Source organism: Balaenoptera physalus, assembly GCF_965194825.1.
Source record: "Balaenoptera physalus genome assembly, chromosome: 19".
NCBI lineage: Eukaryota > Metazoa > Chordata > Mammalia > Artiodactyla > Balaenopteridae > Balaenoptera > Balaenoptera physalus.
Window position 1 is genome coordinate 7,373,804 of NC_138900.1, and position 60,948 is coordinate 7,434,751.

Sequence of the window (60,948 nt, forward strand, 5' to 3'; positions counted from 1 at the left end):
TGGAGCAGAGCCTGAGATCAGAACAGGGAGTTGGGCACCATGGGCCTCCCTGGGATGAGGGAGACCACAGGAGGTCCTTGGAAGGGAGCCCAGTTCATGCCTGCTCCAGGAAGGCCCACCCGGACTGCCCCAGCTCCCTTACCCACAAAGGATACGAAGCTGGTCTTGTCGATGAGTATCCAGATGCCGAAGCAGAAAATAAGGCTGCCTAGGACCTGGGGAGAGGAGAGGAGAGCATGGCCAGTGGGCAAAGGGGGATTTGAGATTGGGCAGCTGCGGCAGGGGCTGGGACGTGGGCTGGGGAGCCGGGAGGCAACTCACGAAGAAGAAGAGGTTGAAAACGAAGAGGAGGTACTTGATGAGGCTGAGGCAGCTGTCCTGGGCTGACATCTTTTTCTAGAGGTGTGAGAGAACAGTGGGAGGGACAGGACAGAAGGGGTGGTGGCAGTAGGGAGACGCAGGCAGAAAGAAAGACCGTGAGACAGATAGGGAGAGGCCGAGAGAGAAGAGAAAGGAAGAACTCAGAGAAAGAGGAAGTTCCAGGGGCAGAGCCCCACCCCCTCCCTTTACATGCGAGGTGACTTTCTTCTGTGTCTCTGTCCCCATCTCCCTCACCTGCCCCACTGGGATGCACACACCAGTACCTGAGGGGCCTTGGAATTGGTGGGCACCAAGGACATACCAGGCAGTTCTTCCCAGGTCTCCATGGCTCAGGCTGGGGGACGCACAGGGAATCCTGATCTACCTGCACCCACCTACTCTGGGCACCAGGACCCCAGGCTGGCCCTGGACAGCAGCCGACCTCACAGACACTCTGACCTCACCGCCTGCAAAGCTCTGCCACCTCTGCATTCATCTCTGTCCCTGCTTCCCAGCCCTCCCAGTCTCTTGTCCTCCTCTCTCTCGGCCTCTGTTCTTTTCTCTCTGGATCTTTATCCTCTCTTTACCTCTGGGTCTCTGTCCCCTTCCCCCCCAGGTCTCTATCCTCTCCCTCTCTGGTTTCTGGCCCCTTATCTGCGTGCCTGTCCTTCTTTCTCTGTTTATCTACCCCCTTCCCCCACCTTCCTGTCATTGCCTCTCTCTCGGAGTCTGCATCCTGTTCTTGGCAACAAGTGTAGACCAAGGTCCTCCCATGTGCTGGGCCAGGGGCTGGGCACCTGGGGGAAGTGAAAGTGCTGCAGGTCCCAAGTGGGAAGGTCCCCAGTGCGAGGGGGTGACTTGGAGGTACCAGAACACCCAGAGCGGAAGCTGAGCCTCAGGCAGTACTTCCTGCTTCTGCAGTGAGGCCCCTAGAGGGGCAGGCCCCACAGGAGTCAGGATTGAGCCCAGGACCTTGGCCGTTAGATCCGGGTGTGCAGTACCTGATTGTCTCTAGGCCCGAGCTGTGCAGCCAGCAGCCTTTGAAGTCTCCCCTGATGCCCTGCAGGTTCCTCGCGTCTGTCAAGTCCTAAAGGCCTCACGGATTTTTAACATCATGGGTGTTCCTACCATCTTGACATCCACCCAGGCCCTGGAAAACCAGACCTTCTTAGAGACCCAGTACCCTCTCTCTCTTCTGAGCGATCTCATCCACTTTTTTTTTTTTAAGTCTCCAAATGTAATTATTTCTTATTAATGTCATCAAAAATCAATTCATATTAATAGTATTCTGATTTTTGACTCTGGGCTTTCTTTTTCCCTCCAACTTTACCGAGGAATAACTGACAAGTATAATTGTACATATTTAAAGTGTACAGAATGATGATTTTATATGTATATATGTACATACGTATATACATATATGTATATAGTGGAATGATTGCCAGGCTCAAGCTAATTAACATATTCATCACTTCACATAGTAAACTTAGTGTGTGTATGGTGAGAACACTTAAGATCTACTCTCAGCAACTTTCCAGCACACAAAACTGTATTATTAACTATATTTGTCATGCTGTACATTAGATCCTCTGATCAGAACTTATTCCTCTTATAACTGAATGTTTATACCCTTAGACCTATGTCTCCCCATTTCCCCCACTCCCCAGCCCCTGGCAACCACCATTCTACAATGTTTCTGTTTCTATGAAATTGGCCTTTAAAAATTTTTTTTTAAAAAAGATTCTACATATAAATGGTACCAGTATTTTTCTTTCTCTGGCTTCTTTCACCTAGCATAATGCCGCCTCCCCCTCCCCCCAGTGCAGGTTCGTCCATGTTGTCCCAAATGGCAGAATTTTCTTTTTTATGGCTGAATAATATTCCATTGTGATATATATATATTAAAGTTAGGGTTAGGGATGTATCACATTTTCTTGATCTATTCATCTGTTGAAGGACATTTGCTTCCATATCTTGGCTATTGTGAATAATGCTGTAATGAACATGAGTGAAAAGATATTTCTTCAAGATACTGACTTCATTTCCTTTGGATATATACCCAGGAGTGGCATTGCTGGAGCATACGGTGCTTCTATTTTTAATTTTTTGAGGAACCTCCATACTGTTTTCCATAGTGGCTGCACCAATTTATACATTCCCACAAGAGTACACAATGGTTCCTTTTTCTTCACATCCTCGCCAACACTTGTTATCTCTTGTCTTTTTGATAATAGCCATCCTAACAGTAATGAGGTGGAATCTCATGGTTTTGATTTGCATTTCCCTCATGATTAGTGATGCTGAACACCTTTTCATACCTCTATTGGCCACATGTATGTCTTCTTCGGAAAAAAATGTCTGTTCAGGTCCTTTGCCCATTTTCAAATTGAGTTATTTGCTTTTTTGCTGTTGAGTTATATGAGTTCTTTATGTAATTTGAATATTAACCCTTTATCAGGTATATGGTTTGCAAATATTTTCTCACATTCTTCATTGAAAAGGTTGCCCTTTCAATATATTGATTGTTTCCTCTGCTATGTAGAAGCTCTATTGTTTCATGTAATCTCACTTGTTTATTTTAGCTTTTGTTTCCTGTGCTTTTGGTGTCTTATCCAATGAACTATTGCCAAGACCAATGTGGTAAAACTCAAGGAGCTGTTTCCCTATGTTTTTCTTCTAGGAGTTTTACAGTTTCAGGTTTTACATTTAAGTCTTTAATCCTTTTCAAATTAATTTTTGTGAGTGGTGTACGATAGTGGTTCAGTTTCATTCTTTTGCATGTGCTTATACAGTTTTCCCATTTATTGAAGAGACTGTCCTTTTCCCATTGTGTGTTCTTGGCACGCTTGTCAAAAATTAGTTGACTGTATATGCATGGGTGTATTTCTGGACTCTCTATTATGTTTCACTGGTCTATGTGCCTGTTTTTATACCAGTACCATATTGCTTTGATCACTATAACTTTGTAATATAGTTTGAAATTAGGAAGTATGATGTCTCCAACCTTGTTCTTCTTTCTGAGGAGTGCTTTGGTTATTCAGGGTCTTTCACAGTTCCATACAAATTTTAGGATAGTTTTTTCCTATTTCTGTGAAAAATTGGAATTTTGATAGGGATTACATTGACTCTGTAGACTGCTTCGGGTACTCTGGGCATTTTCACGATATTAATTCTTTCAATCCAAGAACATGGGATATCTTTCTATTTATTTGTGTATTCCCCAATGTTTCTTTTCTCAATGTCTTATAGTTTTCAGTGTATAGGTCTTTCATCTCCTTGGTTAAATTTATTCCTAAGTGTTTTATTGTTTTTGATACAATTATAAATGGAATTGCTTTCTTAAGTTTTTTTAGATAGTTTGTTGTTAGAGTATAGAAATGCAGCTGACTTTTTTTTTGGCTGCATTTGGTCTTCGTTGCTGCGTGCAGGCTTTCTCTAGTTGTGGCGAGCGTGGGCTACTTTTCGTTGCAGTGCGTGGGCTTCTCACTGTGGTGGCTTCTCTTGTTGTGGAGCACAGGCCCTAGAGAGTGCAGGCTTCAGTAGTTGTGGCATACAGGCTCAGTAGTTGTGTCTCGTGGGCTCAAGAGTGTAGGCTCAGTAGTTGTGGTGCACGGGCTTAGTTGCTCCGTGGCATGTGGGATCTTCCTGGACCAGGGATCAAACCCGTGTCCCCTGCATTGGCAGGCGGATTCTTAACCACTGCGCCACCAGGGAAGTCCACAGCTGACTTTTGTATGTTGATTTTGTATCCTGCAACTTTACTGAATTCATTTGTTAGTCAGGTTTTTGGTGTGTCTTTAGGGTTTTCTACATAAGATCACATCATCTGCAAACAGATAATTTTCTTCCTCTTTGATTTGGATAAGTTTTATTTCTTTTTCTTGCCTAATTGTTGTGGCTAGGACTTCCAGTACTATGTTGAATAGAAATGATGAGAGTGGACATTTTTGTATTGTTCCTGATCTTACAGGAAAGGCTTTTAACTTTTCAACATTGAGTGTGATGTTAGCTGTGAGCTTGTCATATAGGGCCTTCATTATGTTGAGGTACATTCCTTCTATACCTAATTTGTTGAGAATTTTTATCATGAAAGGATGTTGAATTTTGTCAAGTGCTTTTCTGCATCTAACGAAATGATCATATGCTTTTTATCCTTCATTCTGTTAATGTGGCATATCACATGTGTTGACTGCCATGTGTTGAACCATGCTTGCACCCCAGGGATACATCCCACTAAATCATGGTGTATGATCCTTGTGATGTGCTGTTGAATTCAATTTGATAGTATTTTAGTGAGGATTTTTGCATCTACGTTCATCAAGGACATTGGCCTATAATTTTCTTTTCTTGCAGTGTCCTTGTCTGGCTTTGATATCAGGGTAATGCTGGTCTCATAAAATGAGTTTGGAAGTGTTCCTTCCTCCTCAACTTTTGGGAAGAGTCTGAGAATGATTGGAATTGATTCTTCTTTAAATGTTTGGTAGAATTCACCCATAAAGTTATCTGGTCCTGGGCTTTTATTTGTTGGGAAATTTTTGATTATTGACCCAATCTCCTTGCTCATTATTGGTCTGTTCAGATTTACTTTATGGTTCAGTCTTGGTAAGTTGTATGTTTCTAGTAATTTATTCATTTTTTCTAAATTATCTAATTTTTTGGTGTATAATTGCTCATAGTAGTCTCTTATGATCCTTTGTATTTCTGTAGTATCATTTATGTCTCCTCTTTCATTTATAATTTTATTAATTGAGCCGTTTATCTTTTTTCTTAGTCTAGCTAAAGGTTTTTCAATTTTTGCTCATCTTGTCAAAAAACCTAACTCTTAGTTTCATTCATCTATTTTGTTTCTTTCTAGTCTCTATTTCATTTATTTCTGGTCTAATCATTATTATTTCTTTCCTTCTGCTACCTGTGGGCTTATTTCTTCTTTTTCTAGTTCCTTGAGGTGTAAGTTTAGAACATAGATGCAACAATTCTCAACAAAATGTAAACAAACTGAATTCTCTCTTTTCCATTCTTATTTTTTTCTCCTCTGACTGGATAATGTCAAAATATCTGTCTTCAAGTTCACAGATTCTTTATTCCTTGGTGAACCAACCCCTGGGTGATGTCCTCATTTCCTCTCTCCCTCTTTCCCATATGGCCCATCAGTCCCTAAGCAAATCCCTTCTTCCCCCTGATTCTCTACTCTGTCCCCTCCTCTCTGTCCTCGTGGTTCGGGCTGACTCAGGACTTTTGTTCTCCCACCTGGACCCAGACCTCAGGCCCTTCCCTGGCCTTATTCTCTCCCCTCCAGTCCATTCCCTACGTGGCTCCAAAAGAGACTTTTTGAAACTCATACCTAGGTTACACAGCCCTATGTTCAAATCTCAGTTAGGACACTGATTCACCACCCCTTCCCCTGAGCGCCCACTTCTAAACCACCATGAAGTCCTTTATGCTCCACTACTAAAATACATTTCGAATCCATCCACTTGTGTCGAACTCCATGGCTACCATCCTAATCCAGGCTCTTATTATTTTCCACACAAATAATTATAATTGCCTCTGAAATGATTGTTGTGTGTTGAATGGTGACCCCCCCCCCCAAAAGATATGTCCATGGCCTGGAATGTGACCCTATTTGGAAAAGCTTTTTTTGCAGATGTAGTTAAGTTAAAGATCTCAAAATGAGATCAACCTTGATTATTCAGGCCCTAAATCTAATGACAAGTGTCCTATATTATAAGAGACACATAGGAAGACACAGAGAGAGGAGGAGAATGCCAGGTGAAGAGAGAGGTAGAGATTGGAGTTATGTAGCCACAAGCCAAAAAACTCCTGGAGCTATCATAAGTTGGAAGAGGTAATTATCTGATTCTCCCCTAGAGCCTCCAGAGGGAGTGCAGCCTTGTCAACACCTTGACTTTGGATTTTTGGCCTCCAGAATAGTGTGAGAGTAAAATTCTGTTGTTTTAACCTACCAAGTTTGTGATAATTTGTTCTTGAGTCACAGGAAACTAATACACCAATCTCCTACTTTTCTACCCACTGTTCCCTTCCTCAGAGATGAGTACGTGAGTACCTGGAGATCCAAAGGAAGGTGGCAGAGGTTTGCTAGATGCTCACCAATTTGGTTTCTTCTTTCTTTGGCACACAGGAAGACTACATTTCCCAAGCCTCCTTGCAGTGAAGTTGAGGCCACGTGACTGGTCTTGGGCCAGTGGAGCGGGTGCAGAGTGATGTAGGGCACTTCTGGACCCGGCCGTAAAATGTCCTGTACAATTTTTACCTTGTCTCTCTTCATTCATTCATTGGCTGTCTGTAAGCTGAGAATTTATTGGAGGACTTAAGGATGGGAGAGCCAAGAGATAAAAGAGCTTAGGTCCCTGGTTTCTCCTTGGAAGAGAGCCTTTTGGACTTTATGTAAGTAAGAATTTATTGCATTAAGCTATATAATATTTTATTAGTATATAAAGTTTGTTTGTTAGTATTAGTAAATAGGGTTGTGTGTTAAAGCAACTAGCTTTAATAATCCTGACGGCTACAGGTAAATACCTGTCACTGCATTTTAGCCAGCATCAAAATTCAGATCTGTGATAAACTCCAGTGCTTTCAAATTTTCTTTTCGTAGTTTTGAGTGCATAATGTTATTTTTTTACCTCTTTCTTATGGTGAAGGATGACACATATAATAATGTTCACAAAACACAATGTACAGCTCAATGAATTATCACAATGTTAATACCCATGTAATGAAGATCAACATCATCATCGACCCAGAAACCATTTTCTCCCTTGCAAATCACTATCCCATTCCTCTTGACTTATAATTGCTATATTTTGGTTTGGCCTGTTTTTCATGATATAAATGGAATCATACAGTATTTATTCTTTTGTGTTTAACTTAATTTTGTTCAACATTATATTTATGAGATTCATCAATGGAATAAGTAGCAATAGTTCTTATATCCTCACCACTTTCAAGTATTTTATTGTCTGAATATCCCACAATTTATTTATGCATTCAACTATTGATGGACATCTCGGTTGTCTCCAGTTTTTTGATTATTACAGATCACACCAGTACAAACATTAAAAAAAAGGATGAAATTAGTTTTAATAATATATTTTATTTAACCCAACATATCCAAAATATTAGCTTATAATCCTCTCTTCCAAGTCTTCCTTGAATCTACTCGAATAAGGCTTTCATTCTGACTCGTTCACCAAAACCACTTTTGTCAAAGTCACCAATGATACCCATGTGGTCAATTCTTGGTCCCCATCTTACTTGACTTCTCTACATCACTGGTTGTGGTCCCCACACAGGCAGCATCAGTGTCAGCTGGAAATCTGTTAACATATTGTAAGTCCTCATCCCAGACCTACTGTAGTAGTCCCCCCAAATATATGTCCTTGTCCGAACTGCTGGAGCCTGTGAATGTGACCCTATTTTTTCTAACCCTATTTGGAAGAAGGGTCTTTGAAGATGTAGTTAAGGATTTCAAAATGAGATTATCCTGGATTATCTTGAGTGGGCCCTAAATCTAACGACAAATGTTCTTAGAAGAGACACCCAGAGGAAAGGCACTCCTAGAGGAGAAGGAGAAGACAGAGGTGGAGATTGGAGTTATGCAGATACAAGCCAAAGAATGCCTTGAGCCACCGGAAGCTACCCTTAGCCCACACATCCTATTGTCTGCCCAGAAGCCAAAGGGATCCTCCTGTTAAAACATGAGTCACTTCTTGACTCAGAACCCTCTAATAGCTTCTTATCTCACTCAGGAAAAAACCCCAACTTCCTATCATGACCTCTAAGGGCCTCCATACAATACTCTGGCCCCTGCCACTTCTCTCATTCCACCTACTACCACCCTTCCCTCAGTCACTGGGATCCAGCCATATTGGCTCCCTTGCTGTTTCAAGAACCTGTCAAGTATACTTCTGCCTCCAGACTTTTGTCATTGCTGTTCTGTCTGCCTGGAATGCTCTTCCTCATGCTGTTCCTGGATCCTTTCCTCATCTCCTTCAAGGCTCTGCCAAATGTCACTTCCTCAGAGAGGTCTTACTTGACTACTGTCTACAGCTCTCTGCCTTGTCCCCTCATAACACTCTGTTTTGCTTTCTTAACAGCACTCCCATTCTCGGAAATTCTTATTTGTTTACATGTTTCCTGCTTTTGCAACTAGAATGTAAAATCTTTTTCATATAGTATCCCTAGGGTCTAGGGCAGTATGGGGCACATATCATTCAATAAATATTTACTGACTGGCATTTTTCCTGGTGTCTTGAGTTCACAGATTTTCCTGCCCCAGGGCTTTGCATAGCCTCAGGGACTGAGATGTTCATATTCCATTTTTCACCTAGTAAATCAACCTTCAAGTCTCAGTTTCAGTGTTACTTCCTCAGGGAACTCCTCTTGTAACAGAGGACAAGCCTGACTCCATATTGGATCTATTCCCTTAGTTCTAACCCTTGTGCTCTGTTGCCTGTGCTTAGTCATGCTGGCTCTGCACCTTTGTAGAAGAATGTTGCCAAAGCCTGAAATACACGATAGCCCATTCTCAAGGCTCTGACCTTTAAATGTATAACGCTCTTCCATTCATATAAAGATAAAAAATTGGAAAACAGAAAATAAGTTGTCTTGTTGGAGGCTTATAGGAACATTGTGACCAGACCTACAGGTCACATAGGTATAAAAGAAGCCTGTATAAAAGAAGCCTGAATTTTAACTCCGCTAAGATTGTTCTTTTGGACACTAGTCCAGCATCTTCTTGGTATGCTGGCTTTCCAAATAAAGTTGCTATTCCTTCCCCCAGCAAGGATTTATTGGCCTGTTGTGTGATGGGCAGTATGAGCTTGGGCTCAGAAACACTCTCCAAATTAGGTCTCTGTGTTAAGGACTGAATAATTTCCCCAGATTGTAATGTATTCTTACAGCACCTAGACATTTTCCTTTACATCTTTTTGTTCAGTCATAATGATCTACGCCTGGAGACCACAGGTGGTTCTCAAAATGTGGTTCTCAAAATGTGGCCTAGGGACCGCTGGCGGTTCCTGAGACACTTTCAGGGGTTCATGAGGTGAAAATTATTTTCATAATACTATTAAGATGTTATTTGCCTTTTCACTCTCACTTTCTCTTGAGTATACAGTGATGTTTTCCAGAAGCTACAGCAAATGAGCTATTTTGACAAACCCTGTGCAGAAGCAGATATGAGAATCCAATTGTCTTCTAGTAAGCCAGGCATTAAAGAGACCTGCAAAAATGTAAAATACTCTTCTCACTAAATTATTTTTGGTGTGGAAATTAGTTACTAAAAATGTTGTTTGCACAATGAGTTTTTGATGATAATACATATTTCAGAAATTTCTCGGTTTTAATATTGATAGATATAACTCACATAAACACAATCCACATAAATACAACCCACATAAATTATTGGGGTCCTTCATTTTTAAGAGTATAAAAGCAGTCCTGAAACCAAGAACTTTGAGTAAATCTTTAGGTTTTTTATTGTTGTCTGCAAGCCCAGAAAATTTCGGAATTCTCTGAAGGCAAGGTCCCCGTCTGTCTTATTGGACACATACTTAAGGTTTGGCTAGTAGTATGGGGAGACTTAAATGTTACTGTCAAAGATCTGAAGGCAAAAAGAAACGAATGGGAAGACCAATCCTCCCACCTCATCCTCACCTCCACATTACTCGGGGGACTGGAAGCGAAGCCCATGCTCCAGACGAGGGACTCGGCTTAGAGCCTGGACTGAGCAGTGCGGGAGGATGGAAAGGGAAGGAGGTTGGGCACGTGGTCTAAACTGCACGAGAGGAAAGGAAGGAAGGAGGGACGCATGCGCGTGTGTGCACGTGTGTGTGCGCGCGTGTAGGGAGGGAGGTGGGGGTTGGAGAGGGCGGAGCCGCGGATTCGTTCCCTCTGTCAGAGGTGAGCGGGGGGAGTGGCGGCGCATGCGCAGAGGAACGCGGGAAAGTCGGTGCCTGAGGTAGAGCGAGGAGCGTCGCACGGTAAGGCCTGAGGCGTGAAGGGGCCTGAGGTGGTCGCTAGGCTCCTCAGTTGAGCCTTCTACACCCTTATTTTCGGCTGACTGACCAGACTGAAGAGTCCAGGCCTCGAGGGTGAGGGTGAATTGGACCCCGCAGGATCCCTGAAACGTTCATAAATCTGGGGTGTGTGAGGTTGGGCGTCTCCCCCTGGGGTCACTGGACTTCGCCAAGGGATAACAGGCCACCTGACGGAACCTCCCAGACGCCGGGTTCTGTGGAGCTGAGAGGTCAAACGGCCCGAGAGGGCCCTCCTTTTTTCTCCCCTAGGACCTGGGAAATTGGCGTCAGCCACTTCGCTCACCAAATCTGACTTTGAGCCAATCCCAAGGCCTGACCTTCACGGGAAGCGGCCGTCGGTCCCTGCCCAATTGGGGAAGCCCGCTGGTTCAGGCTCCCAGGCGGCAGAGCCCGGGTCTAGCCTCCCCACACGCCTGTTACGGACGAAGTTATTGCCTGCTCCTTGAGGAAGCTGGACACCAGCTCCCTCCTTTCATTTTTGGGGTTTATAGTTCCAGGGGAGGAGGTAAAGGGAGAGGAACGGGCATTTCCGGGAGGCCCGAGCGCTCTCCGGAAGGCATGGGCCTAGGAGAGCAGTTGCTGGGAAGGGTGGTGTCGAGCCTCACACGTTGGGCCACCATCAGGGCCTCTCCAGGCTGCGAGGAAGGGTTTACCAGGGAACCAAGGGGCTTTCTAGGTGTCACAGTGGCCGGTTTGCAGAATCTGTTTGCTGAAACTTAGTTCTCTCAGTAAGTCAAATTTACCAATTTACCAGAAAACTTGTAAATTCTGGTAAATGTACCAATTTACCAGAATACACTTTCTGAATGTGTTCAAGAAAGGTGGATATATTTTTTCATGGGTACAGTTTTCCTTTGTTTAGTGGAACTCGGTGTCAGGGTCAGTGTTAACATGCATTATGGGAATCAGAAGTACTCCTTGTAATTTTGAGTTATGGTTCATTTCAGCTGCTGGCAAACCGTCTAGTAATAGTGAAGATTTGTGATCTTAGGTAAGCTGCCGACTCTTCTTTTTTTAATTTAATTTATTATTTTTTTATACAGCAGGTTCTTATTTGTTATCTATTTTATACATATTAGTGTATATATGTCAACCCCAGTCTCCCAGTTCATCCCACCAGCTTCCTCTTCTTGGTTAACTTTTGAACAAATTGAAGTAAGATTATTGTTTTTCTGTTTATTCTGAAACCCAAAGGAAAGAATTCACTATGGACACGCTTTGGAGTTTCTCTTACTTGCTTTTGTGTTGATAATCTGAGGCTCTCTGTTTCTTTTTCATATCCTTAGCTTTTGTGACAGCATTTCCTTCTGGCATTTCTCCTAATTCTCTGGCCATTTCTTCTTCTTTTCTTTATATTTTATTTTTAATGTTCTAAATCATGAAATATGCATCCACAAAAGGGCATAGAATGTATAAACAGAGTTTTAAATGAATAATTATAAAGCTTACATCTGTGTAACTACCAGCCAGATCAAGAAGTAGAATATTACCATGACTCTGAAAGATCTTCTCTCATTATCATTTCACAATCAAGTACCCCTTCTTCCCTTTTAGAGGTAACTTCAAGTCTGACTTTTGTGGTGATCATTTCCTTGACTTTCTTTATACTTTTGCCATGTATATGTGTATCCCTAAATTACTAGTTTAATTTTGCCTCTGTTTTGAACTTAGAAATATGGACTCATTCTGTCTAGAATATTTTATGCTATGCTTCTTTTGCTCAGCATTGTGAAATTTATATTGTTGAGCGTAGCTGTAGTTCCTTTATTTTCTTCACATATGCATAGTATTCTTTTGTTTGAATAGTCTATGATTTATGCATTTTACTGTTGATGGGCGTTGGGGTTTTTCAACTTTATGACAATTATGAGTAATGTTGCTGAGAACATTCTTGTGAGAAGTAGAAGAATGTAGTTGGTTAAGAGCTGCTTCTGAAACCAGACTGTGTTAAATCCTGACTACCACTCATTGGAGGTGTAACGATGAGAAAGTTGTGTAACTTCTTTGTGTTTAAATTTTTTTCACTTTTGTAAAATGGAGGTAATAATAGTACCTACCTCCTAAGGTTATTGTGAAGAGTAATGTAATTTAAAAATGTAAAGCATTTAGAACAGTGCCTGACACAAAGCAAGCACAATGTGTTAGTTATTATTATTACTGTATTCTGTTGCACAAGTGAAAGAGTTTCTCTAGGGAATATATTGGGAGTTGTTGGGCCATAGGGTATGTGTATATTTGATTTTACTACTAATACTAGGTTGTTCTCCAAAGTAGTTATGACAATATACAGTAACGTTAATTGAGGATGAGACTTCCTGGTTGCTCTACATCTCATCAACACCTGGTATTATTAGACTTTTCCATTTTTTCCCAGTCTGGTTGGTGTGCAGTTGTATTTCATTGTAATTCTAATTGCCTTTCACTGATTATTAATGACATATTTGTAATAGTTATTGGGATAATTTAATTAAATGAATTATTTAATGATTATTTAAATATTATAAAATATTTATGAAGTGCCTGTCAAGCCTCTTGCCCATTTTCCTATTGGGTTGTCCGTATTTTTCTTCCTAATTCGTAGGTGTTCTTTATATCTTTTGAATATTAGTCATTTGTTGTTATGTAGGTTGCAGATATCTTCTCCCATTTTACAGTTTTTCTTTCTATTCTCCTTTTGGGGTCTTTTCAAAAAGGAAGTTTTTAATTTTAATGTAGTAAAATGTATCAAATTGAAATTTTATGGTCATTGCTTATTGTGTCTTTTATGAGAAATCTTTTCCTATACCAAGGTGTTGTGTTTCAAGGGGCACCATTCGCATCAGCAGTAATTTTGTTCCCTGGAGTAGTATAAGACAGTGATTCTCCATTCTTTTATATTTTCTAGAATTTTATAGTATTGTTTTTCACATTTACTTCTTTTGTCCATCTGAGATTGATTTTTGCAGTTATTTGAGGTAGGGGTCAGTTTCTTTTTTTTGCTGTATGGATACCCAATTGTCCCAGCACCATTTATTGAGAAGTTCACCGCCTACTTACAGGTCTGCTAAGGCATATCTATCATGTATCAGACTTAATATAACGATAGGTCTAATTTTAGGCTCTCTATTCTGTTCCATTAGCCTATTTGTTTGTCCCTGTCTCAATTCACACTGCCTTACTACAAATTTATAATAAGGCTTAATACTTGTTAGAGCATGTCTTCTCACTTTGTTTTTATTAAGGAGTATCTTAGCTATTTTTGGGCTTTTGAGTTTTCAGATAAATTTTGGTATCAAGGTTGAGCTAGTCTTATAAGTTGGGGAGTGTTCCTCTTTCTGTTTTCTAGGAGAGCATTTCTTTCTTAAAGGTTGGTAGAATTTGCCATGAATGACATCTAGTATTAGAAAGGTTTGTATATATGTGTGTGTAAGTGTGTGCACGAACACATATGTGTGTTTGATTTTCAGTTACAGTTTCAAGTTATTTAATGATTATAGGACTTCCTGGGTTCTTTATTTTTCCTGGGTAGTTCTTTGGTTAATTTTTACAAGGTATTTGAGTATTTCACCTATTTTTTGAAATTACTGGTGCAATAATGTTAATATACTTTATTATTTATTTAATATCTGCAGCATCTATAGTAATGTCCCCTTTTTTTAATTCCTAGTACTGGTTATTTGTACTTTTCCTCCTTTTTCTTTTATTTTTTTAAAATTAATTAATTAATTAATTTTTGGCTGCATTGGGTCTTCCTTGCTGCCTGCAGGCTTTCTCTAGTTGCAGTGAGCGGGGGCTACTCTTTGTTGCGGTGCATGGGCTTTTCATTGTGGTGGCTTCTCTTGTTGCGGAGCACGGGCTCTAGGTGCGCAGGCTCAGTATTTGTGGCACATGGGCTTAGTTGCTCCACGGCATGTGGGATCTTCCCGGACTAGGGCTCAAACCCATGTCCCCTGCATTGGCAGGCGGATTCTTAACCACTGAGCCACCAGGGAAGTCCTCCTTTTTCTTGATCAAGCTAATTAGAAGATTGTCAACTTTATTAGTTCTTTCAAATAACTTTTGGGCTTTGTTGATGATTTTATTGTTTGTTTTCTATTTCATTAAGCTTTGGCTATTATGAATAAAACTGCTATGACTGTTCTTGTAAAAGTCTTTTTGTGGCATATGTTTTTATTTTTCTTAGGTAAATCCATAGGAGGGGAATTACTGGGTCTAGCAGTTGAATAAGAAACTAAGATTTAAAAAGCCCATTTTCATAAGAAACTGCTAGACCTTTTTCAGAATGGTTGTACCATTTACACTCCTGGCAACAGTGTATGAAAGTTCCAGGTGCTCCACATCTTTGCCAGCATTTGGTGTTAATCTTCTTAATTTTATCACTTTTGGTAGGTAAACAGACCAGTATTTTTTTAAAATCATTATATTGTTCTGTTTCTTATAGTTATAAAGTTGTACACTCTGTATTTATTTAGTGATCACCTTAGAACTTAAAAAATGCACACTTAATTTATTGAAGTTACAGTATGTCTCCCTTTCTCCCAGAAGATGCAAAGAACTTAAAATATTCGAATTCTATTTACTTTCTTCTCAACTTATATTTTATTATTCTGATGGTTTTTATTTTTACTTTTTAACCTCCCAGGACATTATTATTTTGTTTCATATAGTTATTTTTTTCATTTGTATTTTCTTGCATATTTACTACATATGTATTTTTTGTTTCTCTTGGTTCTCAAATCACCCATCTGGGATTACTTTCCTTCTGCTTGAAAGACGTTTTAGAATTTCCATTAATGAAGATGTGTTCGTGACTGATTGTCAAAATGTTTTTGTCTGTTGTAAACTATTTTTATTTTACCCTCATTTAAAAATATTTTATTAGGATTTAAGGTACTAGATTAGCAGGCTTTTTTTCTTTCAATATGTTGATCATATCCTACCATTGTCTTGTGGCTTCCATTTTTGATATTGAGAAGTCACCCTTATGTCTCTCCTTTGCAATAGTCTGTATTCTTCTTATAAGTGTTTTGAAGTGTTTTATATAAAATAATATGTGTGTATACAGAGTTCCTTTGGTCTCCAGTGGACTTCGTTGGGCTTTTTGAATCTGAGATTGGTTTATTTCACCAGTTCTGGAAAATTGTCTTAATCTTTTCAGACATTGTTTCTGCACCATTTTCTGTTCTTACCTTCTGAAAAGAACAATTAAATATCTGTTAGACTTTCAAAAATTTCTTTGATTTCTGTGCTTACTAACCTCCTTTTGTATTTTCCATGTCATTATCTCTCTGTGCTATGTTCTTGGTTATTTTTCTGACCTAAGTATTTCGGTTCACAAATACTATCTTCAGCAGAATCAAATCCACTGTTAAATTCATTCAGTAAACTTTTAATTTCAATTATTGTGTCCTACATTTCTTTTTAAATCTGTGAAATCACTTTTTATAGAGTCCTGTTCCCTTCAGATATTTTCAGACTTTTCCTTTATTTCTTAAAAAATAGAAACCAGTTATTTTATTGACTTTGTCTAATGATTCCTTTATTTGATGTCTTTCGTCATTTGATTCTGCCATCTGTTGTTTCTGTCAGTTCTCACTAGTGCCCTTTTTCCCTTATGTGCTATGATTCTCCCTGTTCTTGACAAGTTGTTTGTAGGAATAATTTAAGGCCTTAAAATTAAGGTGTCTTACTCCAGGAAAGATTTCAGTTTATTTCTGCAAAGTATCTGGGGGGACACCATTAGTCTTGTACCAATTATACTTAATTTGTGGGGTTTAATAGTATATTACTGTGATTTTAATGTGCATTTCTCTGATAACTAATGATGTTGAGGACCTTTTTTCAGATGTATTAATATATTGGCCATTTGTATGTCTTTGTGAAGTGTCTTTTTACATCCTTTACCCATTTTTAATTGTATATCTTTTTAAAATTGAGGTATAGTTGATGTATTACATAAGTTACAGGTATACAACATAGTGATTCACAAGTTTTAAAGGTTATACTCCATTTATAGTTATTATAAAATATTGGCTATATTCCATGTGTTGTACAGTATATCCTTGTAGCTTATTTATTGTATACATAATTAGTTTGTACCTATTATTCCCATACCCCTGTTGTATATCTTTTAATTAAGCTGTAGGAGTTCTTTATATTCCCTAAATACAAGTCTTTGTCAACTATATATCTCAGGATCATTTTCTCCTAGTCTCTGACTTGCCTATTGATTTTCTTAAGTCTTTTGATGAGCAGAGGTTTTTAATTTGGTGAAATCTAAATGATTAATTTTTAAAGATTATTGCATTTTATGTTCTACGTTTGAAATTTTTGCCTACCCCTAAGTCACAAAGGTATTCTCTTTTGTTTTTAAATGCTTTATAGTTTTAGATTTTACATTTAGATCAATGATTCATGTCAAATTAATGTTTGTATATGGTGTGAAATGGAATTCGAGTTTCATTTTTTTCCTCATATGGATATTCAGTTATTCCAGAAAGGACTTTTCTTTCCCAGTTGGATGTCTTTGTATTCTGTTTCAAGAATCAAAAAACGATATGCTGGGACTTCCCTGGTGGTCCAGTGGTTAAGACTCTGTGCTTCCAATGCAGGGGGTGCAGGTTCCACCCCTCGTCAGGGAAGTAAGATCCCATATACTGTGCATCATGGTCCAAAAAAAAAAAAAAAGGGACCATATGGTTTATTTCTGAATTACATTGCTACTTTTTTTTTTTTTTTTTGGCCACGTGTTGCGGCATGTGGGATCTTAGTTCCCCAACCAGGGATTGAACCAGTGCCCCCCTGCACTGGGAGCACAGAGTCTTAACCACTGGACCACCAGGGAAGTCTCCTACCTTGCTACTTTTATATGTTAAATCGACCTTGCATTTCTGGAACAAACTCCATGTGATCATTAGTTATTACTCTTTTATATATTGCAGGATTTGCTTTGTAACTTTTGTTGAGGATTTTTGTCTTCATCTATGTTCATGAAGATATTGGTCTTAAATGGTCTCTTTTACTAATATGTTTATCAGGTTTCGGCATTAGGGTAATGGTAGCCTTATAAAATGGATTGGGAAGTGTTTTCTCCTTTTCTATTTTCGAAGTACTTGTTCTTGGTGTGTTTTTTTTTTTTTTCAGTATTCTATATAATTCACTATTTGAAACCATCTGGGTGTGGAATTTTCTTTGTGGGAAGGGTTTTGATAAGGAATTCAATGTATTTAACAGACATAGGACTATACAGATTTCCCATGTCATTTGATACCAATTTTGTTAAGTTGTATTTTTAAGGAATTCCCCCATTTCATCTAAGTTGTTAAGTTTGTTGGCATAAAATTCTTATAATATTTTCTTATTATACTTTTAATGTCTATAGGGTATGTAGTAATAATCCTCTTTCATTCCTGATATTGGTGGTGCGCATATCTCTTTTTGTCCTATTGTTGATAATTTCAAACAACCAGTTTTGGCTTTCTTACTTTGATCTAGTGTCTGTTTTCTATTTCATTGATTTTTGATTTTATATTTATATTTTCCTTTTTTCCATTTTAGATTTACTTCTTTTCTTGAAACCTTCTTGTAAGACATTGATTTTAAACCTCTTTTCTAATTTCAGCGTGTAAAGCTATAAAATTCTCTCTAAGCATTGCTTTTGCTGCATTCCACAAATTTTGGTATTTTATAGTTTTATTATCCTTCAGTTTAAAATGTTTGGTAGTTCTTTGTGATTTATTCTTTGACCTACGGATTGTTTAGTAATATATTCTTTAATTTCCAAGTATTTGGAGTTTTCCTTAAATATGTTGTTAATGATTTTAAATTTACTAACGTTGTAGTCAGAGAACATACTCTGTGATTTCAATCCTTGTAAATTTATTGATACTTGTTTTATGGCTTAGCACTGGTAAAGTGTATGTATTCTGCAGTTCTGAGGTTCTATAAATATCATTTAGGTCAAAGCTGCTGATAGCATTTTTGGATCTTCCTTATCTTTACTGATATTTTGGTCTTATTTTTTTCTGTCAGTTACTGAAAGGGTGTTAACTTCTACCATGATTTTGGAATTAATTTATTTTTTCTTTGACTTTTGTAAACTTTTGCTTCATGTATTTTGGGACTTGTTATGTTTGTACACATTTGTAAACGTTGTCTTCATGATGAATTGACCTTTATTATTAGTAAATGTCCTTCTTTATATCTCATAATACTGTTTATCTCAAAGACAGTTTTATGTTATTCTAATAAGGCCACTATAGCATTTTTATGCTTAATTTGCATGATATATCTTTTTCTAGTAATTGACTTTCATCTATGTCTTTGAACTTAACAGCACATCTCTTCAGAAGCATCTAATTGGTCTTGCTTTTTTATTTATCCTGACAATTTTTGCCTTTTAATTGGAATGCTTAAACTAAAAACCTTTACTGTAATTGATATGGTTGGATTTTGGTCTCCCATTTTATTATTATTTTTCTTTTTGTTCATTTTGGGGTTCTGTTTCTCCTTTCTATCTTCTTTTAGATAGTTTGAATAATTTTTAGTATTCATTTTAATTTATCTATTGTCGTGATAACTATAACTCTTTGTAACATTTATTTACAGTTTTCTAGGGATTACAATTCATATTCTTTTTATAGTCTATTTAGAGTTAATATTTTATCAATTCACATAAAATGTAGAAATCTTGCAACTATATAGGTCCAGTGTTTGCATCCCCCCCACCACTTTCAATGTGTTTTACATCTACCATGCAGTATAAAACCTACAACTTATAATTTTTTTGTTTGTTTTCAATTAATTTTTATTAGCGTGTAGTTGATTTACAATGTTGTGTTAGTTTCTGCTGTACAGCAAAGTGAATCAGTTATACATATACATATATCCACTCTTTTTTAGATTCTTTTCCCATATAGGTCATTACAGAGTATTGAGTAGAGTTCCCTGTGCTATACAGTGGGTTCTTATTAGTTATCTATTTTATATATAGTAGTGTGTATATGTGAATCCCAAGCTCCCAATTTATCCCTCCCCCCCCTTTCCTCCTTGGGAAACCATAAGTTTGTTTTCTACCTCTGTGACTCTATTTCTGTTTTGTAAGTAAGTTTATTTGTACCATTTTTTTTTAGATTCCACATATAAGCGATATCATATGATATTTGTCTTTCTCTGACTTACTTCACTCAGTATGACAATCTCTGGGTCCATCCATGTTGTTGCAAATGGCATTATTTCATTCTTTTTTATGGCTGATACAACTTATAATTTTTGTTTTAAAAATCCATGTGTATTTTAAAGAAAATAAGAGGAAAATATAGTTTTTATATTTCCCACATATATACCATTTCCAGCATTCTTTATTTGTTCCTGAAGATCTGAGTTTCCGCATTGTTACCCTCATTCTCAGAACTTCCTTCGTCATCTTTGTTGTGTGGTTCTGCTGTGATGAATTCTCTTAGTTTCTCTTTATTTGAATATGTTTTTTTTTTAAGGATATTTTTGTTGATTATAGAATTCTGATTGACAGTCTTTTTTTCCCCCTTTCTATGCTTTGAAGATGTTATTCATTCCCTTCTGGCCTCCATAATTTCTGATGAGAAGTACACAGCATTTAGTATTCTTCCCTTGTATATAATATGTTCTTTTTCTCTGGCTGCTTTCAAGGTTTTTCTCTTTATCTTTGATTTCCAGCAGATTGATTGTGCTCATGTTAGACATGTTTTTCTTTGTATTTATCCTGTGTGGCATTCTTTGAGCTTCTTTAGATAGAAACCTATCTCTTTCACCAACTTTGGGAAGCTTTCTGCCATTATTTCTTCAAATATATTTTTCTGACTTATTTTCATTCTTTCCTGTCCTTTAAGGCTTATCCATTGTTAGACCTTTTGATTGGCCTCCCAGATCCCTAAGACTTTGTGACTTCCATCTTTTTCCCCCTTTTTCTTTCAGAAGTTGGATGATTTCTATGAGGGCATCTTCAAGTTTACTGACTCTTTGCTCTGTTATATCTGTTACATTATTTAGACTATCCAGTGAATTTTAATGCAGTTCTGCCTGACAATTTTATTTTATTTTAAAAAAATTTTATTGAAGTATAGTTGATTTACAATGTTGTGTTAGTTTCAGGTGTACAGCAAAGTGATCCTGTTATACATATATTTATTCCTTTTCATATTCTTTTTCATTATGGTTTATCACAGGGTATTGAATATAGTTCCCTGTGCTATACAAGACATCGTGTATATAATAGTTTGCATCTGCTATTTATCCATCTTGTATATAATAGTTTGCATCTGCTAATCCCAAACTCTCAGTCCTTCCCTCCTCCACCCCCTCTCCTCCTTGGCAACCACAAGTCTGTTCTCTATGTCTGTTTATCTGTTTCTGTATCATAGATATGTTCATTTGTGTTGTATTTTAGATTCCACATATAAATGATATCATATGGTATTTGCCTTTCTCTTTCTGACTTACTTCACTTAGTATGATAATCTCTAGGGCCATCCATGTTGCTGCAAATGGCATTATTTCATTCTTTTTTATGGCTGAGTAATATTCCATTGTGTACATATATCACATTTTCTTTATCCATTTATCTGTCGATGGACATTTAGGTTGCTTCCATGTCTTGGCTATTGCAAGTAGTGCTGCTATGAACATAGGGGTGCATATATCTCTTTGAATTATAGTTTTGTCTGGATATATGCCCAGGAGTGGGATTGCTGGATCATATGGCTACTCTACTTTTAGTTTTTAGAGGAACCTCCATACGGTTTTCCATAGTGACTGCACCAATTTACATTCCCACCAACAGTGTAGGAGGGTTCCCTTTTCTCTACACTCTCTCCAGCATTTGTTATTTGTAGACCTTTTAATTAATTAATTAATTTATTTATTTTTGGCTGCGTTGGGTCTTCGTTGCTGCACGCAGGCTTTCTCTAGTTGTGGTGAGCGGGGGCTACTCTTCGTTGTGGTTCACGGACTCTAGGCGCACGGGCTTCAGTTGTTGTGGCACAGGGGCTCAGTAGTTGTGGCTCACGGGCTCTAGAGCGCAGGCTCAGTAGTTGTGGCGCATGGGCTTAGTTGCTCTGCGGCACGTGGGACCAGGGTTCGAACCCATGTCTCCTGCATTGGCAGGTGGATTGTAGACATTTTAATGATGGGCATTCTGACTGGTGTGAGGTGGTACCTCATTGTAGTTTCGATTTGCATTTCTCTAATAATTTGTGATGTTGAGCATCTTTTCAGGGGCCTGTTGGTGCATTAATTGATTTTTCAATGTTGCATTCATTCAGCCTTGCATACTTGTGATAAGTCTCATATAGTCATGGTGTATAATTCTTTTTATACATTGTTGGATTGTATTTGCTAATATTTTGTAGAGGATTTTTTTTTTTTTGGCCGCGTTGTGTGGCATGTGGGATCTTAGTTTCCTGACCAGGGATTGAACCTGCGCCCCCTGCATTGGAAGCGTGGAGTCTTAACCACTGGACTGCCAGGGAAGTCTGAGGATTTTTGCATCTATGTTTATGAGAGATACTGGTCAGTAGTTTTCTTTTCCTGTGGTATCTTTGTCTGGTTTTGGTATCTGAGTAATGCTGGTGTCATAGAATTATTTCCTCTGTGTCTGTCCTCTGAGAGATTGTAGAAAACTGGTATAATTTCCTCCCTAAATATTTGATAGAATTCATTAGTGAACCCCTCTGAGCCTTGTGCTTTCTCTGTTTTGGAAGGTTATTAATTATTTATTCAACTTCTTTAATAGAGACAGGCCTATTTAAATTGTCTGTTTTGGAAGATTGTGTCTTTCAAGAAATAGTTCCAAAAAAAAAAAAAAAAAAAGAAATAGTTCCATTTCATCTAGGTTATCAAATTTATGGGCATAGAATTGTTCATAGTATCCCTTTATTATCCTTTTATTGTCCATTGGATTTGTGGTTATGTCTTCTTTCATTTCTGATATTAGTAATTTGTGTCCTCTTTCTTTCTTTCTTAGTTAGCCTGGGTAAAAGCTTTTATCAATTTTATTGATCTTTTCAAAGAACCAGCTTTTGATTTTGTTGATTTTCACTATTGATTTCTGTCTTCAATTTCTTTCTTTTTTTTTTTTTTTAATAAATTTATTTATTTATTTTTGGCTGCGTTGGGTCTTCATTGCTGTGTGCGGGCTTTCTCTAGTTGCGGTGAGAGGGGGCTACTCTTCGTTGTGGTGCGCGGGCTTCTCATTGCGGTGGCTTCTCTTGTTACGGAGCACAGGCTCTAGGCGCGTGGGCTTCAGTAGTTGTGGCACACAAGCTTAGTTGCTCTGCAGCATGTGGGATCTACCTGGACCAGGACTTGAACCCGTGTCCCCTGCATTGACAGGAGGATTCTTAACCACTGCGCCACCAGGGAAGTCTCCTGTCTTCAATTTCTGCTCTGATTCTTATTATTTCTTATCTTCTGTTTACTTGGTATTTAACTTTTAAATTCTTCTTTTAGTTTCCTAAGGTGGAAACTTAGATTATTGGTTTTATATCTTTCTTCTTTTTTAATATATGCACTCAATGCTATAAATTTCCCCCTAAGCACTGCTTTTGCTGCATGGTCCCACAAATTTTGGTAAGTTGTATTTCATTTAGTTCAAAGTATTTTAAATTTCTCTTAGGATTTCTTCTTTGACCCATGTGTTATTTAGAAATTTATTGTTTACTCTCCACATATTTGGGGCTTTTTCCAGTTATCTTTCTGTTATTGAATTCTAGTTTAATTTGATTGTGGACTGAAAGCAGACATTGTATGACTTCTTGTCTTTGAAATTTGTTAAGGTGTTTTATGGCCAAGAGTGTGGTCTGTTGTGGTGAATGAGCTTGAGAAAAATGTGTATTCTGTTGTTAATAGATGAAGTAATCTGTAGACGCCAACTATATCCTGTTGATTGGTGGTGGTGTTGAGTTTGACTATATCCTTACTGATTTTCTGTCTGCTGATTTTCAGTCTTTGTTCTCTTTGCTTTTCAGTTTTGGAGGTTTCTATCTGAGATATTCTCAAGCTCAGAGATTATTTTCTTAGCCATGTTCAGTCTACTAATAAACCCATCAAAGATATTCTTCATTTCTGTTACAGGATTTTTTTTTTTAATCTCTATCAGTTCTTTTTGGTTCTTTCTTAGGATTTCCATCTTTCTGCTTACATTGCCCATCTGTTCTTGCATGCTGTCTACTTAATCCATGAGAGCCCTTAGCATATTAATCATAGTTTTTTTGTTTGTTTTTGGCTGTGTTGGGTCTTTGTTGCTGTGCACTGGCTTTCTCTAGTTGTGGCTAGCAGGGGCTACTCTTTGTTGTGGTGCGCAGGCTTCTCATTGTGGTGGCTTCTCTTGTTGCAGAGCACGGGCTCTAGGCACGCGGACTTCAGTAGTTGCAGCGCTTGGGCTCAGTAGTTGTGGCGTGTGGGCTCTAGGGCACACGGGCTTCAGTAGTTGTGGCGTGTGGGCTCAGTAGTTGTGGCTCGCGGGCTCTAGAGTGCAGGCTCAGTAGTTGTGGTCAGGCTTAGTTGCTCCACGGCATGTGGGATCTTCTCGGACCAGGGATCAAACCCGTGTCCCCTTCATTGGCAGGCGGATTCTTAACCACTGTGCCATCAGGGAAGTCCAGTCATAGTTGTTTTAAATCCCTGGTCTGATGATTTCAACATCCCATCCATGTCTGGTTCTGATACTTGCTGTCTCTTCAAATTGTGTTTTTTTGCCTTTTGGTATGCCTTTTAATTTTTTTCTTGATAGGCTGAATATGATGTAATGGGTAAAAGGAACTGCTGTAAATAGGCCTTTAGTAATGTGATGGTAAGGTGTAGGGTGAGGGGAAATGTTCTGTAATCCTGTGACTAGATCTCAGTCTTTTAGTGAGCCTGTGTTTCTGGACTGTGAACTTTACAAGTGTTTCTCAGGGTTTTTTTCCCCTCTCCTTTTAGGTGGGGCAGGATGACTAGAGTGGGCTGGAGTTGGATATTTCCTTGCCCTAGGTGGGTTAGACTCTGATATTACCCCAACAGAGTAGGCTCTGGTTAACTAGTTTTTCCTGAGGGCAGGCCTTGTTAAGAACAGAGTGCTCTGGAGCAGTTCAAAATGTTTCTTTTTTTCCCTCCCCCTGCTGGAAGCACAAGGGAATTTATCTCTGATAATCTATAAGAACCTGGTCGGGCTCCTGGATGTTAAACTCACAAAAATATGCGCCTCACCAAAAGACTGTGGCCCTTGGAGTTTTAAACTCTCAGAGTTGTCCACACTGAACCTCTAGCAATTCGTCAATTACAGTCAGGTTTTCCTATCCTGGTACAGGTTCTGTGGTGATTTTTGCTCATGAGTCTCTGCTCCAGTTATTATTCAGTGAATCTTTTTATTTGCCTGTTTCTTCAATATTGAGGGCAGTGATTTGCCCTGTGTCCTCACTTCCCTTAGGGATCCAAGAAGAGTTGTTGTTTTTTTTCAGTCTGTGCAGGTTTTTACTTGTTAGGATGGAGTGGCAAGGCCCGCCTTACATGGGAATCAGAAACTGGAAGTCCAACCCAGATGTTTTTCAAGTTCCAGTATTAACTTCTTATTTTGACATCATTCGAGAGTTACAGTTGTAATTTTGGACTTAAAATTCTTCTGTCTTTTCTTGTCTCCCTGACTTTGACATTTTTAGTGAATACAGGCCAGTTACTTTATAGAATTTCCCTCAATTTGGGTTGGTGATATTTCCTCATGATTAGATTCTGGTTATACATTTTTGGTAGGAATACCACTGAAATGATGTTGTGTTCTTCTCAGTGCCGCATATCCGGAAGCAAATGGTATCAATTGACTTTCATTACTTGGTTAAGGTAGTATTTAACACTGTAAAGGTACTATTTTCTATTTTTTGGGGGGAGAATATCTTGTGGGGAGATACATTAATACAAGTACTTATTTGCCCCTGTCAGACTTTCTTTCTTTTTTTTAAAATTTGTTTATTTATTTTTGGCTGCGTTGGGTGTTTGTTGCTGTGCGCGGGCTTTCTCTAGTTGCAGCAAGTGGTGGCTACTCTTCTTTGCAGTACGTGGGCTTCTCATTGTGGTGGCTTCTCTTGTTGCGGAGCACGGGCTCTAGGCGCACGGGCTTCAGTAGTGGTGGCACGTGGGTTCAGTAGTTGTGGCTTGCTGGCTCTAGAGCGCAGGCTCAGTAGTTGTGGTGCATGGGCTTAGTTGCTCCGCAGCATGTGGGATCTTCCTGGACCAGGGATCGAACCCGTGTCCCTGCATTGGCAAGCAGATTCTTAACCACTGCGCCACCAGGGAAGTACCCAGACTTTCTTGTGTGAGCAACAATTAATGATTCTTGCTTGAGTCAATTATTACTCTCATTGCAAATGATAATTTTCTGATTTCATCATTCCCATACATTTATTAGTTTGCATTTTACTGTAAGGAAGAGATTTTCCTTTTCCTTATTTGTATCACTGTGGATTCATAGATTCTTATTTTATTCTGTGGGTTCTCGTCTGTTAGTATTATTATTTATTTTGATGCTCCAGTTGTCCCAGATTTGGCTGATGGGAGCTCCTTCAGTCTGACTTCTGTGTCCAGTATCATTTTATTTTTAATTTCTACTTATTTAAATATTTATTTATTTATTTATTTGGCTGTGCTGGGTCTTAGTTGCAGCACGTAGGATCTTTGTTGTGGCATGCGGGATCTTTAGTCGTGGCATGCAGGGTCTCTTAGTCGTGGCATGTGGGACCTAGTTCCCTGACCAGGGATCGAACCCGAGCCCCCTGCATTGGGAGTGCCGAGCCTTAGCCACTGGACCACCAGGGAAGTCCCAATTTTTACTTATTGATGCATACTTTTCTGGATTATTAAAGTAACACTTTTTTTTAGACAGTTTACTAAACTAATTTAAAATCAGAGAGAAGGCTATAAAAATACCTATAATCCTCTTGTCTTCTATATCTTAATGTATTTTTTTTCAGCCTTTTCTTTCATTGCATTTTTTAATTCTTTTTTTAATTGCATTTTTAAATGTAGTAGAGGTAGAACTAAACATAAAAATTTATATCTGAGTTTTGTTTTTTTAACCTGTCATTGAAATGTAAGCATTTCCTGAGCTACTAAGAACTCTTTGGAAACAGTGTGTCTCACAATTGATTTATCCTTGTGACCCACATGTGCCTGTGCTGCCTTGGCATGCACCTGCTGCCTCTGCTGCTCCTTCCCCCTCTGAAAGAAAACTCCAGTTCCCTCTCTCTTCCCCTCTTCCACATCCTGTTTTTTTTTTTTTTTCCTTTTCTTGTTCATCATGATCCTTGCCCATTCTCTTGTAGAGCATTTGAGGAGCCAACAAAAGGTCAGAGTGGTGGAAGCACAGAGAACAGAGAGGAGAGTGGCCCCAGATATGAGGTAGAGCACCGTCCACTTGCTGGGGGTAGAGCAGTGGGGCGGGGGGGCACGGTTAGATAATAACTAGTTAACAATCAATAGATAATTTCATCAGGAGGTGAGAAATGCTATGAAGAAAAATAAAAGTGGGTGGGATGGAAAGAATTGTGGGTAGGTAGCTGCTATTCTAGATAGGTTGGTAGGGAAGGCATCTCTGGTGAGGTGATATTTGAACAGAGACCTGAGTGTTTTACAGGTGAGAAAGCTCAGAGAAGTAAAACAGCTTTTCTAAGGTTGGTTTACCAGGCAGATTTAGTATTAAATTCATTTCTTTGATTCAGAAGCCCACTGTAAATGGTACTTCCCTCTGTACGGAGTATATCTGAAAGTTTTCAGAAATGCTTTGAGTGGGATTCCTAACTATTAGCTTGGCTATTTCTACCCTTATCCCTTGCACTAAAATATTTCTAAGAAATAAAACCTATGTAAGAGATTTTTTTTGTGTGCTTTGAATTTCAGTGGTGGTAGGGACAGAAATGCAAGTTTTCCTTTAAGGAGGTGTTGAGGATTGTTTTGGAACTCAGTCATTTCTTGACTCTAAAATCTAAAATCTAGTTTTTGGTGTCCTTAAGGTCTACTCAGAAAGGCAAACCCTCCCTTGAAAGAGTTGGAGCTGCTCCTGAGAGTCTGCCTGGAATGACGACAGAGGCCCAGGCTTCAGAATCTTCACTGGCAAAAGCCTCATCTGCTGAGAGTTCCCTAGGAAGCCAAACTTGGGAAGACAAGGGCGTAGGGACCTGGTCTCTGATGGCCTGGGTTTCAGAGGCCCAGGCTTTGGAGGCCCGGGCTGCAAGGGCTCAGGCCTGGGAGACGCAAGCTTGTGAGGCTCAGAGCAGGGCCAGCCAACCCAAGCCAACCTCTGTATTGGGGGTAGAAGCTGCCCCAGTCCTGAAACAGAGACTCTTACCTGTGAAAGTTCAGGTGCCAGAGAAGGAAAAGAGTGAGGTTCTCTTTACTCGTCCATTCTGGTCCAGCAAGGTTGAGTACATCCTGGCCCAGGTGGGCTACTCCATGAGGCCAGGCAGTCTCTGGCATTTTTGCTACCTGTGGCTTCACAGCGGAGGTTGTAAGTCTGGGTACCAGGAATCACGGATCCACAAGGGGCTAGCAGGACGGAGGCCTGTCTGGGCTTCAAACTTTAAGATCTCTGGAATCTGTAGAGGCTAGAGACTTGGTGCTCTGAGCAGGGTAGGAGCCAGGTGCCTGAACATCAAGGATCATGAGAGGGGTAGAGGTGCAGGATATCTGAACATGAGGATGGTGGGGCTAGAAGCTGGGATCGGGGTGGGGGTGCACACTAGGTATTTGGGTCTTCCAGGAACTGGGGACCAAAGAACTGGGCACCTGGGACTGTGAGGGATGTGGAAACAGTTGATCCCTGATGCCGGTGGCCCTGAGGAGGTCACTGGTGGGGAACGTGTTTTCCTGGACCCATGAAGAAGTCCAGGCACTGAAAAGCCTGATGGTTCTAAGAGCTCCTCCTCAAATCCCCTGCACAGGCAGTTTTCTCATCATCTACATCTTCCTGCTGTTGTTGCTTGGGGTTCCTCTCCTCTTCCTGGAGATGGCAGCTGGTCAGAGGACTCGTCAGGGCACCATTGGTGTGTGGAAGGTCATCAGCCCCTGGATTGGTGGTGTAGGGTATACCAGCTTCATGGTGAGGAGCCCTGGGCTGCCCAGGCCTACCCTTTACACCCCCTCCCCACCCCAACCCTTGTCCTGGAATGGGTCCCATGACTTCACTTCCATGGGTCAGGTTCCTTCAGTTCCCCAGTCCTCTGTCAGATCCCCTCCTTTTTCCTGTCCCCACTCTTCCTCCCCAGCCACCTCCTCCCTGGCCCCTAGGTGTGCTTCATCACTGGCTTGTACTTGAATGTGGTCAGTGCCTGGACCCTCTTCTACTTGGGTCAATCCTTCCAGTTTCCTGTTCCATGGGAGAAATGTCCTTTACTGAAGAACTCCAGTGGCCTTGGTGAGGGGGAAATGAAAGATGAGAAGGGGGAAAACAGAGAGGTGGAAGGGAATTTGGAAAAGGAGAAAGGAGCGAGGAGCGATAAAGAAGAGGAAGATAGGGGAAGGAAGAAGAAATGGGAGGGGGAGGGAGGAGGGGGTAGTGGCGGAGGGGCTAAAGAGGGGAGGGGTAACCCTGTCTAGCAGGCATGTGCAGAGCCAGGTCCCCTCAGATCCTGAATGTGCACGGACGACACCCTCCCTGTACTTCTGGTACCGGATGACTTTGAAGGCCTCAGACAGAATTGAGGATGGTGGGCCACCAGTCTTCAGTCTGAGCCTGCCCTTATTCGTGTCCTTGTGTATTCTTGGTGCCCTCATGATTAATGGGCTCAAGTCCACCGGGAAGGTGAGCCACCTGTTTTTGATTCCTTGACATTGTCAGATGCTTTAGCCCTCACCTAACATTGTTACTCTTTGATCTCCTAACTTCTCACTCCCTCTGACCTTTTACTCCCACTAGCCCCTGACCCCTGCTGGAAGCTGTCTTCTTACTCCTCCTTATTTCTGATTCAGCACTTTTGATCGCTGCTGACTGATGGTTGACTCCCACTGGTACATGCTTTGTCCCACTCTCAATTCAGGTAATATATGTCTTGGTATCATTGAGCTATCTCATCATCCTCTGTTTCATCATCCGGAGTATACTGCTGGATGGGGCAGTATTTGGCCTTCGGTATTTGGCAGTTATCAAGGTAAGGTGTATCTTCCTCACTCCCCTATCAGGCCTTGGAGGACAGTTCTTGCCTATTCTTATCGCATCCTTTCCCCATTATTTCTGTCTGTCTCTCTTTCTCCCCATTTCTGTTAAGGTTCTCCTCTCCTTCTTTGACATCTCCCCTTAACAATTGTCTTCTCCCTTTTTAGATATCAGATATGTACAACGTGAACGTGTGGTACCGAGCAGGGAACCAAGTCTTGTTTTCCTTGGGCCTCGGCTTTGGCTCCATTGTCTCCATATCCTCGCACATGCAACCGTCCAACAGCTGTCTCAGTGATGCCTTTGTTGTGGCTCTGGCTAACCTGGTCTCCATGCTGCTTTTCACACCTTTTATCTGCTCTGTCCTGGGCTTCTGGGCCACAGTCCTCACACACCGCTGCAGTGAGAAGTAAGGCCAACCTCTTAGTTGAGGGTCCCAGCCCCAGGGGACTACAAAACCCAGAGAGCCTAACCTTAAAGTCGCTACAAAGACCCACATTCACACATCTCAACCTCAGGTGCACTTGCGAACCTCTACTTTCCCCTATAGTGAAAAACAGACAATAGAATCCCCGTCATATATTGTCCTTCTCAGAACATTTTTCTAGCCCTAGAAATCTTAAAACTCCGAAAATTGCCAACTGTCTACCTCAGAGTACTACCACAGAGTTATGCAAGCGTTCAAGGTTACTCTAATCCCAGACAGCATCCAGGACCACAGCCATCTGGAGACCTTTCTACTTTCTGAATGCCTACATTCTTTACTGTCAGCTCCGAAATTTAGGGATTTCTGTCAGTCTATCATACTTAAACCCCAGAAGGACTCAGAACTAGAGCCTTTATTGTCTGCTCACCCCATTTTTTAACTTCTTTAGGCATTAATTTCAAAAGCATCCATCAGACATTTAGAAAGTACTCCTTGTGTAACGCAGAGACTTGGACAGGTGAATCAGACCACAGTCCTTGCCTTCACTGAGTTTTCAGTTTTGGAGGGAGGAGGGGAGGGGAGTTAGATACTTGATTATACGGTCTTAAACTCATGATAACCAGCAGCAGGAGTGATGGGGAGGACAGAAGACAGAGCTGTTCATTCTGCCTGAGCTACTCAGAGAAGGACTCCCAGAGGAGGCAAACCTAAGCTGAATTTGTCCCTGGTAATCCTAACCCATGCAAATGGCCACGATTTCATTCCAGAAAAAGGCTGGGCGTATACAGATGCACACATGCAAGAGTTCTCTAATGTATATACTTAGGAATGGAATTGCTGGATAAGGTTGGCACACCTTCAGTCTTAACATATGTTGTCTGATTTTCAACGTGGTTTATGATATATGAGAATTCCATGTATTTCACTTTCTGCACAACACTTGGTTAAACTTGGTCGAACTTTAAAATTTTGACAGTCTGGTGGCAGTGTAATGGTATTTTTAATGTTTTTAAAAACATTTTGTTATATATTACTTACATATAGAAACATGCATAAAACAAAATATGCAATGTAAAGAACTATAAAATAAACAGCACCCATGGTAAGAACTAGAATGACCCTAGAAGCTCTCCATGTATCTCTAATTATAACCTCTTTCCTCCCTCCTAGAGGTAACCATTATCCTGACTTTTATGATAATTAGTTCGTTTTCTTTACATGTTTATCATATGTATGCTTATCTAAGCAATATAGTTTAATTTGAACACTTACGTAAAGCAGTATAGTTTAGTGTGTCCATCTGTGTAGTCTAATTTGTTCATTTACATGTACATTTTCTTTGTATTCTTTTATGTTTTACCTTTTTTATTCAACATATGTTTGAAAGATTCATCCATATTGTGCATACCTCTAGTCTGTGCTTTTTAATGCTGTATAATGTTCCAGTAAATGAACATACTGAAGTTCATTTACCGATTCTATTATTGGTGGACGTTTGGAATCTTTCCAGTTTTTGGCTGTTAAAGCAACGTTGCTCTAAACATTCTTACGCATTTTCCTTATGTACTACATATGTGCACATTTTTTTAGGGTATATAAGTATGAGTGAGATTGTTGGGGTGTACTTATCTATTACTATGTGATAAATCACTCCAAAAGTAAGTGGCTGAAAACAGCAGTGGTTTATTATTTCCTCATGATTCTGTGGGTTGACTGGAAAGTTCTTCTACTGGGCTTGGGTGGGTTAACTCACATGTCTGTGTTCAGCTGGGCCCAAATGGGACAGCACTGCTCTGCTGTACATGGTGTTGGCTGGGCTCACTCCACTTGCAGTCAGTTGGCAGTTCAGCAAGGCCTGTTTTCTTCAGGGAGGCCTCACCTTGTGGCTAGTTTGGGCTTCCTCACATGCAGCTTACAGAGAATAAAGGTGGAATCAGCAAAATGTCTTGAAGCCTATTAAGCTTGGGAATGCTCGCATTGTTACTGCTGTTACATTTTGGTCAAAGGAAGTCACAGAGCCACCCCAGATTCAAGGAGTGGAAAAACAGACTTTACCTCTTGATGGGAGGAGCTGCAAAATACCATGGCCATGTTTCTTCAATCTACCACATGTATCTTCAGCTTCACTAGATAATGCAAATTACTTTCCACAGTGTTGATAGGATTGTAATTCTCTCTCTCTCTCACTGTCTCTCTGTCTGTCTGTCTCTCACACACACACCCATTTACTTAATCCCAATGCTAGAATACATGGAAAATAGTTACAGAATTGCTAGTCCATACTATTGCAAAAACATACTAATCCCAGGTTTCCCAGGTATTTGTTGACAACTTTTTGTCTTTATCCTGAATTTTACAGTCAAAATGCTGTGTTCAGAAATTACTTGGGCTAGTTCTTTATTCCTCTATTCAATGTGGTTATGTTATTCACTTGAAATACAGTTATGTTCATTTGTCTCTGTTTGTATGTCATCTCAGTGCCCCTCCAAACTTGATTTTATTTTTTATTAAACATTAATGTGGTTTCAAAAGACAAAATTATATAAAAAGATACTCAAATATCACTCCCGCACCATCACTTCAACCCATTTCCTACCCATCCCTTGCAGGAAACTCATTATTTTTTGGTTTATACTTCTGGTGTTTGTAAAAATAAGTAGAAATATGTCTATTTTCTTATTTACCCTTCTTTCTTACACAGAATATAGCGTACTGTGTATATTCTAGTTTTTTACTTTTGAAAAATTTAATAAGATATCCTGGGAATCACTCTTCCATATTCATTCCTTTCTTATTAGCCTGCCTTAGGCCTAATGGTATTGCCTGTTATCCTCTATATCTGCTGTTCCCCTATTCTTTAGAGTTCTCATTGCCCCTAGTAGGTAAGCCCTTGTTAATAACTGGACAACGTCAGAATTAAAATCATTTTCTCTTTGAAAGATACCATTAAGATAATGAAAGTACATGTCACAAAATTGGAGGAATTTATATATTCTCTACACAGTTGATCCTTGAACAACACAGGTTTGAACTGCACAGGCCCACTGTATATGTCGTTTTTTTTCAATAGTCAGTACTACAGTACTACATGATCTGTGGTTGGTTGAATCCATGGATACAGAACTGGATACGGAGGAACCGTGGATGTGGAGGTCTGACTATAAGTTATAAATGGATTTTCAACTGTGTAGAGGGCTGGCTCCCCTAACCCTCATTTTGTTGAGGGATCAACTGTATATGTTATCCAGAATATGTAAAGAAGTCTTTCAACTCAATGAGAAGACAAACAACCCAATGAAAGTGTGCTATTAACTTTTTACAGTCTGCTTAGAATTAATATGATATTTTACCACTTTAAGTGAAATGTAAAACCTTATCATCATAATAGGACCTTTATCTGCCCCCCTTTATGTTATGGTTGTCATATGTACTACATATACATACACTGAAAATCCCATCAAACAAGGTTATAATTTTTACTTTCAACTGACATACTTTCTTTTTTTTTTTAATTTTAGAATTTAAAAATTTTTTTTAAATTTAAAATTTTTTTTTCTTTTTTTTTTAACATCTCTATTGGAGTATAATTGCTTTACAATGGTGTTTTAGTTTCTGCTTTATAACAAAGTGAATCAGTTATACATATACATATGTCCCCATATCTCTTCCCTCTTGCATCTTCCTCCTTCCCACCCTCCCTATCCCACCCCTCTAGGTGGTCACAGAGCACCGAGCTGATCTCCTTGTGCTATGCGGCTGCTTCCCACTAGCTATCTATTTTACGTTTGGTAGTATATATATGTCCATGCCACTCTCTCACTTTGTCCCAGCTTACCCTTCCCCCTCCCCGTATCCTCAAGTCTATTCTCTAGTAGGTCTGCATCTTTATTCCGGTCTTGCCCCTAGGTTCTTCCTGACCATTTTTTTTTTTTTTTAGATTCCATATATATGTGTTAGCATACGGTATTTGTTTTTCTCTTTCTGACTTACTTCACTCTGTATGACAGACTCTAGGTCCATCCACCTCACTACAAATAACTCAGTTTCGTTCCTTTATATGGCTGAGTAATATTCAACTGACATACATATTGTAATACTTAAGAGGATAAAAATATCCTGTTATACTTACCTAGATACCATTTTTGTTGCTCTTCCTTCATTTCTGAAGTTTGAATTTTCCCTCCAGTATTATTTCCATTCCATCTGAAAAACTTTTAACATTTCTTTTATGTTACAGGTATGTTGGCAATGAATTTTTTGAAATTCCTTTATCTAACAGTGCCTTTATTTTACCCTTATTTCTTGAAGTAACTATGGGTTGACAGTCCTTTTCTTTCAGTACTTAAAAAATGTACTATTTCTTTCTGGTCTCCATTTCTTTTTTTTTTTTAATTTAAAAAAGAATTATTTATTTATTTATTTGGTTGTGCCGGGTCTTAGTTGTGGCAGGCAGACTCCTTAGTTGAGGCTCGCAGGCTTCTTAGTTGTGGCTCACTGGCTCCTTAGTTGTGGCATGTGAGCTCCTTAGTTGCGGCAGGTGGGCTCCTTAGTTGTGGCATGTGAACTTAGTTGTGGCATGCATGTGGGATCTAGTTCCCTGATCAGGGATCAAACCCGGGCCCCCTCTTGGGAGCACAGAGTCTTAACCACTGCACCACCAGGGAAGTCCCTCTGGTCTCCATTTTTGATGAGAAACGTAGTCACTCAAATGGTTGTTCCTCTATATGTAATGTGTCATTTTTCTTTGGCAGCTTTCAGATTAAAAACAATTTTTTAAAATTGAAGTATAGTTGATTTACAGTGTTGTTAGTTTCAGGTGTACAACAAAGTGATATATATATAAATTTTATATATATATTTATATATATACACACACCCAGACACAAATACTATATATTCTGCATTTTTTTTTATGTTTAATTTTCGTTTGTTTGATTTTGATGTGTCTGGGCATAGGCTTTTTGGGTTTATCATGTTTAAGGCTCGCTGAGCTTCTTGAATCTAAAGTTCTATGACTTTGGCCAAATGCCAAATTTTCAGGGAAAGTTTTCAGCCATTGTTTCTCCAAATATTTTTTCTGCACTGCACTCAGTTTGACTCTCATTCTGGACTCTGATGACACAGATTATAGGCCCTTTGTTATTGTCCCATAGGTTTCTGAGGCTCTGTATATTTTTTTCCCCACTGTTTTTCCTGTCGTTCATATTGGATACTTCCTATTGATTTATCCTCAAGGTCACTGACTCTTTCCTCTGTCATCTTCATTCTGTTATTTAGCCATTCAAGTGAATTTTTTGTTATTGTATTTTTCAGGTATAAAATTTTCCACTTAGTATTTTTCTTATATCTTTTGTCTGCTGATAGTCTCTTTTTCCATTTGTTTAAGGTGTTTGCTTTGACTTCTCAAAGTATGATTGTAATAGTTGCTTTAAAGTCTGATAACTAAAACTGCTGTGTCATTTTGGGGTTGTTATGTATTGATTATCTTTTTCCTTGCGGCATATTGAGGTTTTCCTGGTTCTTTATAAATTAGGTAATTACGTATTGTATTATGGTTATTTAAAATATATATGAGACTGTATTCATTTGGAAAATGTTGATTTTTTTTTTTTACAGTTTTATGAGGCAACTGTCCCAGTAATATTTAAGTTGTAAATTTCTACCCATCTTCCCAACTTCTGTGGGCTGTGGTTCCAGTGTCAATTCAGTTTTCAGTCTTTGCAGTGCTACTTGGGTCTGCCCTGGTTATGTGCCACCAGCAGTTTGGAAGCTGGGAAGTGGTATACCCTGTGTTCCAGTTGTCAGAATTTTTTGAATGCTGTTTAGGGTCAGATATAATCCTGTGCTGCCCAGGATTTCATATAACACTTCATAGGATCACCTTCTTGAGCTCCCTCTTACCTGAAGTCTCCCCAACACTTTCCAGCTCTTAGAAGCCCCACTAACTGGCTTTCTGCCCAGAAAACTAGGGCTTTAGTTTCTCTGCTCTGCTACTCCTTTCGTCAGCTGCATCTGTCTCCAGGGCTACACATTGAAAGAATAGAAAAAAAATGTTTAAAGTAACAGGGATTTTCCTCCCTTATCCATGTACTTGGAATCACAGTTTATTTGATTAGAGGAGGGTTTCCATCTCAGATGTATGTAGCTTGTCCAGCCACCACTGCCATAGCCACCATTGTTGCTGCAGGATTGTCTGACATGTTTGATAAAACAGAAAAAAGGAAGAAAAATCAGGGGATTTCTCTTGCTCTCTCTGAAATTTGAGGCCTCTTTTCTTTTCCTAGGACCTGAAATATAGGACTTTTCTCTCGGAACTCTTTCTGTCCACACCTGATAGGTAGTTCTGGGTTTCAGGCTACCTTTGAGTCCAGACCAGAAGGTACTATAGGGAAAAAGTATTGTAAACTCACTGCCAATTTGGTGGTACTTTGAATTCAACTTTCCTTCCCCCAGCTGCCAGCTACCGTTTACTTTTCAGAGTCCTTCCATGTGTAGGACTTTCAGTTGCATTAAGTAGAAGCAGGGTAGAATGTACATCTGAGCTCTAGTTTCTGATGAGAAGGCATTCAAAAAAAAATTCATCCTACTTGGGGTTGGCTAAGCTTTGTAATTTGTACTTTTCACCAAATTTGAGAACTTAACTGTCATTATTCCTGTAAATATTTTTTTCTGCCTCATTCTCTCCTCTCCTTTTGGAACTCTTAATTATGTGTATGTATGTTAAACTCTTTGTTATTGTCCCATAAGTCCCTGAGGCTCTGTTCATTATATTCTAAAATATGATTTCCTCTGTTCCTCAGATTGTATAATACTATTGATCTATCTTTAAGTTCACCAACTTACCTCTGATTCCGCCTATCCTAGTACTTACTTATGTTATAACTAGAAGTTTGTACCTTTTGACCAACTTCATCCAATTCCTCCTACCCCCAACCCTGCCTCTGGTAACCACATATCTGATCTCTTTCTCTATGAGTTTCTTTGTTTCTGAAGTATAATTGACCTACAACACTATGTTAATTCCTGGTACATAACACAGTAATTCGATATTTCTACATTTCAAAATGATCACCGTAAGTCTAGATATCTTCTGTCACCATACAAAGATATTACATAATCATTGGTTATATTCTCCACATGGTACAGTTCATACCTGTGACTCACTTATTTTGTAACTGAAAGCTATACCTCTTAATCTCCCTCACCTATTTCTCTCCTCCCCAACACTTCCCCTCTAGCAACCATCTGTTTGTTCTCTGTAACTATGACTGTATCTATGACTCTGTTTAGTTATGTGTGTTCATTTGTTTTGTTTTTTAGATTCCACATATAAGTGATATCATACAGTATTTGTCTTTCTCTGTCTGACTTATTTCATTAGCATAATATCCTCTAGATCCATCTGTGTTGTTGCAAGTGGCAAGATTTCATTATTTTTTGTGGCTGAGTAATATTCCATAATATATATATGTGTGTGTGTGTGTGTGTGTGTGTGTGTGTGTGTGTGTGTATCTTCTTTATCCATTCATCTATTTTTTAAAAACTTAATATATTTTGGATATTAACCCCTTGTTGGATATATCATTTGCAGATATCTTCTCCCATTCAATAGATGGCCTTTTTGTTTTATTGATAGTTTCCTTCACTGTGCAAAAGCCTTTAAGCTTAATTAGGTCCCATTTGTTTCTTTTGCTTTTGTTTCCATTGCCTGAGGAGACATATCCAAAAATATATTGTTAAGACTGATGTCAAAGAGTGTACTGCCTAAGTTTTCTTCTAGAAGTTTTATGGTTCAGGCCTTACATTTAAGTCTTTAATCCATTTTGAGTTTATTTTTGTATATGGTATGAGAAAGTAGTCCAATTTGATTCTTTTGCATGTAGCTATCCAGTTTTCCCAACACCATTTATTGAAGAGGCTGTCTTTTCCCCATTGTGTATTATTGCCTCTTTTGTTGCAGAGTTTAGATTGTTGTGTTTTAATTTCCATTTATCTCCTGGTATTTTTTTTTAAATTTCTTCTTTGATTTTTTTTCAGTGACCCATCAGTTGTTTAGTAGCATATTGTTTAGCCTCCATGTGTTTGTGTGGGGTTTTTTTTCTGCAGTTTTTTCCTTGTAGTTGATTTCTAGTCATAAAAGATTCTGATATGATTTCAATCTTCCTAAATTTACTGAGACTTGTTTTGTGGCCCAGCATGTGATCCATTCTGGAACATGTTCCATGTGCACTTGAAAAGAATGTGTATTCTGCTGCTTTTGGATGGAATATTCTATATATATCTATTAAACCCTCTGGTATAATGTGTCATTTAAGGCCAGTGTTTCCTTATTGATTTTCTTTCTGGATAATCTGTCCATTGATGTAAGTGGGGTGTTAAATTCCCCTACTATTGTTGTGTTACTGTCAATTTCTTCCTTTATGTCTGTTAATATTTGCTTTATGTATTTAGGTGCTCCTATATTGGGTTCATATATATTTACAATTGTCATATCTTCTTAGGTTGATCCTTTGATTATTATGTAATGTCCTTCTTTGTCTCTTTTACAGTTTTTGTTTTAAAGTCTATTTTGTCTGATACAGGTATTGCTACCCTGGCTTTCTTTTTGTATCCGTTTGCATAGAATAGCTTTTTAACATCCCCTCACTTTCAATCTGTGTGTGTCTTTAGGTCTGAAGTGAGTCTCTTTTAGGCAGCATATATATGGGTCTTCTTTTTGTGTCCATTCAGCCACTCTGTGTCTTTTGTTTGGAGCATTTAGTCCATTTACATTTAAAGTAATTATAGATAGGTATGTATACTTATTGCCATTTTGTTAATTGTTTTGGGGTTGTTCTTGTAGTTCTTTTTTGTTCCTTTCTTCTTTTGCTCTCTTCCCTTGTGATTTGATGACTATCTTTAGTGTTATGTTTGGATTCCTTTCTCTTTTGTGTGTGTATCTATTATAGATTAAAAAAATATTTATTTATTTATTTGGCTGTTGGGTCTTAGTTGCGGCATGCGGGATCTTTGTTGCCACGTGTGGGATCTTCGTTGCCACGTGTGGGATCTTCGTTGTGGCATGCGGGATCTTTGGTTGAGGCATGTGGGATCTTCTTTTTTTTTTTTAGTTGCGGCATGTGAACTCTTAGTTGCAGCATGTGGTATCTAGTTCCCTGACCAGGGATCAAACCTGGGCCCCCTGCATTGGGAGCACAGAATTAGCCACTGGACCACCAGGGAAGTCCCTATTATAGATTTTTGGTTGTGATTTCCATGAAGTTTATATATATATATATATATATATATATATATATATATATATAATTATTTTAAGTTGCTGATCTCTTACATTTGAACACATTTTAACAACCCTGAATTTTTACTCCCACCACATGTTTACTGTTTCTGACATCATATTTTACATCCTTTTGTTTTGTATATCCCCTAAGTACTTATTGTGGATATACATGATTTTACTACTTTTGTCTTTTGTCCTGCTAGTTTTATAAGTGATTAATCTACTACCTTTACTGTATATTTGCCTTTACCAATGAGATTTTTCCTTTTGTAATTTTTATATTTCTATTATAGTTATGGCCTTTTCTGCTTAGAGAAGTCCCTTTAACATTTCTTTTAAAGCTGGTTTCTTTTAGCTTTTACTTGTCCGTAAAATTTTTTATCTCGCCTTCAAATCCGAATGAAAGCCTTGCTGGGTACAGTATTCTTGGTTGTAGGTTTTTACCTTTCATCACTTTAAATGCATCATCCCACTCCCTTTTGTCCTGTAGAGTCTCTGCTGAAAAGTCAGCTGACAGCCTTATGGGAGTTCCCTTGAACGTAACTTGTTGCTTTTCCCTTAATATTCTCTCTTTATCTTTAATTTTTGCCATTTTAATTAGTGTGTCTTGGTGTGGTCTTCTTTGGGTTAATCCTGTTTGGCACTGTCTGTGCCTCATGGTCCTGGATGACTGTTTCTTTCTCATGTTGGGGAAAGTTTCAGCTATTATGTCTTTAAATATGTTCTCTGCCTCTTTCTCTCTTTCTTCTCCTGGGATTCCTAAAATGAGAATGTTGGTATGCTTAATGTTGTCTCATAGGCCTCTTAAACTGTTCTCATTTTAAAAAATTCTTTTTCCTTTTTTTCTGTTCAGCTTGAGTGATTTCCAACTCTGTCTTCCAGCTCGCTGATCCATTCCTCTGTATGTACTATTGATTCCTTCTAGCGTATTTTAAATTTCAGTTATTGTATTCTCTGATATTTCAGCTCTGTTTGGTTCTTCTTTATATGTTCTAACTCTTTGTTAAAAACTTCTAACTTCACACTGTGTTCATGCATTCTTCTCCCGAGTTCTTTGAGCATCTTTATGTTTTTTTTTTTTTAATTAATTAGTTAATTTATTTATGGCTGTGTTGGGTCTTCGTTTCTCTGCGAGGGCTTTCTCTAGTTGTGGCAAGTGGGGGCCACTCTTCATCGTGGTGCGTGGGCCTCTGATTATTGCAGCCTCTCTTGTTGCGGCACAGGCTCCAGACGCGCAGGCTCAGTAATTGTGGCTCACGGGCCTAGTTGCTCCACGACATGTGGGATCTTCCCAGACCAGGGCCCGAACCTGTGTCCCCTGCATTGGCAGGCAGATTCTCAACCACTGCACCACCAGGGAAGCCCCATCTTTATGTATTTACCTTATACTTTTTATCAGGTAGATTGCTTATCTCCACTTTACTTGGTTCTTCTTCTGGGTTTTTATATCGTTTTTCATTTGGAACATATTCCTCTGTCACCTCATTGCCTAATTTGCTATTTTTATTTCTATGTATTTGGTAGGTTGGTTATGTTTCCAGTCTCGGAGAGGTGACCTTATGTAAGAAACATCCTGTGGGGCCCACCAGTGCACTCTGGGTCACCAGAGTTATATGCTTAGGGGTGCCCTCTATGTGGGCTGAGTGGGTCCATCTGTTGTGGTGGGCTGACTACTGTGGGCACGCTGGTAGGCATTGCTGGACCCTGTTCCAGGTGGTTGCCAGGCCCTGCCTTGTGCAGAGGCTGCCGGCCACTAGTGGGCAAGGCCAGTTCCTGACATGGCTGGATGCAAAGTCCAGGGTGTCCCAGAGCTGGTGTCAGCATACTGTTGGGTGGGGCTGGGATCCAGGGCGTCCTCTGGTGGTGCTGGCCTGCTGGTGTGGGCAGGATCTGACATGGCTGGCTATGGGACTGCAGTGGTCCCAGGGCTGGTGTTAGCCTGCTGGTGGGTGGGCCAGACCTCAGAGGTTCCCAGGGCTAGTGCCAGCCCACTGGTAGGGTCCTGGGGTCTCTGGCTGCAGGGCCCTGGGGGTCCTGGAGTTGGTGTCAGCCTGCTGGTGAGTGGAGCTGGGGCCCAGGGGGTCCTGGGGCTGGTGTTGGCCCACTGGTATATGGACTTCGGTCCTGGCGCAGCTGGCTGCAGGGCCTCAGTGGTCCCAGGGCTGGTGTCTGCCCACTGATGGGTGGGGCTGCGTCCTGGCCCTCTGGTGGCTAGGACTGGGTTCCCACTCAGCTAGCTGCTTGGCCTGAGGCATCCCAGGACTGATGCCAACTGGCTGGTGGGTGGATCTGGGTCCTGGGACTCATGAGCTAGAGGGAGAGTTCCAAAATGGCACTTGCCAGCTCCACTGTCCTCGTGGTGGAATGAGCTCCCCAAAATGGCTGCTGCTAGCATCTTTGTCCAGAATGAGTCCCAGTTACCTTCTTCCTCTCTGGGAGGCTCTCCAAGATCAGCAAGTGGGTCTGACTCAGGGTCCTTTCAAATTACTGCTTCTGCCCTGGGCCCTCAAGTGTGTGAGATTTTGTGTGTACCCTTTGACAGTGGAGTCTCTATTTCCCATAGCCCTCTGACTCCCCCGAAAATAAGCCCCACTGGCTTTCAAAGCCAAACATTCTGTGGGCTCATCTTCCCAGTGCAGAATTCTGGGGCTGGGGAGCCCAATGTGGGGCTTGGACCCCTTGCTCCCTGGGGAGAACCTCTGCAATTGTAAACATCCTCCCACTTGTGAGTCACCTACCTTGGTGTATGGGTCTTGATTATACCATGTCTCTGTTCCTCCTATCTGCCTTGTTGTATTTCCTTCTTTAATTGTAGAAGATCTTTTCTGCTAGTCTTCATGTTATTCATATCAGTAGTCGCCTTATAATTAGTTCTGCCTTTGGTGTGCCTGTGGGAGGAGGTGAGCTCAGGGTCTTCCTACTCTACCCTCTTGGCCACTTCCCGCATGTAAGTTTTTTTAGAAGTAGCTTGTCAATTTTTTTACAAAAAGCTGTTAATTGAGTTTGCATTGAATCTGTGGGTCATTTTGGGAAGAATGAACAATTAATATTTTGTCTTCTGATTTAGGAACATGGTATATCTCTGTTTATTTACATGTTCTTTAATTTCTTTCAGCAATATTTTGTAAATTTCAGTATATAACATGTCTTGTACATGTTTTGTAGTTTTTCTGCAATGATTTCTTGTTTTATGTTCTATTGTAAATAATATTCTGAAATTTTAATTATTTAATTGTTCATTGCTTAGTATATTGGAATATAACTAATTTGTGGGTATTGACCTTGATAAATTCATTTATTTTTGTAGCTTTAGGTTTTTCTACATACACAATCATGTATCTGCTGTGAAGGCTTTTACTTCTCCCTTTCTAATCTTTAAAAATTATTTTACTTGCTTTATTTCACTGACTAGAATCTCCAGTAGAAGATAGAAGGGGTGAGAATGGACATTCATGCATTTTGCCATTTTCAGGTGAAAGCAGTGAATCACTAGTATGTATGATGTTATTTGTAGGATTTCCCCCTCAGATGTCTTTAATTAGGTTAAGCAAGTTCCCTTATATTCCTAGTTTTTCTGCAACTTTTTACATGAATGAACACTGGAATTTTGTTATATCGTTACTCTACAACTATTGAGCTGATTATATCAATTTATTTCTTCTGTATTTTTGTTAATGTGGTTCATTGTATTGGTTGATTTTTGAATGTTTAAGCATTCTTGCATTCCTGGAATAAACCCCACTTGATCATGGTGTATTATACTTTTTATATATTTCTGGATTAAATCTGCTGATGTTTTGTTAAAGATGTTGAATCTAAGTTGATGAGGGGTATCAGTATTTTGTTTTCTTTTCTTCTGGTGTCCTTGCATGGTTTTATTATCAGGGTAATACTGGCTAAATAAAATGACCTGGGAAGCGTTTCCTCCTTCTCTAGTTTCCAAAAGAGCTTCTGTAATATTATTATTATTTGTGACTCAAATATTTGATGGAATATGCCAGTGAGCCGTCTGGACCTGGAATTTTCTTTGTGGGAAGGTTCTTAATTGTACTTCAATTTATCTAATAGATTGTAGGGCTCTTTTGGTTTTCTGTTTCATCATGTGTTATTTTTGGTAATTGGTAATTTATGTGCTTCAGAAAAATTTTTTCATTTTATCTTAAGTTGTCTATAATTTTGGCATAACATTGTTCATAACACTCCTGTTTTATCCTTTTAAGGACCTGAAGTGATATTCTTTCATTGCTGATATTGGTGATTTTCATTTTTGTGGGGGGGTGTCAGTCTAGCTGGAGGTTATCAATTTTAAAAATTCAATTTTTGGTTTTGTTGTTTTTTTTGTTTATTAATTTTCTATTTCACTGACTTCTGCTCTTATCTTTAATATTCCCTTCCTCCTACTTACTCTTTTTTTTAGCTTATTATAGACATGTATCCACAACTATAGTATCATACAGGGTATTTTTACTGCCTTAAAATCCTCTGCGCTCCTCCTGTTCATCCCTCCCCCAGCTCTGGGCAATCAGTGCTCTTTTTACTGATTCCATAGTTTTACTTTTTCCAGAATGTCGTATAGTTGGAATCATACAGTATTTAGCCTTTTCTGGTTGATTTCTTCTTTCAGTTAGTAATATGCATTTACATTTCTTACATGTATTTTCTTTTTTAAAAAAATTAATTAATTAATTTATTTATTTATTTATGGCTGCGTTGGGTCTTCCTCTAGTTGCGGCGAGCGGGGGCTGCTCTTTGTTGTGATTCGCAGGCTTCTCATTGTGGTTTCTCTTGTTGTGGAGCACAGGCTCTAGGCACGCGGGCTTCAGTAGTTGTGGCTCGCTGGCTCTAGAGCACAGGCTCAGTAGTTGTGGCGCACGGGCTTAGTTGCTCCGCGGCATGTGGGATCTTCCCGGACCAGGTCTCGAACCCATGTCCTCTGCATTGGCGGGCGGATTCTTAACCACTGCACCGCCAGGGAAGTCCCTCTTCCATGTATTTTCATGGCTTGATGGTTTATTTCTTTTTCACACTAAATAATAGTCCATTGTCTGAGTGTACCACAGTTTATTTATCCATTCACCTACTGGTTGCTTCCAAGTTTTGGCAATTACAAGTAAAGCTGTTATGAACATTCTCGTGCAGATTTTTGTATGGAGAAAAGTTTTCAGCCCTCTAGGATAAATACCAAGGAGCACAGTTGCTGGATTGTATGGTAAAAGTATGTTTTTTTTTTGTAAGAAACCTCCAAACTGTCTTCCAAAGTAGCTGTACCATTTTGCCTTCCCACAAGAAATGAATGAGAGTTTCTAATGCTCCACATCCTCACCAGCATTTGTTATTATTAGTGTTCTGGATTTTGGCTATCCTAATAGGTGTGTAGAGCTATCTTGTTGTTTGAATTTGTATTTCCCTGATGACATATGAAAAGGTGTTCTGCACATCATATGCTTATTTGCCATATGTATATCTTCTTTGGTAAGGTGTCTGTTAAGGTATTTGGCCCATTTTAAAATCAGATTGTTTTCTCATCAACATTTAGGAGTTTTTTATGTATTTTAGATAACAGTTCTTTATCAGGTATATCTTTTGTGAATGTTTTCTCTATCTTATTCTCTTGATAGAGTCTTTCACAGAGCAGGACTTTACTTCAATTTAATTTAATTTTTAAAAAAATATTTATTTATTTATTTGGCTGTGCCGGGTCTTAGTTGCAGCACGTGGGATCTTTGTTGCCACGTGCAGGATCTTCGTTGTGGGGCACGGCATACGGGATCTTTAGTTGCAGCATGCAAGATCTAGTTCCCTGACCAGGGATTGAACCTGGGCCCCCTGCATTGGGAGCGCTGTGTCTTAAGCACTGGACCACCAGGGAAGTCCCAGAATTTTAATTTTAATGAAGCCCAGCTTATCAAATATTTCTTTCATGGATTGCACCTTTGGTGTTGTATCTAAACAGTCATTACCATACCCAAGGTCCTCTAGATTTTATCCTGTATTATCTTCTAGGAGTTTATAGTTTGAGTTTTACATTTAGATCTGTGATCTATTTTGAGTTAATGTTTGTGATGAGGTGTAAGGTCTGTTGTCTACATTTTTTTTTTTTTTTTGCACATGGATGTCCAGTTGTTCCAGTATCACTTGTTGAAAAGACCATCTTTGTTCCATTGTATTGCCTATGCTACTTTTTCAAAGTTAGGTTAACTATATTTATTTATGTGGGTCTATTTCTGGGCATTCTATTCTATTGATCTATTTGTCTGTTCTTTTGCCAGTACCGTATTTCTTGATTACTATAGTTTATAGTAAGTCTTGCCAGTCCTCCAACTTTGTTCTGCAATATTGTGTTGGCTCTTCTGGGTCCTTTTCCTCTCTTCATATAAATTTTGGAATTTGTTTGTCAGTATCCACAAAACAACGTGCTTGGATGTGATTGGAAATGCTAGAAGTATGTTGTTCATTTTCCAGATATTTGAGTTTTTATTAGCCCTATTTTTATTGTTAATAATTTAAAATTTAATGCCATTGTGGTCAGAGAACATACTCTGTATAATTACCATCCTTTTATTTTATTGAGAATTGTTTTATGGCTCAGCATATGGTCTGTCTTGCAGAGCATTCCATGGGCACTTTAAAATTATTTATTTATTTATTTATTTTTGCTGTGTTGGGTCTTCGTTTCTGTGCGAGGGCTTTCTCCAGTTGTGGCAAGCGGGGGCCACTCTTCATTGCGGTGCACGGGCCTCTCACTGTCACGGCCCCTCCTGTTGCAGGGCGCAGGCTCCAGACGTGCAGGCTCAGCAGTTGTGGCTCACGGGCCCAGTCCATGGGCACTTTAAAAGAATGTGCATTCTGCTGCTGTTGGATAGAGTGTCCTATAAATGTCAAGTTGGTTGATAATTGGTTCAAGTCTGTGTTATTAGTGGTTTTGTATACTTGTTCTATCAATTAATGAAAGAAGAATGTTGGTAACTATAAGTGTGGATTTATCTCTTTTCAATTCTGTCAGTTTTTGCTTTATTCAGTTTGAATCTCTGTTACTAGTTGTATAAACATTATAATTGTTATATCTTTGTGATGAATTGACCACTTTATCATTATGAAATGTCTTTTCATCCCTGGTATGTTACTTATTCTGAAGTCTACTTTGTCTTAATATAGCCATTTCAGCTTGCTTATGGTTCGTATTTGTGTGGCATATATTTTTCATCCTTATACTTTTAATCTATCCATATCTTTATAATTAAAATATGTTCTTGTAGCTAGCATACAGTTGGTTCTTGCTTTTTTATTCAGTATGAAAATAGAATGTTTAGGCCATTTATGTTTATTGTAATTATCAATAGAATTGCCCTCTTCCTGCTTCTTTTCTTTTTGTCTTGTGTCTTCTTTGTTGCTTTATTTCTAATTTCCCAATTAGATTGCTTTTTTAAAAGGATCTTAAGGTTCCATTTTTAACTCCATTCTTGGCTTATTCACTATACCTCTGTTTTATGTGTTGAGTAGTTTTTCTAGAGCCTACAATACACATCTTTGATTCATCACAGTCTTCTTTCAAATAATATCAAACAATTTCATACAAAACTTAAGAACATTCCAACAATACACTTCTATTCCATCTTCCTGTCCTTTGTATTGTTGTTGTCACACATTTTTCTTCGCGGGACATTATAAACATAATACATTGCTACTATTTATGCTTTAAATAATTAATACCTTTAAAATAAATTTTTAAATAAGAAAAAAATGTGTCTTATATTTGCCCAAGTATTTCCCATTTCCACTACTGTTCACTTCTTTGTGCAGATCCAAGTTTTCATCTGGTATCATTTTCCTTTCATTTAAGAAATTCTTTTTATTAAAGGAATGTAATGTTTTTGTAGTGCAGATCTGCCAGCAATGAATTATCTCAACTTTTGTTTGTCTAAAAGTCTTTACTTCACTTTTACTTATGAAACATATATTCAAATGAATATATGAAATACATTCAGAATGAAAGAATATTTCAGTGTAAAGTTCATTTAACAGTTTTTTTCTTTCAGCATTTTAATGAGGTAATTTCTCATCCTCTTGCTTTTATACTTTCTGATGGCTTTCCTGCATTCATTCTTATCTTTGTTTCACTGTAATGTATCTTATTCTTTCTCAGACTACTTTTAAGATTTTCTTTTTATCACTGTTTTTCAGGAATTTTATTATCATAGGTCTTCTTTCAGTGTTCTTTCTGTTTATCCTGTTTGGAGTTCATTGAGCTTCCTGGAACTGGGGATTTACAGTTTTTATCAAATCAGGAAAGATTTAGGCCAATATTTTTCAAATACGCTCCCCTTCCCTTTCCTCTTTTTCTGGAACTCCAGTTGCACTTATTTTAGAGGGCTTGATATTGTTCTGCAAGTCATTGGCTCTCTGTCTTCTTTTTCAGTATTTTTTCTCTGTATATTTACTATTGTATAGTTTTTATTTTATTTCTTTGGGTTCCTTGATCTTTCCTTATACAGTGTCTAATCTGCTGTTAATCTCATCTGGGAGTTTTCATTTCAAATACTATATTTTTTATTTCTAGAAGTCCCCCTGGTTCTTTTTTTTTTTTTTTTCTTGCACAATTCATATTTTTTTAGGAACCATTGATGTTAAAGGGACTGTATTTTTTAAAAAATTTATTTAATTTATTTATTTATTTTTGGCTGCGTTGGGTCTTCGTTGCTGCGCACGGGCTTTCTCTAGTTGCGGCGAGTGGGGGCTACTCTTCGTTGCGGTACACGGGCTTCTCATTGTGGTGACTTCTCTTGTTGCAGAGCATGGGCTCTAGGCGTGTGGGCTTCAATAGTTGTGGCTTGCGGGCTTCAGTAGTTGTGGCTCACAGGCTCAGTAGTTGTGGCTCGTGGGCTCTAGAGCACAGGCTCAGTAGTTGTGGTGCACGGGCTTAGTTGCTCCATGGCATGTGGGATCTTCCCGGACCAGGGCTCGAACCCGTGTCCCCTGCGTTGGCAGGTGGATTCTTAACCACTGCGCCACCAGGGAAGCTCCCCCTGGTTCTTTTTTATATCTTCCATTTCTCTACTTGTTAGGTTCATATTTTTCTTTAAACACTTTAACATAGTTTTAATAGCTGTTTTGATAAATATCCCTGACTGCTAATTCCATATCTGTCATTTATTGCTCTGTTTTATTTACTGATTTTTATAGTGATTATAGGTCACATTTTTCTCTTTCTTCATTTGTTTACTAATTTTTGACTGGAGGTTGGACTTTGTGAATTTTATATTTTCGAGTGTCTGGCTTTTTGTTGCCTTCCTTGAATGAGTATTGATTGAGCTTTGTTCTAGTAAGTAATGTTACTTGTGGTTCAGTTTGATCCTTTTGAGGCTTGATTTTAAACTTCATTAGGGTGGGTCTAGAGTAGTCTTTTCTTTTCTTTTTTTTTAAATTTTATTTATTTTTTTGGCAGCATTGGGTCTTTGTTGCTGTGCGTGGGCTTTCTCTAGTTGCAGCGAGTGGGGGATACTCTTTGTTGTGGTTCATGGGCTTCTCATTGCGGTGGCTTCTCCTGTTGCAGAGCATGGGGTCTAGGGTGCACGGGCTCCCGTAGTTGTGACGCGCGAGCTCAGTAGTTGTGGCTCGCTGGCTCTAGAGCGCAGGCTCAATAGTTGTGGTGCACGGGCTTAGTTGCTTCACAGCATGTGGGATCTTCCCAGACCAGGGCTCGAACCCATGTCCCGTGCCTTGGCAGGAGGATTCTTAACCACTGCACCACCAGTGAAGTCCTAGAGTAGTCTTTTCTCCAGGAATACTTCAGTCCCATTGGGAAGGCATGGCCCTTCTGGGCTCTCTACTGAAAACCCCATTCAGAACTTGGATGTTATTCTTTACATAGCCTTGTGGATTTTCATCCTATATGTGTGGATCTTAAAATTCAGCAAAGACTCAAGAGCCTGTATGCAAATTTCTGGAATTCTTTTTCTTTGTAACTACCTTTCCTCCAGAATTCTTCTTTGGAACTTCCAGCTTCTTTGGCCTCCGTGAACTCCCTCTTTGTCTCCCCAGCTCAGTGAGACTGCCATGCTTTACTTGTGATCTTCTTTTCTGCTCTGCAGACTAGAATGTGCCTTCAGGCAGAAAACCAGGGCAATTAATATGGCACACCTCACTTGTGGCACACACATCCTTTCTCTCAGGGATCACAGTCCTATACTGCCTAATGTCTAATGTCTAATGTCTGAAAACAGTTGTTTTATAAATTTTGTCCAATTATCTAGTTGTTTACAATGGGAGGGTAAGTTGTGCCCCTGTTACTTAATTGTGACTGGAATTAGAATTATCCACACTGAATTTTAAATCTCAATTATTTTTTATTTCAAGAGGTTCTGTTTCATTTTTTTAAATCTTCACGGTCATTTTATAGTTTCTTGTTCCCTACAAATGTTTCCAGCCTTGTCGTTTATTATTTAATCATAGTAAACTTAGTTGTATTATAATCTTTGATAATTCTAATATTTGGAAGTAACTTTAGGTCTATTTTTACTGTGTTTCTGATGGTTATTGCTCATGGTGTCTTGTTTTTGTGTGCGTGGTTCTCTTCATGGCCTATTTATTTATTTGACCATTATTTGTAGGAATTCTTTAAGGTCTAAGCAGAGGGTGTATTCATCCAGATAGGACTTTTGTTTCTACTTGATGTATAGGGACAATTAGAAAGACTGCTTGATACTCAGTTCTTAACTTGAGCTTTTTTTTTTTTTTTTTTTTTTTGATGTGGACCATTTTTAAAGTCTTTATTGAATTTGTTAACAATATTGCTTCTGTTTTATGCTTTGGTTTTTCGGCTGCAAGGCATGTGGGATCTTAGCTCCCCGACCAGGGATTGAACCTGCACCCCTTGCATTGGAAGGCGAAGTCTTAACCACTGGACCGCCAGGGAGGTCCCTTAACTTGAGCTTTTGAGACAACCAGGGTCAAATATTTGGGCTCCAAGTCCAAGCTAGGGCTGGCTTGTGGTTATGACATTCAGGAACTTTAAAAATTTGCCCTTGTTTTGCTCATTTCTGAAGCAACTTTCCTTGCATTCCCTGTGGTGTGGAACAGTTGGGTGCAAGCTTCTGGTTCATGAAGGTGTAGCCCTTTGAAGTGCCAGATTTAGGGGAAAACCTTCTGTTCTAATCCTTACTTTGGGCAGGCTCTGGTGCTTTATATTTGACCCCCATGCTCTTTTTATTTCTTAAAGGTCACTTTAAATTAGAAACTTCAGGTACAGTTTGCTGTATTTGACATATACATTCGGGGCAAAATTGCTTTGGAAGTCTCCTTTCCCCACTGCTTTTGTTTGTACTTTGATTTTTGTCTAATAATTCCTTATTATCTCGTCAACATTTTTATTTTTTAAGAAGATTTAAAAACCTCTTTGAGACTTTTAAATTATTTCCAGTGAGAAGTTTGGTCCAAATATTTAACTTGCCTGTTACCAGAAGAACATATAGTATTTTATTTTCTAAAATGTGATCAAACTATACTTATTTCTCTGCTGCTTGCATTTTGCCGTTATCAGCACATCTTGGCAAGCCTTCCACTGCAGTTGTTATAGAGCAATGAGCTGAAGTTTTAGGGATTTATAGGAATTAGCCCAAGTGAAGAATGATGGTGGGAATGGGGTTGTTCTTGGGCATGAGAGGGCATGGCAGGCCCTGAAACTGTAAATAGTTAAGTCTGACTAGAGTATAATATGTACAGAGGGTCATGGGGGGAAGCTAAAGTTTAGAGAGCAGGGCTCAGATCAAAAAGTGCAAGAAGCAGTTTCTCACAACATAGTACAACTTCATGGGACCATTATGCACATGGTACACTTAAGTAAATGCTCCCTGACATTCTGTAATATAAAGCTTAGAAAGTTGACTTTTACCCACTAGTCTAAGAAGGGAAGAGGTAGGGGGTGAATAAGAGACCCCATCACTAGAGCAGGGACCCCAGAGTCCCCAAGAAGACTATAGGAGAGGCTTCTCTTGGGGCTCCCCCCATGGTCATAAATTATCCAGGCTCATAAAAATTCATGACTTTGAAGGTGGGTGGCTTCTAGATTTCATCCCAGGCTGTACCTTACCCAGATCAGTTATGTGATGTCCTTTCTTCTCTGGAAGATAAGGGAAAAGGAGGTGATCTTCCAAAGAGCAAAATGGTTCTATATGATTCAACTCCTTATCCTCAGGAATACTGAAACACTTTTAAAGCTGGTAACCCTGGGGATACTGCCTCCTGAGGCCCAGCCCCCTCAAAACTTGAATGGTGATCCGACCTCCATCTTCACCTCCTGGTTCAACAGCCTCTCCAACCCCATCAAGAGGAAGGTCCTCAGGCATGTGCCTGAGTGCAACTTAGAGAAGCAGTTTTTGAAGGTCAGTAAAAATAGGTGAGTGGGGCCTAGAGTTCCTTCAAAGCTTTTTGTAAAACAGAAATTTCACCAGAAAAAAATCCCAGAAGCACCAGGATAAGCTGCAGCCCTGGTAATGCAAAGAACTATAGCTTGCAGAATGCTCTTCTGTGGATAATGTTAGGTGGATTGGTTTCCATGTCAGAGGGTCAGCTTGAAGATCTGATTTTCTCAGTGACCCAGGGTTTTTAGGGAATTTTCCAGGAAAGATAGAATGTATCTTTGTCTGTATTTTGTTGTTGTTGTTAAGTTCAAGGACACTTTAACTCCTCCCCTTTCTCCCCTTAACAGGTTAGGGAGAGCACAAACTTTGCTTTCCTGGCCTTCATTGAAGCCATGTCATTTATTCCTGGGTCTGTCTTCTGGTCGTTCCTCTTCTTCCTGATGTTGCTGACCATGGGGATGACCACCATGATAGGGATCATGCAGGGCATCATTACCCCCCTCCAGGACACCTTTACTTCTTTCCAGAAATACACAAAGCCATTTACAGGTACTCTGACCCATGTCCCTGTACCCATCAATGACCCTGACTTCATTGAGACTCTTACCCAGCCCTAGTCTATCACCTCTGCTTAGCCCTTGTCACCCAGCCAGACCTCTGACCTTGATCCAAATCCAATGTTCCCTCCAGTGGTTGTCTTTCTGCTCATGTTCCTGTGTGGCCTCTTCTTCACTCGACCTTCAGGCAGCTACTACGTCAGACTGCTGGCTGACTACTGGACACTCCTCCCTGTAATCATCATCATCATATTTGAAAACTTGGCTGTGAGCTGGGCCAGTGAGGCCAGGAGGTGATAGCTTGGGTCTATAGGGAAAGTTGACCCCTCTCTTGTTGCCTCTTTTCTCATTTGACTAGAGTGACATAGGAACCCTTAACTTCAGGGCCTTCTGAGAAATCGTTTTATTCACTCATTCATTTAACATATTTTTGGGGTGCTTAATATGTGCCAGGCACTGTTTTAGTCACTGGGGATACAGCATTGAGTAAAACAAGCATCCCTGTCCTCAGGGAGTTTACATTCTAGTGGTGGAGATAGACAATAACCAGATGAAAAAATTAAAATGTCAGGAGATGATAACTGACAGGCGAAAAATCAAAAGTAAGGTAAGATGATCAAGAGTGGGAGTATGTTTGGGTGCTAGTTTAGATAGAATTGCAGGGAAGGCCTCTATGATAAGGTGACATTTGAGCAGACTCCTGAATGAAATGAGGGGAGGAACCATGACAAGATTTTGAGAGAGCATTCCAAGCAGAGAAAACAGTAAGTACCAAAGCAAGAGGAAGCATCATTCCTGGAATTTTTGAGCAACAAGGAGATCAGAGGTTAGAATAGTATGTTAGGAGATAAGGCCAGAGAAGTAATGGGATATTATGTAGGACCTTTTAAGCTATGGTAGGACTTAGTTTTTTATGTAGAATGAGAGAGGAGGCATGGCAGGGTTTTGAGAAGGGGACATTATCAGATTTGTTTTTAAAAAGATACCTATGACTGCTGTATGGTGAACAGACTATGAGGAGTCAAGAGTGAAGCAAGCAGAGCAGTTGGGAGCTATTGTAATATTCCAAATGGGAGCTAATGAAGGCTTGGGCTAAGGTGGTAGGGGTGTAGGTTGAGAGATGTGGTCTAATTCTGCAAGGAAGAGCTACCAAGGAAGGGGAACAAGATAAACAGGGACATAGTAGACATAATTGTGAAAGGAAGAGTGGGAAAATGCACATAAAATACAAGAAACTCCCAACGAGTTTTAAACAGGCTGAGGTGTGGTTATCCAAGAGGTATAACTCAAGGGCAGAAGGTTCCGGTGGCAGCATTTTCAGGTGACAGTGGTTCTTGGAGTCAGGTTACTCATTCACTAACTCGCTCAATACATATGTTGAGACTTTCTTTGTGTCAGGAAAGCCTTGTCGTACTGGGATACAAATGAATAGAATAAGCTCCTCCTCTCAAAGAGCACAGAGTCCAAGGAGGAAGACATATATAAGCAGACAATCCCAGTACAAGGTGGAAAGCCTATAGTAGAGGTAGCCAGGGACATCTAGGGGCATCTGGAGAGTTGGGGAAGGCATCCCACGTGAGAGGATGGTTGAGCATAGTCTGGACAGATGAATATGTAGACAAAGAGGGAGAGAGAAGGGCATTCTAGGCCAAAGGACCCCACTTGTATATTTATTGAGATTGAGAACATGGAGTGAAGGAGGCTGGATACATATGTTCGAAGAAACTAAGAAAAGCTCCATGAGGGTTGAATGTCAGCTTTTTTGGAGTCTGTGGTGTTCACTATGGACACCCAGCACCTGGAAGAATCCCTGGTACATTATAGACACTCTCATATTCATGGAATGAATGAAAGGGACTTGGCCTTTATCCTGAGGGCACTGTTAACCCATGAAAGGTTTTTGAGCAGTAGAGGAATGTTTGAAAATTTTTCTTGGGTTGGGATGAAAGATTGATTAAGAAGCAAATAAAGAGGATGAAGCTTGAGCTGAGGCAGGGGCTAAGGTTGGGCTGGCCTTGTCCTCCAAGACTGGATATGGCCCAACTGGGCCTTCTACTGTCTTGTGGCCCTTCCTCCCAGTTTCTTTGCAGACTTGGCTAACCTGTGGGGCCACCCCGTCTACCCCATCATTCGTTGGCTGTGGTCCTGTCTGAATCCAATTGTGCTGCTGGTCCTGTTTGTGACCACTGTGTTTCATCTGTCTCTGAAGACCATCACCTATCTGGCCTGGGACTCAAGCACTGTAAGTCTCCATCCTCAGACCCCTGACCTTCACAGGGAGTGGGGGGAGAGATTTTTCAATCCACTCTTGGTTTAAAGACTCTATCATCTCCTTCTCTGACTCCCTGAAGACTCTTAGTCCTCTGCCCTGGTTCCCCTCCGACCCTCCCCTTCCACAGTCCTTCGTCTTATGGGAACTTTGATGTTCTGAAACCCTTTCCATCTCTCCACAGTCAAAAGAAGTGGTTCGACGATACCCATCATGGGGGCTGTTCGCAATGATTGCCCTTTTACTCATTGTCATTCTCCCCATCCCCACGTACTTTGTATATTGCCTCACCCATGGGATTCCTGTCACCTCCACCCGCTGGGACAAGCCTGTGATATCCTCCAGATCCCTGCCCATAAGTGTCCAACTAACACCCATTAAAGAGGTCCAAAAGGAGGAAATCCTACAAGGTGATATTCAAATTGCTGATTAACCTGTTGTGTGACTTCCTAACTTTATTTATTTGGCCTGACATCATATATCCCTCAAAACAGATCTAACAGGCAACTCTTAATACCAACTTGCAGCTGTTGATGCCTCTAGACCCAGAACTGCTTTTATTCCCAAGGGTGGGGACATTTTTGGCGGGGGGAGCTCATGGGGCCTGGCTTTGCAGTCTTCCTCCTAGACTGCATCCTCCCTGGTTACCACTTTTCATTGTGTTTTCCCCATCCCCTTCCTCAGTATATACACATACCCATTTTATACGCCATCGGTGATGCCTACTAGAACCTGCTTCTCAACTGGTCTACCCAGCTCTTGGAATGAAGCTGGAAGAGTAATGCTGTTGGTCAATAAATTAGTCTACTGGGATTCCAAGCACTGGGTGTGAGCAGATCTTTTTTTTTTTTTTTCTTCTATAAATGTCTCAGATGTTGTCTTCTTTTCATGAGTTTTCCATTCTTTTGAGAGCCAAATATCCAGCCCAGAGTTCCTGCCCTCTCTTTGCCATGGTAAATTAGATGCTAGATTACTAGACTTGATTTATCCAAGGATTGGCCTTGAGCCAGGAGAAACCCAGGAAATAGTGGCTTCAACAAAGATGGAAAGGATATTAATGCACTTGCTGATGGGAAGTGGTAATCCTATCATTGGTCTAAAAATAACTTTTTAAAAGAAGTTCCAAGACTGTTGCGGACTGTGTATCTGTGAATCGACACACAACCAGCTTGGGGAACTACCAAATTGTATTGCTGAGCCCACCAGGGTCCCATATCTGCTTGGTAAGAGACATAGTAGGTTTTACCATAGGGCTAAATCAAATGAATCTGCCTAGAGGATGGTAATGAGTGGGTCTCTCAGAACTTGTGGGAGGGGTGACTCCGTAACTGAGCTGAAGCACTTCCCAAAAGGAGGTGGCATCAGTCAGTTAGCAACCGGGATGGAGGCTGTGGGTGGAGGTTTTCGGGACTTCCGAGGATCCAGGGAATGGGTTTCCCTTAAATGTTCAAGAGATCCCAGGACTTCAGATTGCTTAGGGCCCACAGGGAGGCTGCTCCTGTGTAAGTTTCTGTGACAAAGGAAGAAAAAGCAGACATCCCGAACCGCTGGAGCGTGGGACTCTAGGGATGGGTCTGGTGAATGGAAAGAGCAGAGATCCCAGATTTCTGTGCACCTCTGAAGTTTCGAGCTCAAGCTAGATGATTGTAGGGCTGGAGGGGATACGAACCTCTATGTCATCACCCATTGGTTCCTGTACCTTGTAGCCCCACACTCTCACGCTCCTTCCTTCCTGCCGCGCCCCCTCCCCAATCCAAACGAGATCATCGGCTTCAAGTCCCATGCTGTTGAGTCGGGTAAGGTGAGAATCAGAGATAGGAGGCAGTCGCCTTCTCCTCATGATCAAATAGTCTTTGAGTTTTCAACCTCCTTATATTTGGGAGCCCAGGAGCTCATCCTCCTTTCTGCGCACACCCACCTCCTCCAGTTCCAGCTTTGGGAATGGAACTTGTCGGGGCAGGGGGGATTGAAAAGTAGGGTTTTACCGGATAAACCGAAGGGAGTGGAATGAAGATCTTGATGTTTCTGCGCCTCGCACTGTAAATTTTTCTCTTCTCAGGCCACTTGTTGAATGTCCTTTGACACCTAACGGCAAGGTTGTTTGAACTGGGAATATCTCACATTGCTGTAGGGTGTACTGATTAGAGACAGGAAGACTGATTTCTACAGTAGGTATTTCTCTACAAAGCTCTGGGTCCTTGTTGTCTCAAGTTGGGTTTAGTAGCACCCTGTGTGTGATGAGCAGATTTTCTTTGGACTGCTCTTGGGACTCTGGCCATGTTAGACAAAATGGAGCCCTGATCCTTGGGTAGGGAACCTTACACATCTTCACTTTTATTCCTCCCAAGAGTGGTGTGAGATAAAGGTATTGTCATCCTCAAGTTTAAGTGGGAGACCCGGAAGTAAGAGAGGTTCACATAGTGAGTCAGGGGTAGATCCTGAGAAATGTTCTTGTCTTGTGGCTCCCGGCCATTTTATTTTGGACATTTTCAAACACATCTGAAAAAGTAACGAAGTGAATTACTTTGTACTTACCACCCATCTTCAATAATGACCAACTTGTGACAAATCTGGTTTTATCTCTCCTCCCCCTACTGCATGCCTACCCATTATTTTGAAGCAAATCCCAAGTTTATCATTTCATCTGTAGATAAAGTCAGTATATTCTCTAAAAAATACCCTTTTAAAAAAATCTGACAAAACTATTATCACACCTAAAACAAATAACAGTATCCATTTATTAAATATCTAGTCTGTATTCAAAATTTTCTAGTTGTCTCATAATTATTTTTTCTAGCTTTATATTTTTTTAAATAGCTTTACTGAGATATAATTCATATACCACACAACTCACCCTTTTAAAGTGTACAATTCAATGGTTTTTAATATATTCACAGAGTTGTCCATCTATCACTACAGTTTTTGTACATTTTCATTACCCCAAATAGAAACCCCACACCCCATAGCCATCACCCCAACTGTCCCAGCCCGCAACCCCAGTCTTAGATGAACACTAATCTACTTTTCTATACATTTGCCTGTCTGGACATTTCATATAAATGGAATCATGCAATATGTGTAGTTCTTTGTGACTGGCTTCTTTCACATAACATGTTTTAAAGATTCACCCATGAAGTGTGTATCAGTACACACTTCATTTCTTTTTTTTTTTAAATTTTATTTATTTACTTATTTATTTATGGCTGTGTTGGGTCTTCGTTTCTGTGCGAGGGCTTTCTCTAGTTGTGGCAAGCGGGGGCCGCTCTTCATCGCGGTGCGCGGGCCTCTCACCATCGCGGCCTCTCTTGTTGCAGAGCACAGGCTCCAGATGTGCAGGCTCAGTAATTGTGGCTCACGGGCCTAGCTGTTCTACGGCATGTGGAATCTTCCCAGACCAGGGCTCGAACCCGTGTCCCCTGCATTAGCAGGCAGATTCTCAACCACTGCACCATGAGGGAAGCCCTTCATTTCTTTTTATTGCTGAATACTAGTCCACATTTTATTTATCCAGTTATCAGTTGATGGACATTTTGGGTTCCCACTTTGGGGCTATTACGAATAATGCTATTATGAATGTTCATATAAAAGTGGGGTTTTTGGTTGGACATATATTCTTATTTGTCTTGACATATATTTAAGAGTGGAATTTCTGGATCATATGCTAACTCTGTTTAACTATTTGAGAGACTGTCTCATAATTTTTTAAAAGTTTGTTTGAATCATCATCCAAATAAAATTCATATGTTGCAATTCATTGCTATACCTCTTAAGAATCTTTTAGTCTACAGGTCTACCTTCCTCTTTTTTTTTCCCCTTGAAATGTGTTTATTGATAAAACTGGGTTATTTGTCCTGTACAATTTCTAGCCATCTGCAATTAGCTGATTACCTCCCTGTGATGTTATTTAATATATTCTTGTGTCCCCCGTGTTTCTAATAAATTGGTAGTTAGGTTGAGAAGTCAATATTCTAGCAAGAATACTTCAAGGGTGGTTTTATGTACTTCAATTAGGAGGCACACACACACACAAAAAAAAGCCAAATGCCTGGATGGCTCTCTTTCTGTGATGTTAGCAGCCATTGATGATCATTGTCTAGATTTGCATATTTAATAGAGATTATAAAATGTGGTATTCTAAATTTATTATTCCTTTTTTTATTAGCTGGACTAATTCTAGGAAGAGAAACTTCATATCAAACATTCATTACCCTGGCATGCATTTTGTATAGGAAAAACAATAAATTTTTATTCTTTCCCTTTACTTACCAGCTTAAAAAATGAGTTTGTTGCCTAATATCCTCTAAATATGATCATTGAGATTTTTAACTTTTAGTATTTCTCTGAACTCATTGATTTAAACATATTTGATGTATTTGGTGTCCATTGCAGTCATTCTTACTGATGCTCAGATCATCTCATCTTTGACTCATGGGAGTGTCTTCAAGTTGCTCCTGCGTCCTTTAGACAAGACCCGAGTATATCTAAAAATGTCCTTGCTTTCTGGTATTGACTGTATGGTCCAGGATTAACTTGTACATTTCATGACCCAGATCTGAAATCAGCTATTTTTCCAAGAATACCTAATTCCTTTTAGTGGAAAATGGTATTTAGAGATCACAGTTTTGTGCTAGGGGTGTTCATTGCTACTGCATTGATCATTGTTTCTAAGCCTTTCAATAGATACAGCTAGGAAATACTTCTTTTCCTAAGACAAAATATATCATAAATGCATACTCATTTTTTCAATTCAAATTTAAGACTATAGCGTTTCTACTTAGCCTCTTGGATCTTACCTTTATATTTTTTTCTCTATGTGATTTTAGGCTCTTGATGTTTGTTTCTCAACTAGAAGTTGGTGCCCACAAGCCGTCACCCTCATCATTTCCCAAACTGAACTCATCATTGTCTCTATCAGTTTTCTCATTCCCAGACCTACAAACGCATATGTGTTTCCACCTAGGGAGTAGGGCAGCTGGACCCAGATCTGGTGGACCTAGAACCTAGGTGGGCAAACTGAGGCAAAACCTGTTTTAGGACTCTTTGTGGTAGGGTTTGAGGATATCTAAAATGGAAATGTTCACATGTCCTCTCACTGTTTTAGGGGTCCACGGGCAGCAAGACTAATCCCAGATGTACTCACTGATGAAACTGTTATTGCAATCCCTGTCTTGAGGGGCTTCTTGGCTTGGTGAGAAGAAGGATAGCATTTGGGGATAAACAAGTCTGTGTTTGTATGCTATATCAAACCCTTAAGTAATTCTGTGACTCTCAGCAAGTTGCTTTTTCTTCTTTTTCTTAGCTTTCTTATCTCTCAAGTGGAGATGGGGAAACAATCCCACAGATTTGTTGGGTAAATTAAATTGTTAAGCATAGGGGAATTATCACAAAATAAAAGAGCTGATATAGATGATAGTATGTTAAGATTATATAATTTTCTCTAAATCTCTACATTTTTTCAGATTTTATACACAGATATTACACATTAAAATATTTTGCACTATATAAAATATTTTAAGTTACTAGAAGGTAAGCTCAAGGAAGGCGGGAGTTTTGTCTGCTGCTGTATTCATAATGCCTAGAACAGTGTCATACGTGTGTTTTCAAGTGCAAGTGGGCAATCAAATATTTGTTCAATGAATAGATAGATTAATCCCAGAAGTTGATGTTTTAAATAGGTAAAAACAGTTGCCAGTCTAGAAGTGAGAATTTTCCACTTCAAATGTTATTTCTCCCTTAATTAAAAAAAAGAAACCCCTTTAACAGTCTGAGGTGGTAAACTACAAATAAGAAAAGATTTCGTTTTTCCCCAAGTATTGTATCCGTCTTTATATTGTTGACTTTATCTTGCTATGTTCCAGATCCCTTAATTTCTGGTCGTTTTCATTCATTAAAAATCCATTCTAAGGTCCATTTAAAAACTCCAGTCTTATCTGATTCAAAGCTTCCTCACTCTCATTCCTGGACAGGCTTGTGACTCAATGGACCTGAAGTGAGAAGAGATGGTCTGCTCTTTTATTCTTCCCTTCCCTTTGACTTATCTCCTTCCCCTTTTCCAAACCTCTGTTTCTAACACCAAGTCCTCTAATGTTTGCAAACTTGAGACCCACCCCCCTCCTTTCCCTAAGCCTAAGACTCCATGGAGGAAAATAAGGGACAATCATCTCCAACTTTACTGAGGACATGATTACAATTGTCTCTCTTTTGATGGGTCTCTGATTCTCTGGCTAAACCATAGTGGCCTTGTATGCACCAAAGTGTAAGAGGTGTCTGAATGGTGACTTTTTTGTGGAAACTTACACGTGAATTCTCCCTGACAGCATAATTCCCTGACATGGGAGATTTGACTCCAACATAACCTCTTCTGAACCTCCTCATATCCTACTCCAGAAGCCAGCCTTCTTAGGTATTGTATCTACTAGTGAGTATAAGCCAAGCTGTCTTCCATGATACCTATTTGACCACTAGGAAATTCAGGCATTCTCGTCACTACCACCCTGGTCAAGAAGTAGAAC

The 60,948-nt window shown here is 39.6% G+C and overlaps 2 protein-coding genes across 2 annotated transcripts in view; one reads left to right on the plus strand and one right to left on the minus strand.

Moving 5' to 3' along the window:
- CD37 (CD37 molecule) overlaps window positions 1-10,449 on the minus strand; it is a 14,783-nt gene extending 4,334 nt beyond the window's left edge. The window contains exons 1-3 of the mRNA XM_082435962.1: window positions 645-10,449; window positions 322-396; window positions 143-215 (exon numbers count right to left, since the gene is read on the minus strand). Coding sequence (XP_082292088.1) covers window positions 143-215; window positions 322-396; window positions 645-707 — 211 coding nt within the window. The 5' untranslated portion in view covers window positions 708-10,449. The remainder of the gene's footprint in view (window positions 1-142; window positions 216-321; window positions 397-644) is intronic.
- Window positions 10,450-27,131: 16,682 nt separating this feature from the next.
- SLC6A16 (solute carrier family 6 member 16) lies at window positions 27,132-58,453 on the plus strand (the record flags this gene model as incomplete). Its single annotated transcript, XM_082439795.1, has 12 exons — window positions 27,132-27,146; window positions 27,393-27,903; window positions 28,337-28,494; window positions 28,683-28,809; window positions 29,021-29,196; window positions 29,432-29,542; window positions 29,715-29,956; window positions 51,445-51,631; window positions 51,958-52,159; window positions 52,301-52,460; window positions 54,247-54,409; window positions 54,621-58,453. 12 exons carry the CDS (start codon window positions 27,132-27,134, stop codon window positions 54,867-54,869), a joined length of 2,301 nt encoding a protein of 766 aa, XP_082295921.1. The 3' UTR covers window positions 54,870-58,453.
- Between the last annotated feature and the right edge of the window lie 2,495 nt (window positions 58,454-60,948).